The sequence below is a fragment of the Rhipicephalus sanguineus genome, chromosome 6, assembly GCF_013339695.2.
Source record: "Rhipicephalus sanguineus isolate Rsan-2018 chromosome 6, BIME_Rsan_1.4, whole genome shotgun sequence".
Lineage (NCBI taxonomy): Eukaryota > Metazoa > Arthropoda > Arachnida > Ixodida > Ixodidae > Rhipicephalus > Rhipicephalus sanguineus.
This window is the reverse complement of record NC_051181.1, coordinates 123,276,024-123,348,112: the sequence shown is the minus strand read 5'-3', so window position 1 is coordinate 123,348,112 and position 72,089 is coordinate 123,276,024. Positions and strand designations below refer to the sequence as shown.

The window sequence follows — 72,089 nt, the reverse complement described above, 5'->3', positions numbered from 1 at the left end:
GAGACCAGGAAAAGTGAACGAGGCGGTAAGGTTCAGAATGTGCGACGGAACTTTTTTGGCGCGCAGAGCTAGTTGCCTCTAGAGTTACTGTATACAGTAACTCTGGTTGCGTCCGTCCGTAACGTCCAGTACCGCGGTTTGCTCGCAGTTTTGGGGGGCGCGTGCCACATAGCGTGATAGGATGTAGGCTTTCCTTTTTCAGACAAGCCGCTCATTCACCTGAACCGGCGGTGACCTTGAAGTCGACGGCCAAGAAAAAAAACACGAGGGGTACCGTATGCACTTGTGTAATTGCCGCAACCATGTAATAGCCATACCCAGAACTTTGTTAAAGAATCCCCTTCAGAAAATATATTTAAAAATTACCTGTACATTACTCGCGCACCGTTAATTTTAGACAAGGCTAGCAGTGTTATCCACTGTATGGTGTGAGAATTCTGGGACAGAGGCGAGATTGAGGATGCTACGACTAATGAGGAGGAATGCCATTCTTGCAAGCGCGCGACGGTGACAAAGGTTCATTTTTCGCTTCTCCCAATACGAGCGACTACTGCACTTCAATAAAGGCAAGTAGCGCTGAAAACATGTACGAAAAAGAAAAGGTTGGGTCTTATTCTCAGTGCAATCGGCGCACCCGCTGTTTTCGCCCCAAATTTCGGAAAAAATACCTGCAGCCATTAAGCGAGTATATACGGTACATAATGGGGGAATGGTTTGGGGGGGGGGGGGGGTGTTGCGGAGGAGCACGCGATCTATCCCGTCTACTACATAACACGGCTGCGCCTTTTCGCCGAATAAATAAAACGTGATGGAAAACGGCGCCCTCCCCGAAGAGCCGACTGGGGCGACTTCTTTTCTTTTTTTTAAAGGGAACCGGCGAGCCAGCCCTTGACGACACGCTCATTTTTCAAGGTCGGCTGCAAACACTGCTAGCAGCCGCTAGCTAGCGCGCCAATCCACACACGCAGGCGTGTCGGCGTGACTCGAAAGGGAACACACGCAGCAAGTAGTGAAAATGGGAGCAGGGCAAACGGAAGGCAATAAACAAGGCGTCGTCGCAACGTGTTTGGTCTACACACGCCGGCTGGAAAGGTTGTCGTAGTTACCTGTGGGACCAGAACGTTTACCTGTTGATAAGCTCGAAACAAAAGTACGATATAGTTGGGGAGAGACGGCGCAACAAAATGTTTTCAGCCCGCCAAACGTGTCGGACGCGCCGGCTTAAACCACACCGATCGCAAAGAACACGCCCGATTTGCTTAGGGTTTAAAAGCCGTAACGAAACATTGCCAAATGTGAGACTTACCGTTATCGGCGTAAAAAAAAGCCGCTGTCGCCAGCCACGCGGGTCTCGTTCAGAACTCCGGGACCGCACACACGCACACAGTTTGCGTATCCAGTTGCGGCGCGTACAGGATGCGTGGCACGTTGGCGTGGACGCACAGTAAATCCAACGAGAGAGTGAGACAGTGTCGGAGTCGGGGGGGGGGGGGGGGGGGGTGCCGCGCGGTTACACGGAATAACGACGAAATTGCGACACAAATAAACGAGAAAACAACCGAAAAAGGTCAGCCACTGGATGTCACGGAGCCGACGCGTCGAGACAGGAGGGCTGGAGGTGAAGGGGGAGAACCCGTAATATTGTATAATCCGCACACACGCACGCACACAGGGGGCCCGCCGCGCGAAAACGAAGTCGTCCCTGGTCGTCCCTAGAGGCGCTGCTCCGTCGGCCGCCGCAGCGCCTTGGTGTTCGCGTTCATCGAGGGAGGTATTCTATGCACGGTCCTGCTGCAGCGTGGCGTGCGGTGGCAGCAGCAGCTCGCTGCCTGCTGCAGATCGGCGAGAGTTGTTGCCCGCCGGAGGAACTCGAGTGCGGCGGCCGGCGCCGATGTCATCATGGCGCACGCGGCCAGGTAGAGGTGCGGCGGCGCTACGGTCGCAACGCGAGAGCGAGAGCACAGGCCCGGGCGCATGCGCGACCGGGGCCTGACGCCGGCTGCCGCGCGCCGCAGACTGTCGCGCCTGTCGCGTCTCCCTGCGGTGCGCAGGCGCTCGAGCGATGCGCCGGGTGGTGCGTGCAACACTGGCGCGACCGTACGCGCCATGGCACATGTGACGGTAGATACAAGAAAACGATGTTTCTAATACTGAAGAAATACAACTGGGCGAATCGGGATTTTAAATGCGAAGCATTCCTTTGAGAATCATAAATACTTTGACGGCATCTATCTATCTATCTATCTATCTATCTATCTATCTATCTATCTATCTATCTATCTATCTATCTATCTATCTATCTATCTATCTATCTATCTATCTATCTATCTATCTATCTATCTATCCATAGGCGGAGAGTTTTCATTTTACCGGAGGGGGCGGGGGGCCCGACTTGCTCTTCCCCATTTCTCTCTCTCTCTCCCCGTATTATATTATATATATATATATATATATTATATATATATATATATATATATATATATATATATATATATATATATATATATATAAATAGGAAAGAGGTATACGCTTCTAAAAAACTTTATTTGTCGACGTTTCGATCAGAGACCGATCTTCATCAAGACGAAATTTACCAGGCTTCGATGCGCTTTTATATCGTCCTCCGAGCCGAGAGAGAGAGACAGAAAAAGTAAAAAAAAAAGTTCAAGAAAAAGTAAGTAAAAAGTGAAAGAAATTGAAGACAATGAAAACAGGGTCGTGAACAGACCACGTGCGCATACCTGGACATGCTAACAACACGTGTTTTCTGGAAAAAAGAAAGGCCAACAAAGTCAGCTTAACTGTCTGTTCACGACTCTGTTTTCCTTTTCCTCAATTTTGTTTTTACTTTTCTTTTGCTTACTTTATTACTTCTTTTACTTTGTCTCTCTCTCGGCTCTGGAGGACCCAAGAGAGAGAACTAATATTATTATCTAATATATATCATATATATATTATGTTGCCCCACGGCCCTATAGTAACGGGCTATAGTCATGTGATCCACGTTGTTTACACAACCGTTGGACTCCGTTCTATATATCTTTATATTTAGGAAAGAGGTCCACGACTTTCTAAAATACGTTATTTGTTTCGACGTTTCGATCAGAGACCGATTCTTCATTCAAGACGAAATTTACCAGGTTCCCGACTGCGCTTTTATATCGTCCTCCGAGCCGAGAGAGAGAGACAGAAAAGGTAAAAAAAAAAGTTCAAGAAAAAGTAAGTAAAAAGTGAAAAAAAATTGAAGACAATGAAAACAGGGTCGTGAACAGACCACGTGCGCATACCTGGACATGCTAACAACACGTGTTTTCTGGAAAAAAGAAAGGCCAACAAAGTCAGCTCAACTGTCTGTTCACGACTCTGTTTTCTTTTTCCTCAATTTTGTTTTTTACTTTTCTTTTGCTTACTTTTTTTACTTCTTTTACTTTGTCTCTCTCTCGGCTCGGAGGACGACGATGTAAAAGCGCATCGAAGCCTAGTAAATTTTGTCTCGATGAAGATTGGTCTCCGATCGAAACGTCCACAAATAAACAGTTTTTTAGAAGCATATACCTTTTTCTTATTTATTTTACGGCAACCGAAGACAGACTCTTCATAAATTACGTGTATATATATATTCGTATATATATATATGTATATACAGGGTGTCCCAGCTATCTTTAGCCAAGGGTTAAAAAATACAATATTAGAGGCAGGCGAGTGAAATGACTTGCAAATTGCTGACAGCCACCTTGTGCACTACAGACAATTTTTTGTTTTGTAATTACCTAATTTGTTAATTAGGACGATTTAACTAAATTGCTTAATATTGACTTTAGGCAAGAAATGCTGTTTGCAAAGTTCGACAGCGCCTTCAGAAACCCCAATCGCATCATTTGCGATAAAGAAGTCTCACGTATACCATTTTTTCCAAGCTGCAAAGAAAGCCCGCGAAATACAAAATAACCACGTGACTAGCCGCGCTCGCGCGCCGTGAGGATGCTGCCCTCAGCCGTGGTTTGAGCGAACGAAATCAGCTGCGGGCCGCGACTCGGCGTCTCCTTTGCAGCGGTAGGCCGATATATTAAAGGTGGTTTCTTGGCCCGCGCTCGCTACAACTTGCACTGTCACGGCGCGCAGCTGGCTGGCAACGTGCCAAGAAACCACCGCCCACTTATAGGCCTACCGCTGCAACGGAGCGGCGAGTCCCGGCCGCAGGTGATTTCGTTCGTTCAAGCCTCGGCTGAGGGCAGCATTCTCGCGGCGCGCGAGCCGCTAGTCACGTGGTTCTTTTTGTATTCGCGGGCTTTCTTTACAGCTTGGAAAAACTGGTTATACGTGAGACTTCTTTATCGCAAATAATGCAGTGGGGTTTTTGAGGACGCTCTCGAACTTTGCAAGCAGGATTCTTGCCTAAAGTCAATATTAGTAATTTAGTAAATCGTCCTAATTAACAAATTAGTTAATTACAAGACAGAAAATTGTCTGTAGCGCGCAAGGTGGCTGTCAGCAATTGCAACTGATTTCACTCGCCTGCCTCTAATATTGTATTTTTTAACCCTTGGCTAAAGATAGCTGGGACATATATCTATATATATTATATATATATATATATATATATAATATATATATATATATATATATATATATAGAGAGAGGAGAGAGAGAGAGAGAGAGAGAGAGAGAGTAAGAGAGGGGGGAGTGCGTCCAACTTACAAATTAAAGAATTTAGTATAACTTTATAGTCTCTCAGGTGCCGACACCGCGATATCGTTATGAAGATCTGTAAGTGGGAGACTCCAGATTTATTTTTTTCAATTCACGCAGACATCGATCCACCGCGTAACTCTTTGCTTAAAGCGAAAAAAGGCCTCATAGGCATGCTACTCGTTGACTGCATCGCATAAAATCGATTCCCACAATGCATGGGATCTGCCGAATTTTTTTTTTATTAGCAGGCTTTTCTTTGTTAAAACATGCACCAGACAGGAGAGAGTAGGCTAACGCTGGCACGGGAAGCGTTAATTATGCCAGTGAATTCAATCCAAGATGGCCGTAAGTAATTCTCAGATGGCAGCAAGTACCTTTTGGTACCCCTACACCTTGTGCGAAGCTGCGCTGGTTACGAATCTTCCCGCTAAAGGTTGTTTTCTGGACGAGTAATTGAGTTGCCCTTTTGTGACCGAACTTGCAGTAAAGCCCTTTACTGATAAATCAAAAATGCGTGCCATCTTTTCTCGGCACTTTGATAGGCCAGCATGTCGAAGGGTACCCATTTGTAGACAACGAAGAAAGCTTAGTACACGTTTTTTTATTGGCGAGTAAGTTTGTGCGAAAGCATTCAATGACTTACTGTGTCGGGATTGCTTTGTATTCTCAGTAGCATTTTTGTGTTCTCAAAACCAGTCTCTACGGGGTTCAAGACAATTAGAGCACAGCTCTTAGGTGTCCGTCCTGCGTTCAGCGGCGTCGCCGTTGGTGTCGGCGGCGTAACCGATAGCGTGAATGAGGACGAAAAAGAGCGAACATAAAGTCTGCCAATATCACGAGCCACTGGCCTCTAACCTCGCTTTCTTCCTCCGTCACGCGCGCTGGCCCCTCGGTCGGAGCTCGTGCGCATGCAGGGCTGGCACGTGCACTGCGGCTGGCTTCGCTTGTCGTAACGGGGCTGTCGACGTTTCGCTTGGTCCGCGACGCCTGCAATGCACAGAGTGGTATGCCTAGCACTCGAGCGCTGGCAGTTTCTGTGGCAATATGTAACGAATGTTACATTGCTGCAACTGCGGATAGTCAAAACTTCATACACAGTTGGCGTTACCCGAACACGAAGCTGCGCTCAGAATTCGCATTAGGCAGTATCGTAATCGTAGGTGAATTCTTTAACTTGTCATAGCTTAACACTTTCCTGTCCGCGCCTATACTCATCAACAGTATGCTGTTGATGGTTTCAATAAACATTTTATAGCGTTCGGAGCGCTTACGGACAGCTAGCGCTATCCAGCGCATAAAAGGATAACTATTTTTCTAGTTTCGCTTTTGTGTTTCCTTGTTTCGCCCGCGGGGGGATTTTTAAAGCGCCCTTTAATCGCGCCGCTTGACGAGCGCTCGTAGTTTCCGACATGGCGTCGACGTCGCGCGTAGCTGCCTTTCGGAAACGGCGAATTTCAACGGATTCCAATGAGTCTGCATCAGAATTTTGTGATGGTGGTAGCAGCGAAGACTCGGGAGATGACTTTGATTCATCAGACTTTAGCACGGATGGGTGAAAGTGCGTCAAGTAGCCCCGGAACTTGATGAGCAACAACATCCAAAGGCTCCTGCAGCTGTTCCCGCTACAAGTGCCTCTAAGGATCAACAGCACAAGCCCCAGAAGCTACAAAGATACAGGAACTGCAAACTGTGCTATCAAGAACGGAAAGTTGAACAAAGAACGAACGTTTTCTCCGCACACTTGTGCTTCACCACATCACGCAACTGCTTTGTGCGGTGGCACGATAGCCACCATGGCTAACATTTTTTTTTTGTATAAAATTACCTTTTACAGATAGAAAGTTCATATTTGCAGTAATGTTGTATATAGCCTTCTTCTTTAAAATGTATATTTGGAATTTTTTTTAGGTTGCGTTGGTGCAAAGCAGCATCGATATTTTTACGGCGTTTTCTCGTTTTTGTTATAAATATTTTCATTAAGTATTTTTTTACAAAAAATTCTTAATAAATGTTTGCTTGCAAATAATACCATTAGAAAGCACAATCTTTCTGCTACAAATTGATACTCTACATTATAATATGAATCATTTGGTGTAGCAGTAAAAAAATTGTTTACTAGACCACCCAAAAACTGCTTATTTTCCTGCGGACAGGAAAGTGTTAAAGGGACCGACAACCAACTTTTGTGGTACCCGTTTTCTTGAGTGCAACGGGAAGCTTACCGGCCAGAGCTTCTATCACGGAGTGGTAACGCGGAGAACGGTAAAACATTGTAATCCAGTTTTTCGATCAGGAATATGCAGTCTTAATATCACATGGGCAAACAGTGAGAGGGGAGCGCGATGCGATTATACCCCAGTGGTGACAAGTTATGCCCTAAGTATAAAAAGAGTTACGTTTGCAAAGTCGGTGCGGGCCTACTAAATTATTTTACAATAGGGGGGGCTTCCAAGTACTTTGACCCCAGGTCGCTTTATCACATTTTAGCAAGCCACCAAGCGTTCGAAAACGAAACAAGTGGTAGGATCACCAGCAGTGTTGTTCATGAAGTGGTAGCAATCCTCCACAGAACAGTAAGTCGATATTTTGCGAGCAGCAGCGCAAACTCGCGTGCTATCTTCAAAAGTCCGATCGACGAGAGCAGACGAGAGTATCGCGGGAAACGCCGCCGGACGCCGCGCGCATGCGCCGCAGCCTCTATGGAAGCCACGAAAGCAGCGCCGCATATCTTTATTCTTTTACTTTAGAAACAAACGGGATACAATAACTATATTCAAATAGCCTCTTCTGGTGCGTGTAAAAGCATCTATCAACAAAGTGCTTATCTATCTATCTGGCGCTCGCGCTATCTATTTTTGTTACTAAACGCGATTTAAAAATATAAATCTATCTATCTATCTATTATAATTCACGGCCTATCCACCAGGATATCACCCGTTCTGGCCATCTATCTATTGTTCTATCTATCTATCTATCTATCTATCCGGCTAACGAAGCCAACACATGAAGAAGTCACGCAAGGCATAGTGTCTGTAGCTTTAATTGAAGCGCAATATGAGACAAACTGTAAATGAATTAAGGTTAACAGACAAAAAAATTAAATGGCCCCCATAGCCTTTTGTTTTTATTCCTTCATATGTTTTGTGTTTGATACTTTTATTATTTGATATCTTGGAATGTTCTGTCTTCCTAATTTTCTTGTTTCTTCTTTTGTTTTCTAATTATTTATTTCAGTCAGATGTCACAGTTATCGCCACCACACGCAATGCTACAAAAAGTGGGTGGTTCCGTCCAAAGAAGGCACGGTCTTCAAAATGAAGCGATATAAACAGCATGGCGATATAAGAACTGGAGAGGGCGAACTCTGCGCTTGCTAAGAATAAAATTTCATTGTCTCCCTTCTTCTCTCTCTCTCATAGAAACAGCATGTGTTTATAAAAACGCGGAACGATTTAGAGTACTATTTACTAATTAGAGTACTATGCGAGAGCCGTAATGATCTCAGCCAAAAGGGCCGATAGTAAACTTCCATGCAGGGATGAAACGCCCACGGGACAGCTAGAAAGTCACCGTCGATTTTAAAGTTAATGCTAGAGAAATCATTAGCATTACGTCGAGGATTCGCACAACGAGGGGCTCGAGTAACTGTAGACTGGGGTTGAGCCCATAAGTGTCGTTGAAAGACGATAGTCTTCTGCCGGCCGTACTGCATGAGTCCTCCTCCTCTATGTTGAATCGCCGCATCTGGCTTATAGCGTCGCATTTGGAGCACAGCCCAAAAAACTCTATAGCATTTTCCGCGCGGCCTATCAGGGGCTTCTGATAGACTCTTTGAACGATTTTTCCGAGCTGACGGCCCCATTGATAACGCAGTTGAAGGTGGGTGTTAAAGGGACACTAAAGAGAAACAATGAATCGTTGTAGATCGATAAATTGTGCTCTGAGAACTCTAATGTCGTTAATTTTGCCATCATAGGTTTATTAATAGAGGAGAAAATCAAGTTCAAAGTTTAATTTTTAAGTTTCGCGCAGAAATCTCCCCGCGTGACGTCACGGAATTTCAAAGTGTATTTATCGTCAAAATTACTCCAAGCTTGGTATGTTAAGTCTATGGCCCCCTCAGAGGACAATGTACTTCATTTTTACCGATTAGGAACTACGTATAGTCCCTAGTAGGCGCCGTAAAAACATGTGGCGTCACGGCGAATGGTGCGGAAACTTCAATGTGGTGTCTCCACCCACATTTTGTTTTTGAGTGTGTTTCTCGCTTATACTAAGCGTCTTCTCGCAGCAAGAGTGGTGTTTTTGGTATCGTGAAAAAGTACTTTACTAATATGAGAAAAATCGTTTCGCTCTTTAGTGTCCCTTTAAGAAAAGCAGCTATGTGCGAGTGGTAAGCTGTTCCTAAAAGAATACCCTTATGCGTTTGCCAAAGTGGGAGTCGATTTTGAGTATATGTATTGTGGTAGAGCGCAAACCTGTTTCTTCTGGCTTTCCTTGGCAAGATATACATGGAGCGAGGTAGTCCTGACGTGGAAGAAGACGAGCTCTGTGTTTAGATAAGCGCTTGACGACGTTAATGGATGAAGGAACCTCAGTTCTAATTTGGAATTCAGGCTTAGCATCATTACATCATTCGCACCGTGAGAATAAATAGAATATCAGGTGTCTAGAGCTCAGCACGTGCGATCGGCTCTTGTTTATACTCCTGTATATATAAAATTACATTTGTGGCGTATTTCAATATTTATTTGGGAATGTGCCAACGCAGGACACTTCGTCCTTCGCATAAAACTCTTTACAGTCTGTAACGATTGAGTGATTTTTCGATGCTGCAATAACACTATATGTGTTCGTATTTTTAACTTTCATTTCATGCACAAAGAAGGTGGAAGGCAGAGAAAAATTGGCCGCGTATCTGTGTGCTTCGCTGCAAATGTAATGCAATAAGGTCGAAGTCTGGGTCAGTTGGTACATGACACTGAGGCAAAAACCAGTCAAGAAGACGCCGGACAAGGGATAGAAGTGTGTCACTTCTATCCCTTGTCCGGCGTCTCCTTGTCTGGTTTTCAAGTGTCGTCGAAAGACGATAGTCTTCTGCCGGCCGTACTGCATGAGTCCTCCTCCTCTATGTTGAATCGCCGCATCTGGCTCATAGCGTCGCAGTTGCAGCACAGCCCAAAAAACACTATAGCATTTCCCGCGCAGCCTAAGAAACACTAGGGTCTTACGTATCTATGTATTTTCTAGTAAAGGAACACACCACCTTATACTTACGTATTGATGTTGCGCCTCAGATATGTGTAACGTTTGCTTTTTGATCGACAATGTTCACAAGTATGAACGGCGCTACCAGTTCAAGATGGCTCGGCGTTCGGCAAGTGGTTAAACTTTGGCCGAGTGGTTGAATCGGGTGACAGACAGACGAACAGAAAGACAGACAGACAGACAGATAGACCAAAATTTCTGCGTTAAAGTTCACCAAGAAAGACTATCGTCTTTAAAAATACCGGCAGGTATCTCGCACTGTGGGAATCAAGGAGGTCTGGTTGGAATCGTTGTTACGCTAAGCAATTAGCGAGAAGCTGACGATATATGCTGCAATGCTCGACTATGAGCCAAGTGTTTTGAGGCGGATCCGTGGCGTGTCGCCGTCTTTTTTCAAATGGAGTAGTAAGTGGGTGCGGGACGCGAGAGCAGGGTTGCCAGGTTTGACTACTTTGCTCCAAATCGGCTACTTTTTCAGGCCGTTGGCGGGAGAAAAATTAGGCTAGGCTACTTCTTGGCTATTTTTTATACAGCTCGGCAATTGCAAAATGTGGATCGAAATGTGCGCAGCTAATAATATGCAGCAAGTTAGCACGTATTTGAACCACCGGCCCTACAACCACGGCACTTCAAACCATTTCAAGCTTGTCCATCGGCATCGTGGATCCGACGCGGGCGCTTACATTTCAACCAAATGATCCAAAAGTTTGCATGTTGACAGCTTCAGCTGGAACGAAAGTTGCGGTATCTACAAGTGCACGCTATAAGTACGTGAAACCAGACGTTGATTTTTGGACTGCAAAAAAAAAAAAAAAAAAAATGTCTGGCAGAAAGCACAAGCGCATCTTGCAAAGAGAGCAGTTAAGCAGCATCTCCTGCTGACCTCAAACGCAGAAGCCCAGCGAGTTTTGTTATCGACAACCTTGACGAAAAGTGGCATTCGGAAAAAAATTACGGTCTGCTGGTCTCGCTTCTACGCATAAAGGTGGGACTGCGACTGAGGAGCTTGAACAGTTCCAGCTTTGAGATCCTCCGGAAATGATTGCCGAAATTGATGCTAACATATTACACCTGAACTGCAGCTGCGATTCGAATTGTTTGATAGTGTTCAAGTGTGTCTTGTTATCTCGTTTTGAGCTAAATTATTGAAATGATCAATATCTGGTTACGTCTTCACCGCTGGCTTTCGAGCATGCTGCAACAAAACACGGCGTCCTAGGCGTCTTTCAAGCTCCCAAAATTGAATTTGGCACCAGACTTACACAAAACGAAATGCCTTTGAATACGGCTAAGACTCGAGGACTGTTGCTTGCATGGGGCTTCATTTTGCACACCACCTATAGTTGAACGCGACTTTACTCCGTTATTGGCAGTGAACAGCTAGGACAATCGAAAGCGCTGCGCATCCAAGGCGCTGTGCACTCACCGACATGAGAAGTCGAATAGCTCTCGAACTGCTTTTGCAGTTTCTTAGGGCTAAATTCGGACTGCGACTCAGGGATGTTAATTGGTCGGACTACATCATCGCACACGAAATTATTGCGAAACTGACTACAACCTGTGCTTCAATTGAAGCAACTGTGATTTCGAGCACATTCATGCAGTACTCATTTTTGTTGTCGCCGCAAGGTTGTTTCTTTTTAAAAAAGTTTTAAGAAAACCCCCCACCCCCACCCCCTTCGGCGGGAGCGCATGTGGGGGATGAATACGGGTGCTAGAGGTCAAACAACTTCACTGTAAAGCTTTACTTGCTCTGGCGCTATGGACCTACAGATATGGAAGCAGCGGAAGGAAGGCTCTAGTCAGAATGACTCGAAAGAGCCAGTGATGCGGTGCTTGTACGCTAGCGCCAATTAAAAAGCCCGCCACAACGCAATGTGCGTGGTACGGCCGCTCTAGCTGCTGCTACTCAAAAGAAGAGGCGCGCGGCGCTCGAATTTGAAACGCGCTGCTCCTACGCGCCCGTTCGCGCGAACCGTGGCGCGCATCAACGCCGCCCTGGCGGTGGTGCCGTCGGTTCTTTCGCGCACCGAAATAGCCTCAAATAACGGGCGGCTGCGCCCGCTGCGCGCCTTCTTTTTTTCTTCTCGGTCGATGTATTGGTCCTTCCCCGCCCCGCTTCGAACGCTTTCTGCATCTAACGTGGTTTTGAATTGCCTCCAGGATCAGAGGCATCGCAAGCTTTCTGCACACAGCGTCCTGCAGACGCCGCCTCGCCGCTAATTAAGGGCAGACATCGTAAACTGGTCGTCGAAGGCGATACCCTCCAAACTGGACTTGGGGAGCCAATAGGCGACCCTTGACCAGGCTCGGCGAGCCGCAGTCGCCAGTGGGGACCTGGACGACGGGCTCCACCCACAGTAACCAGGGAGCCTTATGTTTACTCATTAAAGTCGTTTCTCTCTCTCGCTCTCTTTCTGCACCTCACCTGCTTTTGCACTGCCTCCGTGAACGGCCCGTCTTTGACCAAGCGACGATGTCGCGTGATGACGCTTAAAAAAACTGGGTTATCTTCAGCGCACCCTTCGACTAGTCCCTCAAGAAACCTAACTGCTCACGTACAAAACACTAATCCGTCCAGTCCTTGCATGCATCTATAGTTTGGAATTCATTTCATAAAAACGATATTAACAAGAATGATTCCGTTCAAAAGAAAGCCATTCGTTTTATCTACCGTCGTTACGGAACTTTTCACCCTCTTCGAATATCTCTAATCTCAATCTGACCACTCTGGCAACACGTCGCCACAACGAAAGTTTAAAGTTCATGCATGCCTTGACCAACTCCCCACGCTGTGCCCGCTTGAATCAGTACTTTAAGTTTGCTCAACCTTCCTGCACTCGTAGCTCACATAATCTTCATCTCTCGTCACTTAAATCTAGAACTGATTTGTACAAATATAGCTACTTTCCTGCAACAGTTCAACGTTGGAATGCTTTGCCTGGGTTTGTTCGCGCTTTGCCAATGAGCGATTTTTTGGCTGCACTAGATATGTGATATTATCGCCACTCCTGCCACAGCCCATGATGGGCTGCTGTATGTATAAATAAAATAAATAAGAAAGTAATAATCATCACGTGACACCATGTTGACTTCATCACGTGATGTTGATTTTTTGCATCACTGATGCTGACGCTGACGATCACTTTTCGCGTTTCATGAGGCATCTTTAAGGCTTTCGCCTTAATCAATATTTGTTATTTGATGGGGTACTTCGCCCTGTTCATTACCCCTGTGCTTCGGCCAATTAGCCCTCGCGCGGCAATCGGCTAGCCCCCTGGTTTGATAAAATGGTACAGCGACCGACTCGGAAAGGCTTTGGTCCCGGGTTCGAATCCGGGACAAACTCTGTCGTCAACTAGGAAACTCCCTTTCTGAGAAATAAGTGTCGATTTCGCTTGTAGCTTCGTGCTGCAAGCGGTTGAATGACACATTTATACATTTCATCAATCTTCCTCGTTCTTCTGGGCTTCCGTGGATCTGTTATGCCCAACGTGACTCATTTCGAAAAATTATTTCAGCTTTACTAGTTAACTATTTTTCCACGATACCAAGAGAGCGCCGTGCACAATATAGGGTTCGAACCAGGCCGGCAAGCAAAGTATGCTTCACTCTATGTGCGTTTTTAAATGCGAAGCATTTCTTAGCGAACCTCTGGCACTTTGAGCGTTTCTATCTACGTATCTATCTATCTATCTACCTATCTAGCCGCCTACGTCTGGGTGCTCTCATGATCGCCTCCTTAACTTGGTGTAGACCAAAATTTGCTTGGGAGGGCAAGAGTATTTGACGAATATGACTACCGGTTCAGGACATGAATAACATTAAAATCCTGTCGAGTACGTCGTCAAACCCTTTGCACTAGACACGTGTGGCACATACCCGTTTACCACGGGCCGCGGTGTACGGGTATGCGCCACAGGTGATTGACAGTTTATATCTACCCAGGAACAGCGACAACAGACATTGGTAACTTAAATGCTAGAGCGTTAAGGAAAATCAACATCGGCAGCGTTGACTCAACAAAGGGAAAGAATGAAAATTAGAGTACCAGCCGGAATCGAACCCAAGCATTCTGCGTGGCAATCAGATATTCTACCACTGAGCCACGCCAGGTCTATAAACTGGTTTGGAAAAACAGCATACGCAGGCGTAATACGGTGCAACGTCAATTCTGGTTGTGGTGCTGGCTATCTAATTTTACAGTAAAGTCATAAACACTACATGATACTCCTACGATGTCTACTCCTACAATACAGGCGTCATATCAGATGAACGTCTGTAGTTCCAGTGTTGGCTCCGCTTTTATAGCAGTCTAATTAACATTACGTTTGTATTCCTATGATTCAGCAAGCTATATTTAAGCACTGTTTGACCCCGGAGGAATACATTAACGAAAGTTACATATGGTATTCACATCACCGCGCCGTAAAGTGCACTTAGTCCGCGAGAACGACGCAGTGTCCTCTTCATTTCTTACGAGGCTGGGCGATGGCCTCATGCTGACTGAGGATGATGCCAGATTGATTGACAGCCGCTTTGTAGACTAGGCTACGTAGGCCACATACGCCCAGGTAGTCTACAAATACGACAAACACCATCCACCGATCTTGGTCTACGTAGCACTATCCAGGCCTACCAGCCTCGACAGCCTATACCTCACCAACGCGGAGGGTGGCTTCAGGTTCCGACATGTCGCCGGCTCTGTCGACAGACAATTTGTCGACGAAATGACCGAGGCATCCACGAATTCCAACAGCTATACTATACCACATACTTCACTACACATGGACCCCTCGTCACCACGATCACGACCGGATCCTATAACAAGTCGTGACCAGCTGCTGGTGCTCACTGATCACGGTGATGACGCCCTTGTTCAAGAACTGTCAAGAACTTCTTCCATACATGCACACGGGTTCGTGAAACGTGCGTGTGTTCTCGGGACACGTGTAAGCACTACATATTACCTTACCGCTTCTGGTGTTGGTAATACCCCCGTTGCCATTGGCAGCATTACCCAACCGTAAACAACTGGTTATATAACACATATGCGGCGTTTCAGCATATATATGTGTGCGTATAAAATTTATAGAAATCTTTAGCATCATTTTGTAACGTGTCGCTCACTAAAAAAAGTTACGCCAGTCACCTACCCGCCGCATACTTCGCATAACATCGACTCCCACGGTACGTAGGATCTGCCGAATTTTTTTCTTTCCTATTTAGTTTTGTAATGATCATTACGTGACAATGCATTGCTACTCTTTGCTTGCGTATTTTCGCTATTAGTACGCATTTGTACATCTGTGCGAGATTCTTTTTCCATTTTTATGTAACCGACCGGTTGCACGTGTATGTTTTGTGCCGCGTCGGAATGTCTAGGAACATTCCCGATTATTGTAGATTGTTCTGATACGCTTGAGCGCACAACGCGAACAGTACAGCTTATCCTGGAACTAACGCGGCCACCAACGATAAGGTTGGAACCTTCAATGCCGAATGTATAAATGCCGACGCGCCTTACCTCTGATCAGATTTCTCGACGGCCGCCGACTGTTCTCGCCGCTATCAGTGTACAGCGTGAATTGCTTGTTCCTTGACTTCTCATTTTCCGGGCACAAGTTAGCCCAATAAAAAAATTATCGTATTTCCCAGTCTTGTTGGCCTTCTTCACCGTCAAAACCACATGACAGTATTTCTTTATCCAATATTTATGATATTGGAAAACAGTTTTATGGACCTATAAACATCTATCATTATCTCCTACTAAAGTAGCATTTTTCTGTATACCGCATTTACCCGATTGTAAGTTGCAAAGCGAAAATCGCACGGCAAAAAAAAAAAAAGAAGAAGAAAGCGCCAGCGCATTTCACGAAGAAAATATATTTACGATTTCGCTGAAGAAAAAAAGAAAAAACAAAGAACCTCGAATTCCGATGTGAAAAGGTGGCTTCACGGCAGTGCTTCAGAGCGATGCAGAAAAGCTACCTTTGCGGCAATACGCGAGGTCATTTTTAGAGAATTTTCCGCAAATCGTTGCTGGGGGTGCAGGTTGTACGCGAGAAAATACGGTATATTTTACAGGTACAGCAGGAAGGTAAACATAACGTAACCATGGCCACATCGTGCTTGATTTCTCGTTTGTTTTGGTTTCGGTTGTAAGTCGACCTTACAACCGAAACTAGTTTCGGTTTCGATTGTAAGTCAATCCGCCAACTTCGGATTTCCAATTTATATAAAATGGATCGACCTACAATTGTGCAATTACGATAACTATCGAACCCGTTTCTTTTGTTGGTTTAGATATTTTTACATGTGTATGCTTATTTCGCAATTTGTGTCTCATAATAATCACAGAGGGTCCCCGGGTACGGTCTCCTGACCTTGGGACCCTCTTCTGTGTAATATATTTCACGTTGCAATCGTACCATGCAAAATAAATAAACGTTTGATTTGATGAGATAAATATTCGCTACAGGCGTGCTCTTGCTTGGGCTTATTGGTGTATAGGTTATAGCAGAGTCCTTACTCTGGTTATAGACAAAGCTGCGGCCCGAAAACGACGATGGCGGCAAAACACATAAAATCCCTACTACGAGCGTAAAATGCCAACAAACAAACGTCTCACAGATATGTCCAGAATCCACACATTGGCGCGGCTTTTCTATTGCAGGTTAACTTGTGCCTTCATAGACTAGTTTAAGAGGAGAGGGGGTGGGGGGCAAGGGGAACGCCCCTCTCCTTACCTCTCAGTGTCAAGAAGCGACGGTGGAGAGAGGGAAGAGGTTGAGAGCAGTCACTATCGTCAGGACACTGGCAAACCCAAAAAGTGAGGCGATGTTTTCTGCAAGTATAGCAGTCACGTCGTTAAGGAATTTAATTACGTATCCCCTGCCTCTGCAGTGATGATTGTCTTTTGTGCCCAGCACGATGCGCGGCTTGTTTTGTGCGGCGCGAGCCCCCTACGCGACGTTTTCGCGCTTTGCGCGCGAGCATTGCAGAGGAGGCTACGGCTGAGCAGATGACATGAAGGCAAGCTTGAGCTTGCGCCGCTTATGTAGGCATATTCGCGAGGGAACCAGAGGAGCACGTGACCCCCTCCACGAGAGAGCGAGCGAGCGAGTGTGTGTGTGTGTGTACATACACATACGAACAGTGTGTTACACGTGACTAGAACCAAATATTTTTTTAAGGAGTTAACCGCAACAGAACGAAACCAACGACATATGGTTTGCCGTCATGTAGCGCTTTTTAGGGTATTTTTGATATTGCGCTTAATTAGGTAACTGAGATCAATTATGCAAAATTTTTAGTATTCAGTCTAGGGCCAAGTGCGTTTCGTTACCTTGTAGAGGGCATTCCAAAAACGACCGATTCAATTTTTGTGTCAATGTAGAGTAGAGAATTTCCATGCCGCTATCCCATGTGATCCTATGGCAGTGCGGCCTGGGAATTTTTGATCACCCCTGCACATGCTGCGTGACGATTTATGAGCCCACGAAATATGAAATAAACCACGTGACTGCGCTCGTGCGCTATCGTACTGCAGGGCACGAGTGCAGTACGGTATATGCGACGTTCTCCAAGGTAGCCTTTACCATACAGTTTCTTACAATTACCCAGAGGGAAAACTGGCGCTACGAGCTGTTGTACGCATGGGAATGCTGGGATATGTGAGATTCGGACTTGGCTCGGATTGGCATCGTTCACGAAGAGCCCGGACACCTCGAAGACGCGTCTGGCTTCAACGCGTTCCTTGTGTCGAAATGGTTTATTCATACTGAAGGAGCCCGTAGTAAGCTATTTCTTTTGTATCATTGCACAGAAACAAGTTTTATTTAACTTTGAAAACTTCTGCGTTGAGGTACAATTTTATGAAGCGAAAAATGTAACGAACAGCCGCTAAGCTTGGAAGGCAGACGACAATGCCAGCGTTCACTCTGCGACTGTTTGTCGTCTGTTTCTTTCGCCGTTTGGTTACGCCGTACACGTCAGTGGACTTTTATTCTAGAACACAATACGCGAGAATAAGATCCGTTTGTAAAAGTTTTGTTTTAGAGAAGCTTTATGTGCGCAGTCGTATCCTCTTTTTAGTCGAAGCCTCGCTCAACAACAGCCAACACAAGCCTCATTCCCTTCGCGGATTCGCTTAGACGGTGGCACCAGAATTCCCTCTATGGCCTTTACGACCTTTTTTTTTTATAATGTTTATATCAATGACATAATTAATATTTGTAGCAATCCACAATTTGTCCTTCATGCAGACAGCACGACCATATTATAGCGCCATCGGCATAGGTAATCAATGAATGCACGTGGACTGTAAGTAAACGATAAAACACATAAAAGCTGTCATCTTTCGACCTGTAAATTATGTAGCAATCCCAAGTAATCACCTTGTCATTTTCAAAAATCGAACAGATATAAGAAACCTTTAAATCACATTGTGTTGTTTTTTATACATAAATTAGGCAGAAAAATTATCTAGGTCTTATTTAAAAAGATTTTGTATCAGTCAGTCGGTTTCCTTTCTAGATGTCGATTTGATTTCCCTGCGCGATTAAAGCTAGCGATCTATCACGCTGTTTCTCAATCTCACGTTCATCACTGTCATTTGGTCTGGGGCACGACATAAAGAATTAGCCTTAATTTTTGAAGAGCAACACATGGGGGAAGATCTTGCAAAAGAAAACCATGAGGCATATTGCTGACATCAGTTATAGAGCACTGAGATCTTTTTTTGTTAGTATCATGTTATACGCATTACCACTACTTTTGAATATCGTTTACACCGGGGGTCGCCAACCTGCGGCCCACGGGGCAGTATATAATGCGGCCGCCGGCAGGACATCGGAACCCTCCTCTAACTTCTTTGCTTGTAACCTATGCTTGTAAATTGCAACCTAGTGCCATGCGTGCTGACGGTAAACAGGATTTCTATTGCGGTAGTGCACATTATTGTCAATTTGCCGATTTTTTTCCCCTTTGCCAGCAAAGCCACCTCCTCCCCTCCCCCCGGCCCTCGACTTGTCGACTTCATGCAACTCGGCTCTCCGCCTTAAAGTCCCTAGATTTTTTTCCTTTTAAGAAAGAAGAGGGAAAAATGCAGGGACTTACTCCGCCTCAAAAGGTTGCCGACCCCTGGTCTACACTATCAGGTCAGAATTTCATCATCTGCAGTGATCGAGTTTCTGACATCTCTAGCTGCTATATAACCTTAAAAGATAAAGTTGTTTGAGCTGTAGATGTGCTGAAAAGTGGACTGTTCCTCGTACCAGAACGAGCTATGTTAACCAAGCTCTGCAAATGCCAACGATTCTAAATACATACATGAAAATACCATATTGAAATAGATGAAATACATATATAGAATACATGAAAGTACCAAATTCGCCCTCATGCTTGAAGAATTCAAGCAATATTTTGTAATCCCCCGTTTTCCTGCCTCTGTTTAAATTGTTCTCGAGGGACTTCTAGAACATTTGACTAAGTCGCAACTTGTATTCGCAGTACCTTGGATACTTCCCCGCGCTACCGTTTTCAGATGTTAAGGCATTTTTAAGGGGCCCTGCAACACTTTTTCAGCATGGTCAGAAAACACTGCCGATCGCTCCCTCTTCTCTCTACAAGTGATGCCATATACCCAAGTCTACGGCCGTTGGCTTATTAAATGCGAAGCATTTCTTAGCGAACCTTTGGCACTTTGAGCGTTTCTATCTATCTATCTATCTATCTATCTATCTATATCTAGCGGCCTACGCCTGGGTGCTCTCATGTTCGCCTCCTTAACTTAGTGTAGACCAAAATTGGCAAGGGAGGGTAAGAGGATTTGACGAACATGACTGTGGGGTCATGACCAGAATAACGTGAAAATCCTGTCGAGTACGTCATCAAACCCTTTCCAACAGACACATGCGGCCCATACCCGTTTACCACGGGCCGCGGTGTACGGGTATGCGCCACAGCTGATTGACAGTTTATATCTACCCAGGAACGGCGAGAACAGACATTGGTAATTTAAATGCGAGAGTGTTAAGAAAAACCAACATCGGCAGCGTTGACCCGACGAATGAAAAGAATAAAGATTAGAATCCAAGCAGGAATCGAACCCAAGCATTCTGCGTGGCAATCAGGTATTCTACCACAGACCCACGCCAGGTCTATAAACAGGTTTGGAAAATTAGCCTATGCAGGCGTAATGTCGCTGCAACGTTGATTGGGGTTGTGGTGCTGGCTAATTTTACAAGAAAGCAATAAACACTACATATCTACTCCAACCACACAGGCGCCATATCATGTTAATGTCGGTGGTTCCAGCGTTGGCTCCGCTTTCGTAACAGTCTAACAAACATTACATTTGTATTCCTATGATTCAGTAAGGTGTATTGACACATTGCTCGACCCCGGAGGAATATTCCCATGATTGCACCGTTAAGTGGACTTAGTTTCGATAATACAATGTACTTTAACGTGAGGGCTGACGTCACGTCGCACCATATGTTACCAGTGTTGTCGTTGTCGACGAGCCTGTTAAGCCCACGATGTGTACACAGCTACTGCACTTAGAAAAACACGTCGAGCCACCTCGCAACGCTTGGCTCAAAGCCATAAAATACAGCATAGAAATAATCCCTGACTGCTTCGCATGAAACCGATTCCGACAACGCGTGGGATCTGCCGAATTCTTCATATGAACTCTACTGCTTATTTCAGCCTGGCAAGCTTCATAGTTACCGTGACCGCCGTTGGATGCCGCCACGTGCCCGAGCGTGCGCTCGCGATCACGCTAAAAGTAAGCCGCGCATTCGAAGAAAAAAATGAAGTGCTCAATGTAATCATTAGATACAACTTTAAAACTTCATATCAACAATTTTTGGCCAATCCCCCAGTGTGGGTATGAGCCATGTTAGGGGCACATCATCGTCATGACGCGCGCTGACGAAGGGACGTCTTGTCATCCCCTTTGTCATCCCGCTCACTGCGTAGGTTTTAGCGCGCTCGCTGGTACGACTCCGCTAGTACATGACGGATTCTAAAAATCTTTGCGGCACTCTATTTGGGCTCTTTTAATTAGGCCATTAGATGATTACTTGGAAAAGTGTTGCAGGGACCCTTTAATGTCATATATATGAATGCTCGCTCCTTCAATTGCAATTTCGTTTAAATGTAACCTTACGTTTATACATCACGTTATCACTTTCACTGCTGACAGCGTTTTTGTTTATCTGTCATATACTTACATACGTTGGGCCTCAGGTACAGTCAAGCTACACATTTGTAGCGTTTAGTCCGTTGTCCTTTTCCCCTTTCTGTTGCACGGTAAAATTAGGGGAAATTTTCAATTAACTTCTATATCCTTTCTAAAGGGATGCTGAAACAGTTTTGATAATTTATATTATGAGTCCGTTTATCCGGTAGCGTAGCTCCTTCAACAGATCGATTCAGGCGCTCTGCATAAAGCGTGTAATTCATCAAAAGGTTTCAAACGCGCGCATGGCTACAGATCCCGGCGCACCACCGACACTCTCAGCCATTGCTGCTTTGAGACGTCACTCGATAAGGCGACTGATCCGTCTTCATGGAGCTTGTACCGAAGGATAAAAATGCGAGAGGCTTAGAGCGACCTGCGAAGTGTGGCCTTCGCGCAATGAAACAGGAAGCGTGGTCTTCGCCATATACGTATATGGCGGAAGATTGCGGCGGGCGCGGAGCTTAGCCGCGCAGAGGAGGAAGATGACGAGGAGGAGGGGAGGTGTGAACTTAAAGAGGCCCTGCGACGCCTTTTGAGCATGGTCAGAAAACGCTGCCGATCGGTAGTCGAGGATTCAGAGAACATGTGAGCCAAACATTATTGGCCTCGAGGCCCACCACTGGAAACGCCGGCGCCACCGTCGGCGTGACGTGCTTGGCAGGATCACGTGGCCTCAGCGGCCGCGTCGGCTGCTTGTGGAGAGCACTGCCGCGTGCTTTGAAAACGAGTTTCAAGTCCCACACGCGCGGTGGTCTGTTCAAATACGGAAGTTTTCTCTCATTTTCTACTCAATTGAAACCATTGTAATAGTGTGGCTGCCTCCGAAGGCGACGAACATGGGGCTCTACCGCTCGATGACGCAGTGCCGCGCTTACGCAACGGAGCCCAGTGTCAGCCTGCACCGGTAACCGCGGGACAAGAAACTGCGTGAAGCATGGGTTGTAAAGCTAAGAACCGGCAAGTAGCCATCGGCTACGAGTCTTGTGTGCAACAACCACTTCCACGACGAAGACTTTCGTTACTGCGTCGTGCCTGCGATGTTCGGTGAGTAGCAGACAGCGCTCACTGAGACGATGGCTCGCGCGCGCTTCCCGCCGGCAAATGATGCTTATCTGCCACAGGATGGTAAAAGCGCTGCCTTTTACCACGTGCGATGCCTTCTCAAAACCCTCCTGTGCGACCTCTTGATCGTCAGCCCCGTGCTCAGCGTCCACAAAATCTGCTGCAGATGCGCAAGTCATTGTTTAGATACGTTAAATTAAAAAAAAAACGCACAGGGTCCCTTATGCATTTGTTAAAGATGACTAGAAGGCGAAAGCCATCTTCTTCTTGTCAGTCGATGTACTGATTCTCCCGCGCCCCCCTCCAAAAGCGTTCTGCACCTAACGCAGTTTTGCACGGCCTCCGTGACCAATCATGGAGGCAATGCAAAGCGACCATGACGTGTGAATACGTCATCATGTGACGTCACGTTATGTGACGTCATAATGACGCTACATATTTTGGCGATCTGTGACATCATGATGACGTCATATGGTGACATCATGTGACGATTATTTTTTGTGCATCACTCGTGTTGACGCCGCCGACGCGGGACGCCGACGGGCAACCTTCCTATTTGATGAGGCACGCATTGCTTCATAAGCTACATAAATTTTGCATTGCCTCCGTGATCGGCCCACCGGCCAACCCCATGTATTTTCTTGGAGTCTCATTTATTTACGTGGGAAAGATGCCACCCTGTTGGCGTTAGACACGACACTGCTGCCAAAATTGCTGGGGTACATGCCAAATAATTACTATCCTGTTTTGCGGCTGTTGGTTGCTGCAATAACTTCTATTTTATTCACCACTATTTCAAGTTCATGTGGGTCCTAGTTCACAGCCGACGTTTGCAGAACAAGTCCGCAAAAGTTACTGTATTTTCTTTCTATTCCTTGTCGTCGCATGTTACTACATGCTCGGTCTCGTGGACTACTTCTCCTTCCACCAGGCAATCTCGAAGTGGTGAAGCTTTGGTCTATGAATTTGTTGATGACAGAGAGCGGCAAGTTCACTGGAATGCAAAGGGAACGATAATTAAGGAGCATTAAAAAAAAGGTGTCGCATTTGCTCACGTTTTGTGTGAGCACCAAACGAAACGAATGCACTGAATAAAGAAACAGAAGCAGCGGCATTTGCCCGCTGAGAAGACCGATCAACACGCAGTGCGAGACAACTTGTCAAATGACATTGAAACGTACCCGAATTTAGACCGAAAAAGAAAAAAAAAGACACTGAATCGTCGGGACGGCAGGTCACAAAGTTGCCATGCGCACCGAAGCCGCAGTTGTAACGAAATTGTTTTTGAACTGCTCTGATAGCGTCCGCGCAACATTAGTTGTTTGTGTACTCACAAATTCTCATATTTCGTGGCCTAAAGTTGACAGCGTGGTGCCAAAACGCGCTCGTAGCAAAAGCGAAACCATCAGTACGAACATACACGCAGACGCTCATACATGCAGAGGCACCGTCACTCGTCGCGAACCCGTGCGATCGCTGGCTTGAGGCTTCTTTCTGTTATGCTCCGTTTGGTTACACAGCCAGTCTACTCTAACGAGATATTTCACGTAATTTGCACTCAGCCAGCGACTACCTTTTACGCAAGAAGTCGGTTCAGGAGTCTCCAACGCGGTGACCGCGTGAAGCGGGTGCTCGGTTTTCTGCAGAGACAGCGACTGTAGACTGTCTTGTACTTTCAGTTCATCGAAGATGATTATTCTGACAGGAAAGAACACCGTTCCTTTCGAAAGTACTTGCAGAAATGCCCTGGAGGGCTTCCGCGAGGTGTTTTTGTAGAGCGCCGGCAGCAAAACCTATGCGGAGCGCGCCGGCGGTATCCTACCTAGCACGCAATCGAGGCGCGTCCGATAGAGGGCGACTCCGTAACTCCTCGAGGCCAATAGCGCGAAACGCTGCCTGGAATTTACAATTAATTCTCAAGGTCAGCTAAAAATCGCTGCCTCTTCTCTCTACAAATGATGCCATAAACCCAAGTGACTGCGCCATAAACCCAAAGTCTACGGTCATTGGCTGATTTGAGCATCGTGCGCTGCACAGTTACCGCGGCCGTCGCGGGATGGCGCGACGTGCCTGTGCACTCGTTCACGATCACACTGAAAGGAAGCCGCGCGTTAAAATAAAAAAGGAAGAAAAGAAAGTGCTGAAGGCCATGGCGCGCGCGTGGCGTAACTTCTTTTCCTCGTGCCATTCGCCGCGAGATCGGGCTATAGGAGGCAGCACCATCGCCGCGTTTGTGTGGATAGGCGGTCGGCGGCGCGTATACAAATGTACGCAGCGGCGCTTCGCCGTATGCTGTTTGAGTAGATTGTTGGCGAGTAAGCGCGTTCACTGCAGCCTAATGGTGATGTATGTGCCCTCCATTGCCACATCAATGCACTCAACCCTCCTAACGTACCTATTAATTGTGAGAGAAGTGCAATCTGCCAATCAATGGGGTACTGGCCTTTAGTCACATTCGTGTTTTGCTTGTGCTCGATGTTTTTTCTTGCTTTATTTGCACGTGTTTAAATTGCGTTTTGCCTATATCACAATATAAACTGTGTTGCGCGACCGAGCCATTGAAGTAATTACTTCTTGCTCTAGCGGCTACAAAGACAAAGAACCTGTATTTCTGCTTAATTAGATGAAGTAGAACTTTGTGCACTCTGCTTTTCTGTTTGCACGAATACGTGTATTGCTATAGAAATGCGTGGCTTCAGGTCTTTTTAACCGCTTACCATCCTCTGCAAACGCTAGTTCTTGCATTGCGGTATCACAAGGATTTCCAAATCGCCAACACATCACGAGATGGTGTCGCTATAATTCTGCATTCACACCTCGACATTTAGTTGTTTTTTTTTCGTTTAAGACGCCGCCGCATGAACTGTGACGTGCTAGAACGAGAAAGCGGTACCCACATTGAAATGATTTTGGCGAATGGACGGTGCGATGGTTAGGCCTAGCGCCATACCGACACGGGTGTGTACTCACTTATTAGAGTGCATACAAGTCTCGTAAGGCGAAATGCTTATGTATATCGTGTAGGCATTTGCAAGCATTTGATACTGCGCTAACACAACGGAATAAGCTGTAATATGAGGACGCGCATGACGTACGCACACATGCGAACACGGTGTGGCTAGCAGACGACGCAAGGAGCCATCCACACCGCGGGGTTTCATCCGCTCGCCGCTAGGTGCCGACTCTTCTCGATCTCGCCGCCAATACCTCCCTGCTTAGCTTCCAGCACGCTCGTCGGGACGAGAGGAGAGAGAAAACGCTAACAGCGTGCGTCAAATCTCCAACTCCGCTCGTACTCGACGGATAATATATTTTTTTTTTTTGCGGCAGGCTATTCCTGAGGCAATAAGCTGTTTTAACAGCTTCGATGTAAAAATGCTGATACGCAGTGGTATAATCAGCGTGTATAATCACATCCCATCCATCTCAAACGTGATCACTTGACCTTTTCTTTATAACTTGATGGCAGCGTTCAGACAAGAAAGGATGACGATAGCGGTGCTCAAAAGAAGCGGTGGTGGTGTCCAGTTCCCCGAAAAGCCTAGCAGATGACAGCTGCCCAGGAACGCTCATAGCGCGCATGCGCGTATTCTCGTTCATTTTGCCACTGCGCTCCGTTGTACGGCGCTTATCAACACGGCGGTCTAACGGCGGTCGACGCTCGCGCGGTTCAGGTAAAAAAAAAAAAAAAAACTCTCTTACTTAAAAGGAAGGATTCTTAAAAGGAAGAAGGAAATGAAAATGAAAATTGGGTGTGGAGTGTACGATAACTGTCTCTCAAGTGAGGACACTTCAACCGATACACTCACGGGCGATTGGGGATTGAAGGGACAGTGAGAGTGGAATTGGAGCGTGGGTGTCAGGGCCCTCCTGGAGAGGTGGGTGAGGGGCGGAACGAACCCCTGCGTTACAGGAGCCAAACTCCACGACAATGCAAAGGATGACAGAGAAACAAAATTTTAAATATTGATGAATAAACAACATTGTTCTCGCTTCACTAGCATACATTTACACGGTTGCAATTTCCATTCCAAAGTAAGTTCTTATCCATCTTCACCGGAAATATATCGTCTTTAGAAGAGTGTGTAGGAGTGACAAAATGACCTTTAAGAAACCCGAAGTGAGTAGCCACGGAATGCTTTGGGCTAAAGCAAAAGACAATGCCATTATGTTCAAACAATACAGCTTTTAATGTGCCATGACGCTTCTTGTACAAAAACAAAAGGTATGAAAACTGCAACAACTCACGAAGCCACAGCGTAATTTTGCAGCAAAGCTATGTGTATAGTGGCAATACAATTTCGTGGGACTGCACGACAGCAACAAAACAGCAGTCTTCTTTTAAGAGAAACAGCATATGCACAGCCACACATGCTAGTACACTGTTTCAGAGAAAGTACCTACACGTCTAAAGGTCTCAGTATCAGTTAAGCGAAAAGAATTCATTAGTGAAGCGCTAGAGGATAACATCTCTTATATAAGCAGAAATTACACAGTGATGCTCCACCGAGATTCACTTGTAATGATGACACAGATGCATTGTAACAATTATCCCCCCAAAAGAACATGACACCTATTTTCTCCATTCATTCCTTCCCTAATAAGAGGAGAATTGCATGCTGCTAACGTTCTCAAGAACCTTAAATACTAGTGTAAGGACATCATTGTCCTAGATAGATACACACCCATATGTAGGAAGCAGCAGAAATAAATAAAGATTAAAACCACAGAAGTTTCAACGTCATAACAAAGTTACACCACGTGCAGTAAATCTCTACAGTGCAACTCGTTCACTTTACAATATAACAAGGCGTACAACGCATGCGAAATGGGGGGAGAGTGCGAGCGAACATGCAAATCTGCATCACAGACAAGTAGCGTTTGCCTGCATAACTTGACCTAAATGACAAAGGTCAGTTTCGCTATGTCGCCCATTGTGAAACCTTTTTCTAGCAATACACACGATGGCCAAACTCGGAAGCCTGCACAATATACGATGTATTCCAGCGAACCTTGGGATTCAAACCCTTAAATTTGAAAAACTGTACTGTACAAAATGAAGAGCACACAATGCAGACAGCAGTTTTGCTGCACAATTTGAAGACTCCTATGCCGGCATGTTAACCGGACAAATTAGTACATCCCGAGCTGTTGTTCATAAACAGCTGGTTCAATGTCCTTTATTTCAGAAACATTAGTTATTATTATCAAAATAGTTTCCCACAAAACACGCTTGTTGCAGTCTGTTAAAACTGTTGAAAAAATGGATGGTGCATAGCAATAAAAGCTCTTTGTTGATGCCTGTTGATGCCAGCTTCTGTTGTAGATTTTCCTCTGCGGAGCTTTTTGCACGAGGAGGTCACTGAACAAGGAGAAACAGCCAAAATGGAATCCGCCCAGAGTGTCGTGTGCAACACGTACAATTTCGTGTTAAACATGCTAAACAGCACTCGCCAAGGACGGTGTACAATACAGCGAGAACCTAGCTGCAATACGCAGCTGGCAAAACCAGAAGAATATCGCTAATGTGATCTAAGTCGTTATCGGAAGTGTGCCTGTTAACTGCATGCTTTAGTAAAAAGAAGCACTGGATCATAAGGCAGGAGGAAAGTGCTTCACACCTTTAGGCTGAAGTGATGCAATTAAAACAAAGTAAATTTGCTCTTCTCATATTTGTCAACTTTGTTTATGGTATCTTCAGAAAAGATATGCTTGCTTCAAGAACATTTGTGCAACAACTACGTGAACCTAACCAAATGTTCTGGTACTAATACCGTAGTGTGTATGGTGAACGCTCCACTTCTATGAAGGTTCAGCACAGGACCATCATACAAGCAAAGGAGTGCATTTCAGCTTATGTAAACTTTATTCAACTCATCAAATAATTATGACCAAGAAAGCGCGCTATGTGAGACTGCAGGCCTGTGGTTACTTGATCTGAGACTGTTTCTCCTAGATATAACCATGAGTACAATGAAGTTTGCCGAGGCCAAGGTTCTTCCATACAGTTCCCTCGCCAATACGAAACACCACAAGACAAGGAAGAACTAGTAACTTTCAATGATATGATCGAAGTGCAGTGCGAAATTTCTAAAGTATGTGTTGTAACCATCTCTTGTCATTATCCTGTTCCCACAAACCAAAGACTAACTACAAAACACTGTCTCTGGCTCGTGCTTGTCTTCGTTCACAGCCTGTGCACACGAAACCTGTTCCTAATAGTACAACAGTGTGAATGCTCCCTCACTACCTCTCATTTGCATAACTTTAACACTTGTGTAAATTACCTCTAACGTGTATTCAATGTACGCCTATGCTGATTGTAGACTTTTTTTTCTTGCTTCTTTTTCTTTCTATTCAATTAAAAATAATGTGCTGCACAAAAATATTGAATGCAGTGCACCCAGAAGAGTGTGCTTTCACTATTCTGTCACTTTCCTGTGAACACAGAAAGAAGCAGGTATACCTGCTGATGTCGTTCCAATATAGGGCCAGCACAGAAAGTGGAGGAGCAAGCATTGTCCAACCACAGGACTGACATAGGCCTTCGCAGGCCTATCTTTCTCTGCAATGACAGTCACTCGATTTGAACTGAACGTCACAAATGTGTGGAGTGTTCAATTCTCTATTGCTGGCATAAGCGCCTTTCGAACCTACAGACGAAGGATGCTTTTGTGCGCACCTGGTAGGCACACAAACTACGTTCTTGTGCTCAGCACAGAGATATTGCCATTATTTGCAAGAACATGTGGCTCCTTTCTGCCTCTCATGAAAGGGGCTCAGTGCGCAAACTGATCACACGCTAGAAGAAAGTCCTAAATCTTGCTCTGTCAAAATATCTCATCTATGACATACATCTATATACATGATGAAAGGCAGGAGCCACCTGTGACAATATATTTCATGCTGTATCACATATGCACTTGAACACGTCTTCGGGATTGTTGCTCACTCTGACGGCTGAGATTCCGTCAAGTCATTAGGTTAGTTTCAGCCCATAAAGTGATCATAAGGTAGAGTCTTCTCGCTAAAACAAGGAAGATAATTCTGTTGGTAAAACAGTTCTCAGGTTGAGTTTGCATTAAATCGCATCATCGTACGTTGCATTCATAACGGCGCTGTGTACACAAGAATGCCACATTTCACATTATCCACTTTCGCACAAGTACTGCACATGCACACATTGTGAAGCATGGCGTTTTTGGGTGTGCACTGCCATTATGGATGTGACATACACGGTATTAGAATTCACTAATATCAAGCCATATAATTGCATAACTTAGGGCTTTCAATGACTGCTGTAATAATCGCCTTTCAAATCATCAAGCCTTGTGATGTTGGTTGCACAATCCCATGCAGTACATACAGCCAATGAAACTCCACGATTTCAATTGTTATGGCTTTCTGTGATCGTTAATGGAGTTTGTGGAGCTATGCAAAAAAAGAAACATTAATACAGGAGTAAAATTGTTATCGCTGCACTTTCTGGTAACACTGAAAGAGAATGCCATCTTCTCAGTACAAGTGGAGGTTGCTTTTTCTGATAGTGAAAACAAGACACAATGCAAGAAAAAAATATTTGCCTCATCTACAACAATATCTGGTTAATTCACGAAGCTAAGTTAATCACAGGTTTCTGAACGCAGCTTACTCCTTTTCATACATGTAGTACATTTTTTTTCTTAGCTCTTAGCTACTAATCTTTATGTAGATGTATTTCAGGGCGAAGCTTTCACTAAAGATGGTAGCGTATTATTTCAGCAATTCTATGCAGATATGCATTTTCAAAACAAAAAGTTAAAATAGACGTGTGTGATGTTGTGGCACTCATGGCCTGCGACTGAGAAATGAACAACTGGCAGACTTCTTGTCATTGCATGCAGTTTTCAGTACATCTTACTGAACGATGATCAACAAAACAACAGGAAAATTTAGAGTACAGAAAAAGTACTTAAAGTACAGAGTGTGTGGAGACTGCACACCAAGGAGGTGAAAAAAGAATTTCGGAGTGAAGTATTTGGTGTCACTAACATTACACTTGTCATTTACAGTGCAGAGAGTAAAATGGTCACATTAAAGAACTCCACATATTATGCCACAAAAAAAAATAAACACTATTGCCACAGCTGAAAACAAAAAAATTTAAAAAAGCTCTTAGGTTTCCATAGTTCTTACTTGAGATGTGACCCACTGACAAAAGAACGCTAAGTCGAAACTCGATATAACAATAACTGATATATATGATCAGATACTATAATGAGGTTAATCTCAAATGCTTACCTATTTACTGATTACATGTATGTAATTTAGCAAATATGTGATATAATGAAGCTATCTTCATCTTGCTTGTGACGTTGTTATGACGAGATTCGACTAAACAGCTTCATGACTGTTATCAAGATGCAAAAGAAAGATAAGAGCAAATGGCGGGATATGCCACACACATGCACACCATGGGCAGTTTATCTGGTCCACTGAACCGTTTAGAACGAGACAACACCTTTAGGAAGATTAGCTGTAAAAGGCATAAAATGTTCAACCAGGGAAGAGAATAATTGGTAAAATGGAAGCCACTTAAAAACCTGCACTGCTTCTCGGCTATAATGGAACAACATGCCAGGAAGCAGAGAAAATTAAAAAAAAAATTAAAGTAATGAGAGTGGCAATTCATGAACCACATCACTTCGTACAGCCAACACGATAGGCTAGAGACGGGGAAAAAAAGTTAGATAGTGCAATTTGACATGTCTAAAGCCGGTAAAAAGTCCCACTCCCACTGTGTTGAAATTTGTAACCGTTTATAAGGCAACGACATCAGACTAGCTGGTGCAGTTGTCGCGTCTTTGCATGTCGCGTCTTTGCATGAAGAACTCTGAACTTGGGAACTGAATTTTGTAATGATGCATTTCGGTTTTTCTTCTTTCTAATTTTACTTGTTGGCTTAGACATTGCACAGTTGCTGTAGCATTTTTCTTATCACCGCCATCGGCCAATTGAAAAAAAAAAAAAGAACAAAAAAACATGTTACCAAACACAAGCCTAAACCACACTAATGCTACTGACTGTAAGGTGTCAACGCGCAGTACAAGAACTCCTCGGTTTTAGGAGTGCCATGAAAGCCCATAACTTCCTTTTCATGAATGGCACGAGGCAGTCAGAAATTAAAGCTTCATTTTGAAATGATACAGAACTTTTGTGACTTATTCAGTGCTGGTGTTGTCGTCCAGTGTTCAGCCAAAATGACTCGGAAGAATTCGGCCAGAACTAATGCGCCATTGACAATGACAAAATGAAATTGAGACCTTAAAGGGACGACAAGTGGAACATTAATGCCAGACTTGACAATCACACATTTCATATTTCGAGCGTGCTTGCTGCACCAAATTTTTGTTTTTCACTTTGGAGGTGGCATATTGAAATTTTTGAACCGGCTAAGTTAACCTCATGCATTTTGGTAGTAGCATCTGGTTAGGCCTAGACAACTGTGTGTTGGTAAAAATGAGCCAACTATATTAGAAGACATGAAGAAACAACTTTGTAAATTCTGAGAATCTTCCTGCTTACAGGTGCAAGTAGCAAAAAACAAAACTACTCTGAAATATGCACTGTCACGATGCAACGAGTTTGGGCGCTAAATTCAAGGAGAGGAGTTCGTCCTCCGTTGGAAAATGTGAACGATTAGAATTTCAAAATAACAATCTGCCAGCTTAAATCGTGTCAGTATTTTAACGTCCCTTTAACGGATGAAAAAGAAAGCAACAACAACGCTTACAAATGAGACGAGAACTTTACATGAACTGCAGTGTTGTGGAAAGAGAGAGACATTATGTAAATGCGAGACCATTTGAACAAGAACAGGAAGAAAAAGAAATAGCCTGCGTCTAGAAATGAAATGGTTTCACTCCCGACATGCTGGTAATTTCTCCACCTGACAATATTTGTACACTGTGACGCTGTGACGAGATGTGCGCCAAGCAAGCACTACAGCCACCATGTGCAAGACAAAACAATCTCGGTAGGCTAACTTTAAAAAACAATCATTTTGAGGCAGAGAGAAAAAAAAAACTGAAGAGGTGATTGCAGGCATGATCTGCCACTTCCAACGCGGACTTGTTTTGCTGCGGGTTTCGACGGGCGACGGTGGTCCGGAACTCGTCGTGTCGTAAACGCCATCGAATCTCCCAGGTAAGCACTGTAGGCACTCTAAGGTCTGCATATTACCAGCACACGTTGTGAACAGCAGTTCTGGAAGCAGCCACGAACCACTAGGGATGCAGTGGCTATCGTCGTTTTGAAGAGGCCCCCGAAACAAGGCCCACGACATTAGTATGCACATTCTTCTCCGTTACTATTGACGTCGTTGGCGGCCTGACAGCTCCGACGTAAGCATGTGCAGCATCTACACCATATACAGAGTCTGTAACTTGTGGCGAAAAGAGCCGGGAAATGGTTGTTTTCATCCCGGAACCTGGGGCTAGTTGCCTACACATGACAGATGGGTTGAATGCTGAGCAAACAACCTTATTGTATGCTTTTCTGAACGCCGAGGCAGGTTTCTTGGAAGATTTCAATACGGCCTGGCTGAACTGAGCAGCGACCATTTTTGTTCCCTGTCCAAAAGGCATTTTAAATGTGCATGCAGGCAAGTCCAGCTCGGCTTTCGTTGTGATTTCAGTCGAAGCATCTACGGCGTCGGCAAGGGTAGAGCCTGTAACCTTATTTGTCGACCTGTTGCGTACGTGCATACCGGGGTGACTCGGCACTCGTCACACGCGACTTGCGCAAAGTTACACACCGTACTAGACGAGTTACTAGCAGACCAGTTCCGACGTTCCCGGCTGAGCTGCGGTGTTCCTGAGCAGCGGCTGACAGTGGCGCTCCTTCTCGTTGTGCTCTTCACCCTGGTGGACTGTGTTGTCGTTGCCGCCGTCGGCGATGTCCTCTGCGCAGTTCCCCAGCGGGAGGACGTCTTCCTTCTGCTCGTCCTCACCCCAGCCAAGCGCGGAGAGACGGTCTAGCGAGATGATCGAGGAGACGATTTCTCCGACCGTCATGGGTGGAGCCTCCTTGAGTTCGCGCTTGTGCCGCCACGTGATCAGGAGCCAGTCGAGGAAGAACAGTAGCCCCGCGGCCACCTTGAGTCCGGAGCAGACGGCAATGTACCTGCACATACGACAAATAGAGTGAAATGGAAAATTACTTGCCATGTCCTTTTCATATATCAGTGACGCTCTTCACGTGTGTACTTTACCCCCTCCTGATTGGTTATTTTTCTTGCGGTACAAAGATTGCAAGGCCGAGCGTAAAGCACTAGTAAAAAAAACTCTCAAAGACCTCCTAGCCCATAGTAAATGTATGTACAGTCAAACCCGGATAGGTCGAACCTGAAGGGGATCACAAGAGTGTTCTTTATACAGGGTAATTTGATATATAAAATATACTATATCTAAAATATATTCAAGGGGTTTTTAAAACTGTTCGATATACAAAATAATTCATTATACGTGGGTTCAATGTATGCAGGTTAGATTGTACCAGTCAGCTACTACTTTGCATGACCTACCAATTCTTTCAAAAATAAACTGTACAATGACTGTACAATGGACAAGGAGGTCAGGTTACGTAAGGTCAGACTAGCATGTTGTCCTGTGATTTCCATTCTGTGTCGTTTCTTTCGCACCTTTTTATATCTCGAATAGTAAGCTGTAGGAATACAACAAGACACACAGTACAGTGTCTATGTGGTCTCTTTGTTTGCCCTGTCTTATAGTACTGGCTGCCACCGCTAGTAAACCTACAACACAACTGGATGAACGTTTACAGAAACTGCTTCCTACACTGATCTTCACTGGAACCACACAGTGCAGTGACCCATAGCTGTTGCACTGAATTTGACCCATTGGGGCTAAAGTCCCTGAAAAATATAAAGTAGCGCCAACTGCGTCTCTTCGCCTCTGCCTCCTCTTCTAGCAGCTGTAGCAGAGCCTCTAGGGTGTCCACCAGGAAACGATGGATTATTCCCGCTGTAGCAAGAACAGCTTCTTCCTGCAGTTGTACCTGCTTTTGCTAACACTGGCACAGCAGGTCGGCATACCAAGGCATGCAGAACCACCATACAAACAGGCTCAAGCACGGTCAACCATGCACCATGCACTGATCAAGTAAACAACCCAGAAGCGGACCAACAAGATGGCACTTGCGCGACCCTCTAAAAAGCTAGTGCTTGAAAACTAGCGATTTCTAAGCACTGCTGAGTTTGCAGTGGCGCTGCCATCAGGAGCGAGCACCTTCGTTTACTCACTTATTATGTACCATGCATTTTTACACTGTCAAACATCACAAAAATATGCCACTTGCTTCTGTATATACATTGCGTTGTCGTATCTATTGTTATTTTTTCACATTCTTTATTTCGTGGACATTTCCCACTGCGCCGCTTAGAACTGCAGCGCCCTCGGGTGCTCTAGCGGAAGGATTGCAGAAGCCCCACTTTCCGGCCAAGAGCCATGTTCTGTGAGCTTCACACTGCAACTAACCTTATTTACAATCTACAAAGTGCACGAGAGAGGAGGCGCTTGTACACTGACTTGAATGGCACTACTTTAGTTATTTTTCAGGGACTTTAATAGGGGTAGGTTGCATAACAGGCCCGATGGCTGAAAATTTGCCAGGACATTGCGCAGCATGCTGTTAAAGGGGCCCTGAAACCCCCTTGAGCTTGATGAGAAAAATGTCTGGATCAGTGCTCTCTTTTCTACTGTCAATGCACGTTTTGATCGCTACAATGATCTAACTGGGCTATAGTTAACTAAAGCAATGCACAACAGTGAAGGTTGAATGTGGCAGGATTCACAAAAGTGTCGTAGTGAACTCTTCTGGTTGGAGAAATATCTCTATGGACAATGGCAGAAAATTACGGCCGCCGGTGTGCCGGGGATATCTAAGCGAAACTCACCTGAGTCGAAACTGCTCAATGTCGTAGACTAAGCAGAAGCCTCCCGGCTTGCCGCAGTGGGCCTTTCGGAGGATGCACGAAGAGTCTATCACATTACCAAACATTATCGGCGCTGGGATGTAACCTGCAAGCCAGACACGAAGGGTGTCAACATCTACAACCACAGATAACTCGAGATTGCACTGGGTTGCGGCATTACAAATTTACGTCGATACGCTCGATTTGTTCCTACTGGGCTATGATGTGTCTTGCACCGACACAGAGGTCTCTAGAAATCTGAGACAGGAAATGCTTGCTTGAGCCGTATGGTCAGCAGCTACAAGAGCAATCGAAAGAGCCATGTAATTGAAAATCTGTCTAAGCTCTATCATGCTTTAACTCGAACCTGAAAGTGCCCCTGAGCAAACCAAGTACGTGCATGGTGTTCTAAATGAACAAGTATAATGTAAAAGCTTCACAAGGGCCCTGACACTGCACATTAATTTTTATTTAAGCTTGTTTCAAGATTGCCTGCTGCTATTATTTTTTTTCCTAATAACGTCAGCTGTTTATCGTATGCACTGTTTCCATCATGCTACATCTGTCACAGCTAAAATTTATTTAAACATGCCACACAGTTGTGTATTTTTAGGTGAAGATTATTTAAACAGAAGGCTCGGTTTGAAATCCATACTTACACAACTAAAGAACAAAAGAGAGTAGGGTCAAATGAATAAATGCTTCAATATATGTTGTCAGCAGTAACCCTTAGGAATACCTAACTCTTTCACTGTAAACAATATGCAGCCTAATGCAACATTGATTGTGATGTATGTACAACATAAATTTGAGCTTCCTGTTCGGAAAAAAAAAAACTCTTCCAAGTTTAGGTGTGCCATATTTCAATTAGGTAAACACACCTGCTGTGTTTCTCAGACACAGCAGTTGATTTCACGCAAGTACTGTGCACAAATACTGTGGCATTATCAGAAAAAGTAGGACTTCGTTTCTTTGCGTAAATCTCCAGAGGGCGTTAAAAGAAAGACTACTGTCTGTCACACACTTACCAAATAGCCTGAATATTACAAATTGCATTCCCAATGCAAAGGACCGCTCTTCTTCTCCTACAGACCTGAAAGCACAGAGAGGAAGCCGTTTAAGCATGATTTTATGATGTGAATTACTCAGATTTAACTTTTATTAACGATCAGTAATCCCCAATCACCTGTAGCGCATGCACTGCACAAAATCGTGTGTCAATTCACAAAGTGCACATACAGCTAAAGCCACAATTACTTTTTTGGCATTTTTTGGTAATCAGAACTTAAAATTTTCACTTACGCAGGTTATGAGGGTCATTATCTTGTCCCGCTTCAGAGGGTTTGAACATACACCATCTCTAACAGCATGTGTAATCTGTTGCGACATTTAAGCCCTACAATTCGATTCTTAATGAGTTTGACAAACATCGATAACAATACAACATTTATTATTTATGCAGATGATACCAGCTTATTTTTTAAAGACTGCGATTTGCATAAACTAGTTGACAAAGCAAATAGTGTCTTGAAACTGCTGCACATTTGGAGCATAAGAAATTCGCTAATTATAAACACCTCAAAAACAAAATCTGTGCTCTTTCGTCCAATAAATAAGCCCGTAAACTGCGATTTATCATTAGTGATTGGCTCAGAATCTATTAAAATTGAACCGATAGTGAAAACTCTGGGAGTAATTTTTCACGAAAACATGCTATGGAAGGATCAGGCTGAGTTTGTCCATACTAAACTTTCTCGTACTGTAGGTATCTTATCGCGCTTACGTTTTCTCTTGCCACAAAAAATTAAACTCTTACTATATAATTCGCTATTTTTACCTACATTAAGCTATTGCTATCTAGTATGGGGCACCACATCGGAAAAGAACTTAGGCCGAATATATAGATTACAGAAAAAGGCTGTGCGCATAATTACAGGTGTTCCTCGCGATGAACATTCCAAACCCATTTTCGAAGCCCTTAATTTACAACCAATGCCTGAGATATACAATACAATTTTAATGAAGCGATATCGTACTTCCCGAAAGAATCACGACTCTTTTCTTACTGATTTAGCGCGTTTGACACCCTATACCTGCCCCTATAGCACACGAGCCACCGATGACTGGAAAATTCCTTACACACGTACTAACTATGGTCGCCAGATGATGAGCTACTTACTGCCACTAACCTTAAACAGTTTCTTACAGTAAACCATTTATACTGCTCCGTTCTGTAAATGTTTTTCAACGTGTTAATAAAATGCAAATCGGCATGGCCTTGAAGTACATGTTTTGATATTGTATAATAACTGATGATCTCTTGCTGCTGTTGCTATGTTGTCAAATGGTGCGAAAGCCTTCGTCAAGCCTTAATGGCTTTTTGCTTTCGCCCCACAGCATCACTGTTGTGACTTTTGTAATGTCTCCTGTGATGTCGGAATAAACTGAATTGAATTGAAACTGGTGTAGCCAAGGGGGGGTTAAGGGGGGGGGTTGAGCCCTCGCCAAAATTTTCTAATTTTGCATGTGTATATATACAGGCACACATACAAATGCATGCACGGACATACATAAAGTATAGTTCAACCACCGCCACCCCCCCTCCCACACAAAAAAAAGAATTCTGCCTACGCTACTGTTGTCACTCATATCTTATGCAAAGTGTCATCACATCAGAATGGCAGGCTGCTGTGAGTGCAGTCTTTGTAAGTAGAGTTCACCATGTTCGGTAGAGCTAAACAGGGTCAAAGAGCGTCAAACACAAATGAGTTTAAGTACTGCATATGTAGTGTTCGTAACAGTATGGCATACGTAAAAATGGCACGTTTCCCACGGAGTGCCTGCGCAGAACTTCTGCTCATGTGCACTATGCAAAACGTGGGGTTCGTACATATGCAACATCGTTATGGACACTATGTACGTGAAACGTGCTATTGTTAGAGCGCTAAACAGCGTGGGCCGTTGTTGCACAAAGACTTAACAAAACAATGTGAATGTTATGATTAGCTGATCATGATTAGGAGGTGAGAAACGAACACATTTTGCGCACATTCAGCCCACATCGTGCACATGCTTGGGGGGAATATAGAAGACATTTTCAGCAGCTGGCCGAGCTCACCGCAGTATGATCATGAGCAGTGGCATCTGTGTGATGGAGACCACTAGAGTCATGGCAAACAGTAGCACCATGAACGGGATGAACGCCAAACACGGCTGCGGGCATGGCCCGCTGGTTGCCAGTGGCACGGCTGTCACTTCGGGGTTCATGGTCACATTAGGCACGATGCACGCACACGATGTGTAGTTCAGCTGCGAGAACAGATTATATGTCCAAGGAGATACAAAAATGAAAACAGTGTGTTAAGACAATATTACTGTGTCTTCAGGAGAAAACACAAATGAAAATAGCGTGTTAACAAAATATTACTGCGACTTCAGAAGAAAACAAAAATGGGGACAATGTTTCTGGAGCAAAGCTCTTTTTTGTGCCTTTCTTGGTAAAAGGGACACTAAAAATACATATTAAGTAGAGGCAGTCTAATACACTTCCAGAATACCAAACACTTTTCAGGCTTATGTTATTGCATACAACAAGATTATAAATGGAAATTATTCAAGCATACAGGGGAGGTCTCATAAAAAAATGTCTGTACAGGAGACTTCCTGTTAGAATCGAGCGGAATATGTGAATACATGCAGCTATACCGAACACAAAAGACAATGTATCATGCGAGTCACTAGCTAACAAAAACAAATAGTTTATAACAACACAAAGCATATATAATTAAAACGGCAATGGAGTAACGGTTACAGCACGTGCAAAATACTTACGAAGTTTGTATTTGAACATGTAAAAACGAGATAGCTGACATGGTAATGAGTTCCAAAGTAGTGTGGCTGAAAAACTGGCGATAAATTTCCCGTAATTAGTTTTAGGTATCTGTAATAAACAGCTCTTGGTAGAAGCAAATCCTGCGGACTTGATGCGAGGCAACTGACTGTGAGCAATGACATCGAAATTACTAGAACTTTACCGTAAAAGTAACCTACTATCTTTCACTAACTGCTCAACTAATGTTAAGGGTGCAGCAACTGGTCCCTCTAATCGATTGCATTTTTGAACGAAGAAATTCTTGTTGATCACTTATTATCTATTTTATTATTTTTTTGGTAACATATACGAGTTCGGTGAGGTGCCATTTCGGAGCACTCACGTGTGATCCGTGGCCAGCGCCCGGCCGACAGCCTGCGTGGCATGGCGAGAAGTACGTGATGCCGTTGCGGCCGCACACAGGCTCGATGTCGTTGGGCGAGCAGCGGCAGCCCATGTTGCAGTCGGCCGTCAAGTTCACTTGGAACGTGTCCAGCTCACTGCTACTGCAGGTGTCACAAAAGTGACGGAGAGAAAGGGGTTAACAGTAGGTGTAAGTGAGTAGGTGTAACTTGACAAAGGAACTATAGGCTCTTATGTCTAATTATGTGCGAACTGCAAGTGTTACTAATATGAAGGCGAGCCTTGAACTGCCATTGTTATCATTCCACCATAAAATGCATCATTTCTGTCTTTTTCACCGCATCATCGTTCATTACACAATGACTCATCTCTCCTCCCCAGTATGTACCGTGATGCATTGATCACACATAAGATTGTTGTTCCTTTTTGTAGGGCTTCCACTCTCTATAAGTAATTTTGTCCTAGGACTTGTGAGGATTGGAACCACTTTCCTGCTCTCTGGGTTGGTCCCCTTCTTTGGCAGAAATAATGTTTTGATTGTCGTCATCCTGCTCTCACTGCAGACGTTACCGATCATCAATGTTTCCGGACCACTTTAAAATTAACAGCAACTAATTAGTTTACCATATGTTTTTTTTTTGCTGCTGTTCTGTTTTCTTATGTTTACATATATTGCATCAGTGTTTGATACCACACCCCTCTGTAATGCTTCAGGTTTGAGGGTACAATGAATGGAATGAATGAAATAAAATAGGTTGCCCGGTATTGCACGTGGGAAGAACTGGATAGAAAGAAGCATCAGTTTTTTTGCCTACAAATAAGAAGTAAACCTGACCCTTTTTTTTTAAATTTTTCAATGATTTAGGTTTTATCATATCTTGCACAAAATTTCGACATTTCAAACAAAAAATCTGCTCCGATTAGCCATCTTGCCATTTCTCACAAATCAGATCAGCAAGGTGGAAGGAATGCTCATGAAAGAAAGAAATTGCTGTCCATCCATTTTGCAGCATGGCGCTACGTACAAAGGGAATCCATACAGACTGATCAGATAAATATTCCTAGTTGACGAAAATTTTTCCTAGTCTGGGATCTCAGATTTTTTGAGGAATCCGTAAGCACTATATTCTTCACAGCTTCGTGCTCATAAAAGGGTGGATCAGCTTTTTACTCTTATCTTTACTGTATTTTGAATGCAACAAGAGTCATTAAAAGAATAACGTTTACCTTTAATTAGAGCTGCTGCATGAAACCAGCTGCTGAATGCAACACTAAAGTACAGAAAGCTATAGACTGCGAGTCATACCATTAATTTACGGCTGCAACACAGCCGACACACTCTGTGTAAAAGGACCTACTTGTTAAAGTAAGGAAGTGTTGCCCCAGCCATTCGGATGTTATCACAGCCTAAGAAGTACAGCAGCGTGTAGAGACCCATGCACAGCAAGTTGAAGCAGAGCACGAATTGAATGGCCCCTGGAAGAACAATGGGAAAGTCAGTGTAATCAATACTGTGCACAAAGTTATTCACACTTTTAATCTACTTATTAATTACTAATTAGCTTATCCTTAGAGACTGATGTGGGAATTACCTAACGCAGTAAGGGACAATCAAGTTTACCACAATCATAAAATAGATTTCTATACTACAGTAAGGAATACATGTTATGCATATAATTACACAACGATGCAATGTGCAATCACTTCGTAGCCAGTTCCTGAGCCTTGCGCAGTCCTACACATACGTATTGGAATGTTAATTGCGTGGCTTCTTTCGCAGTGAATAACATCGAGAAGTCGTAAAGTTTTACCTTTTGGTCTCATCTGGAACTTCTTCAGGACGTAGCCTCCCAAGAATATTCCAACACAGGCACCGGGAATAGCGATGCCCCCTGTTTAATAAACAAAAAATATCCTAGCATTAGTATGCTGCATACAGTGGTCCGAGCACAGAATGCGCACATGTAAGAATGTTCAAACATTTGAAGTTGGAAGAAAAATCCTGTACTCAAGAGTATTGTAAGGCTGATGTCAGTATGAAGTAGTAAGTATACTTATGTTTTTAACACGCTATTGAGAGTACTAAAGCATCAGGGAAAAGAAAAAAGGAATCTAATGAGAACATTTTGTAGTAATACAGTGAAATAACAAACTTGTAAGTGTAATCATGAAGCTGAAAAAAAAAAAATCATCAACCAGCCTATTATTGTGCATGGGTAAAGCATACCCTGTGGCCCCCCCTCTTCCATGGTTACCCCTCTGCTGTGGCAATGGGGAGAGGGGGGTGCACATTTGATACTGTAACATTGATTAATTTGCAAGCAGTGCATGAGAGCTCATATATCTTGGCCAAAATGACAGCAAGGAGCCCTGAAAACATAAAATGTGCAAATGGAATCCTGCAAACTGGAAGTTTACGCATAGGTTGCATTTCACGAAACTGCTCAACTTTGTCCAATTGTGTTAGATGCCATCTTAGGAAAGTGCTTGGCTGTATACTCTGTACTGTAGCATTGCAACCACAGTTAAAATATGTAAGATTCAATGCATCATGTCATTGGAAATGAATAATGCAGGGTATGCAAGTGGCTTTTTATCTTGTGACAGGAGCCAGAGGTGATAGGAGCAGCTGCCAACAGACCACAGCCCAACCTCGCTGTAATGAAATCCATCTGACGCGAAAGCAGTTTTGTCATATCCAAAAATTTGTTATTTGTGTAAATTCGTTACAGTGTTTCAATGGCAAGACTATCCTTAATTTACTATGTTACAACCAATAATTCATTATATTTGTATTCAGCTGTATGTCGGGTGCTCCCCCAAGACCCTGTGCCCATTGTAAAGCCATACAACGTCACCACATGTGACTTTGTATGGCTATACCAAATCGCATAGCTTTTGCAGCACTCGTTTCCCGGTACGTGTGCAGTTTACTCAGTGAACTTAGTCTACCACTTGCCAACAGAGAATCAAGAGCCGTCACCTGTGAACACATTGGCTTGTGACTTGCCGATGTTGAACTGCGTCTCCAGATATTTGGGCAGGAAGACTACAAAGCCGCTGACAATGGCCAACTCCATGCAGGAGCCGAGGCAAGTCACCATGTAGATGGGGTTACACAGAAGGCGCCACATGGATGCTGGGATGTCTGCACGAGGACAGTTATTGCATTACTTAGTACTTATAGCCATTACAGCCCTTGGTGCATTCAATGTATGCATAAATCATGTCCTACTGAGTGCCCAATGAACTTCAACAATTTAGATTCAGTTCTCTAAAAACAAGGAAGAGTGCCCAATTGAATCTCTCACATGAGAGCTTGGCTTGGATTTACTTTTATTTTTTACCTTTCACTTCTAGTGCCAAGCATCAAGAAGCATGTCCTGCTGGACCAATTCATAATACATACTGATAATAACACAACTATATTTTTGTGTTCCAATAAAAGCTTTACAGGTATTGAAGTCAAAGCTCGAAGGGCATCGACACATTTTGCGTTGCACATACATTGATTTTTAATTCATGCTTCCAAGCAAAGTGCAACGAAACGACCCCAAACAAAGCTCTAACAAAACAAGGATGACCTGCACACACACTTGGGAGAGTTGGTTTAGCATTGCAAGCATGTGGATGAAAAACTTGAATGAAAGGAAGCAGAACAAGGCACACACAGTGCCATCTTTCATTTGGGATTTGTTGCAGAATACTGTTGTCTGATATGTATGCTTAAGCACGCGACACACAAACACATGCACAGCACTCAAATGGCATTAAAAAAATATAGGCTTGTGCAAATATTCGAGCAATTCGAATATTCGAACGAATATTACAGTATTCGAATTTGCTTCAACATGAATTTAAATTATTGGAAATTTCAAAGTATTCGAAATGATCGAACAGACATATATAAACTGCTTGTAACCCCCCTGTAAAGGTGGTTTCACTGCAGTGGAGGAATGCTATACCGTGAATACACCTTCCCACGGGAAATCAGCACTGCCACAAAGCCACACTTCAAGGTTAAATGAAAATATTACCCTCTCATCGATTCACCATCTTTTAAGTTTACAAGCTTGTTATAGCGGCTTATATGCTCTAAGTATAGTAAATTTCTAAATGTAATGTATTTTACAGGTTATCACTTGCATTCTACCAAAAGTCAAATCCTGCTACTATTCAGAGTTGCTTCCACCTCCCTTTGAACCAAAAAGAATGACATTTGCCCATGCCTTGTTCTAACTTTAAATATATTGTGCAGGTTAGTTGGGTCATGACAAATATGCTCATTTTTCTTTATAGTATGCGATATATGCTATTCGAATTCGCTTTGAAATTATTTGACCAAATCACTATTCGCTTCGAATTAACTTCGAACCTAAAATTTACTATTCGCACAAGCCTAAAAAAATGCCGTTCCTTTTTCATCAATGCCATGACAAGTACAATGATGCACGTTGCTGATAAACAGCATGTGTCAGTGTGCATTCCAAAAAAGAGACAGGAAAGGAGCACTATTTTTACAGAGAAAGCTGTTATGAGATCACAACAACAGCTGATTTTGGAGGCGTAATTGTCCACCGCACCGCCGGTGTCACACAATAAATAAAAAAAAAAAAATGCAGGATGAAGCGATACTTGAACCTAGGCCCTCTGCGAGGCAGTCGAATATTCTACCACAGAGTCACACAGGTGGTTGAAACTCCTCCGCAAAAAGACCTTACGCAGTCAACATGTCGGGCAAGGAATAAGGTTAACAGACGTAATAGAGCACGGCAAAAGAGTAGAATAACACCAGGTTTCACATAATGTGAATTGCGTAATGAGTGGGTGGTTTAAACCTTCCCATCCATTACAAAGGGCTCAGCCATAATTCTCCATCATCAACCACAGTTCAACAAAGTGCAGAGAATGCCTTACAGATGTGTAGTGGGGTACCTCGCTTCCCCGCAGAATGATGAATAATGGAATAGTTGGTATTTCCCTACTTCGCAAAATTATGATAATTTATGGTGTAGTGGGTACCTTGCAACTGCACTTGTAGTAGTTGCCCCAAGAGAGTTTACAACAGGCTCTAGAAAAGCCGCTCTTACAACATTCGCTGTGACTGTGCTGCATGTTCCGCGCAGGCCTGGCATGTTTTTTTAATGCCACTCACATGCAATGGACATGTTTGGTTATCACATACTTAAGCATACATATCAGACGATAGGATTGTGCAATGAACCCCAACTGAAAGTTTGCATAATGAGTGTCTCGTCCTGCTCCCTTTTGTCCATTTCTGTCACGCATTTAACAAACATTCTTGCAAGAATGAACCTGCCGTAAGTATGCACAATACCTTTGATGTCGCGGCCATATTTCTGCTTTTGAGGAATCTCGGAAGAGGACGCGCTATGCGGGTCTGCGGCTCCAGAGGGTTTCCAGACCTCCACTTTCTGGTTGACGCCGGTGACCATCTTGGTTCCTCCCATCATGTACTCTTCGTCACGCTTTAGCCGTGCTTTCTCTCTCTGCAGGGCTTTGGGGAATGCGAAGAAAGGCACTGCAACCTGCAGCACAGTTGAGAAAGTAGTTTCATCAGCCTCGAAACTGAGCTAAATGAATCAGTGCAATTAATCATAATAATAATAATAATTGGTGGGATTTTACATCCCAAAACTACGATATCATTATGAGGGACACCACAGTGGAGGGCTCCAGAAATTTAAACCACCTGGCATTTTTAGGGCCGACGCTCCTTAAGCCGTGGGTCGTGCGTCCTCGATGTATGTAGTAGCCACCTCTCGTTTAGTTCGTGGAGTGTCCGCTAGATGGCAATACTTCTATATAATTAGTTCGTGGAGTGTCCGTTAGATGGTGGTACTCATATATGTTGAAAACACGGCTCAAGGCTGGCTAGATAACTGAGAACGACGAAGTGGGAAGCTCGAGCAGCAACCACGATTTTTCTGAGGAAGACGACGCTTGGGTCTTCGGTTCTTCGGACTTCAACGCCTGATGCTCACCACCCCTTCACGAAGCGGTTCTGCAGTCTGATCCCGCAACCCGTTCCTGCAGTGGGTACTCCTGTCCACCGCTACAGTCGCCGACTGCGAGGCCTTAGTCCCAAGGCCATCCCTCTGGAACTTCTCCAGCCAAGCCCTACATCAGGAGAAATGGCCACCGCCGGCGCTTCACAGGTGACTGTTGAGCAGCCGATGCGAGAAAGTTTGATGTTTCACATTTCTCACGTGTTTACTTTAGTGGGGCGAATTACTCGTATTCACGGTTTACCGATGATGCCCTCCGGAGCTTCGCCCCACTCATCATCATTCACCCCGTGGATATTCTGTAACTTTTTTTGTTTTGATCTTCGCAGACTCACGCCTGTCAGTGGCCCCACAAAGGCCCGGACCAGAGACGACACACGGCAATGAAGGCGGCAGCGACGTCATTCTGACAAGGTACCGCACGCTTGTTCGTGACCGGACCTCTCGCGATGGTCACGTGATCCGCTCGAGTGATTACGAGGGGTGGGTGAAAGGGGGGTGGGGAGAGAGAGAGAGGGAGAGAGTGAAAGCATAATGCAATATGGCATTAAAAAAAGCGTTGTTGAAAACTTTGTAATGGATATGAGCTTGCGCGCAAGGAAAGAAGGAACAGGAGAGGGAGGAAATGTCTCGTTATAACCAGTCTAGAAAAACTGGTATGCTAACCTACACTGGGAAAATGGATAGGGGAGTTTGAAAGTCAGAGGTAGAGAGAAAGATGGAGAGTGTTGCAATGAGGAAGAGAAAGAAAGATAGTAAGGAGGATAAAGACAGCGAGGTCAACCGGTTTATCAGGTAGCTCGTCCGGTTTGCTACCCTGCTCTGGGAGTAAGGGAGTGGGGACTACAGATGCAATGAGAGAGAGAGAGAGAGAGCACAGTACTGGCACTAAAGAACGCACAACCGTTACATTCGCTCACTGAGGCCGGTGTTTCTGAATTACTGCAATGTGGGGCACGAAAATTTGCCGCGCCATCGACGGATGTGGCTAGGGTCCAAGAACCTTCGCCTCAGGAAATGTTCTGCTATAGTCAAGTCGGCTTAGTGTGACAGGTAAGGAGGACTGCCGCAATGAACGGATAGTTAGCTACCGGGGCATAACTTTATCTGAACATGTGTGTTGTACAGGGGCCAAGTACTCCGGCAGAGTCGCACAGCTCTGTCGGCATTTCGTCACGTTGATTTCTGGATGGATACCGTCAACTTCAGTCACGCAGTCCGATTTAACTATGTAGGAGTTAAACCCATTCTGTTTACTGCTTTTCCGCCCTTTGTTGCACGCCTAACGAAATACGCGCGAGTATTTAGAAAGAAATCAACAACAACAGCGAGCATTGCATCCAATACTATGTAGCCACCCAAGCCTTCAACATCGAAAGAGTCATATTACGTCGGTTGAAGTATAGTTGGTGGTCACATGATACCGTAGGCTTTTTTTGTGCGTTGCTTCTCTGACTTGTTCCGTCTTACGCTTCGCGACGCATGCATGAGGACTTCCACGTCCAGTTGCTATTTCAGCGTACTTTTAATGCGGACCTAAAACTAAGCACATGGCTCTCTAGTATTTTGCCTCCATTGAAATGAGGTCGCCCAAGAATTAAAATGCAACGAACACTAGCAGTAAAGAAAGCAATGGTTTTTCAGGCAATGCAGTCCACCCATGTTCAGCAAATATCAGCGAGTCAAAATTTTGTGCTTTTTTTCATGAGGTAAGCGAAACAATTCTATGTGTCTGCCACCAGAGGCCTCTGTTTCTCTTGAAACAGCTCTCAGGCAGGCGCTTTCAATTGTGATCAGGGCCAATCCGGATTATAGCTCGATCCAGATCATGTGCTGCCATGCGGTCACCTTTATTCGAGATCGGGCCCAATTAGGATCAAGACTATAGCAACTCGGCTCCAGAATTGCGATTTGGCTCGATCCACGTTAGTATGGACCGTGTAGCGGTGACCATTGTCAATTGCGATCAAGAAATCCAATTCTATTCAGTGCTGCTCGCAATCAAGAGTGCCCGTATCACACTGTTATGTATTACAAATGCATTTATAATTGTCAGTTCTGTGAAATGCAGCGTTTTCCTTTATCAGAATCTTGGAATGTAAGAAAACTAATCGTACTCTTGTATGTACACACTGAATCAAACTTGTCTAGAGTGGTCGAGCGTGTGGCTGTGGGTACTGGTGCCGTTCGCAGCTGCTACCTCACATTAGCTACAAGTTTCTGTTCGTGCTTAAATTATAGCAGAAGGACTTAGCATGTGGTATGACTATATCTCGTATCATTATGGTGCCGGTCTCTGCATATTTTTGCAAAGAACGGCAGCTGAAGCGGCGGACTGGCCACTCTAGACAAGTGCGATTCTGACTGTGCAGCGAGCACACTTCAACTCGGAGGATTTGCTTCTCGCAATACTGGTTCTCCCGGCCCCTACCAAACCCCTATCAAAACGGCAGAGAGCAGCACAGGAAAATGAAAAAGGCGGATTGCATCAAAGTCCCAATCTGCTCACCAGCATGAGAAAGATGCCGCACAAGACGAATCCAGCCCACCAGGCGCCGATCCACCGGGGGGCACCAGGAAAGATGCCTCGCGGCACGGTGCCACCCAGGAAGGAATTCTCGTGCTGGGACAGCAGGAATCCACCCAGCAGGTAGCCCACCACCAGGCCGAAGGCCACTGTGCTGTACATACAGCCTGCAATGCACACAAAGAAGCAGGTACAAGGTGTTTGGTTATACGAGAAGGCGGTTAAGCTGGCAAGAAAAGAAGTCATGCTATGCCAACAAACCACGTGCTGGTGAATGGCTGCAGAAGGCAGATAATAATCCTGACTATACTAACCTTGAACCTGACCGCTAGGTGCAGAAGTTGAGAAGGGAAAGCAGTTCTAAGAAGGACACTTACTAGCCCATAGCTCCCTTGACAGAATGTGCTTCGTTTAAGTTGTGATGCAAATGATTTAATAATATATGTGAAGCACTTGCACAAATGGGAAAAACTGTTTCAGGGATTCTCGAATGACAATCAGCCCTGATGAACATTGTGGGCTTGAAAACCATCACAAAATAAAGAAAGAAGTAAAGGAGAAAGAGAGAGAGCATATACGGTTGTCAATCGTTATGACGGCCCTCGTATTGAGACTCGATTTATGGCCAACCTTTGGAGGTGCCAAGCTTCCCCAATGAACCTTGATAATGTGGACTGTGATGGTATGAATGGGACCTCCTCTAAATAAGCACGAATGGGACTCCTCTAAACAAGCACACCCGAAGCCAATCTCAATATGACGGCAATACGTGGCAGTCAGTGCATGGGCGTCCGGAGGGGGGTGCAAGGGGGGGCAGCTGCCCCTCCCTGGAATTTCGGATAATATTTTTCTATGTGGTAGCAATGAGCTACACAGCTCGATTAGCACACTCAGGTCCCGGCCTTTTCTATTTCCAACCAATTTTGCACGTTGCACACTACTGATTAATCTTGAACGTCATGACGCAGCAGTGAAAGCTGTCAGTGCCGGATCTCCCCGCCCCCCTTGCACCCCCCTGCAATAAGTTCTGCGGATGCCCTTGAGTCAGTGCCTCTTATACTGCGATCAGGGGCGTAGCCAGGGGGGGGGGGTTCAACCCCCCCCCCGAAATTTTTCAGTTTTGCTTGCGTATATATACACGCGCACATACAAATGCACACACGTGAACATACATAAAGTATGGTTGAACCCCCCCCCCCCCCCCCCCCGAAAAACATTTCTGGCTACGCCCCTGACTGCAACAGTCATGTGACAGTATCAGAGGCTGGAAGATTTTCTGTTTCCCTGTTCGCAAAAGTACGGGATGCTAGTAAAACAAGGGGTTTACAACATTACAGAAAAAACGAATGGCTAGGATAGAACATGCGAAGAAAAAGTGGCATCCTTCAGGCTCTGAAATCAAATAAAAGTTGATAGTACTGTGAGCAGGCACAATGGCAGCTTACCAATGTACATGGAAGAGCTCTCCTTCCGAACATGGTCGTCGATGTAGGTTGTTCCCAGAGTAAAAATGGGTGTCCCACCGCACCCGATCAGGATTTGGGCACACATAAATATGAAAATATACAAGGCATTCGAAGACCTGCCATCAATGCAGCTCTGCTCAGCGTCGGGCGACAGGGGCGGGTTGATGAAGTGGCTGCTGCAAAAACAAATGATGCATCCAACTTTCATTCCTGTTGCAAACACAAAAAACAACAAGCAAACAAGGAAGTAATTCAAACTGGACAGAATAGCAAACAATGAAAAAGGTAGTTTCCTAGTGGTGTGTTCCTTTACTGATGCAGTCATTAATTTGCATTTTTGGCTATGTAAGGCACATGCTAAGACAAGACAAATGCCTACAAGACTAAAGTTGCCTACAAGGCTAAACATGCTGACTTCTATCGAAATTTCTTAAAATGGGAACTTAATTTCGTTTCAGAACCACGATCATTTTATATTCAGTTATGTGTCACCACAGAATGTTAATAACTTTTCACAGCCTAATGTAAACCAATATTCATTTGTTGTTACTGTAGAGCAGGGGTCTCAAACATGCGACCCGCGGACCTTTCGCTAGCGGCCCGTGGCTTCACACGGAATAAAGTTTTGCGACTGCTAACTAGTACTCGCATTGTTCTCTCGCATATTGCAATTAATAGCACTTCGTTCGGGTAAGCAACAGATACAGGAGTGGTCTCAAGCATTTCTTTTCGTGAGGCACCCCACGCAGTCAATATGCGTTGAAACGTCCCCGCGGAATGAAAACTCTATAGTATTTCAGAATCAGCGTCCAGATTTCAATCATTGTGAAAATCATTATCTATATGTTTTTCGAAAGCTGACGTCAAGTCTCCTTCAGAAATGATCCATATATGTGACATGGGAAAGGCGTTCTTTTAAATGGCAAGGTTACAAGGCAAAATGTTTCCTCTCCGCCCCGTCCCCTGCTCCCACCATCTTCACTGTCCCAGCCCTTGTGCCGACTGAATTTTGTGACAGCGGCTCGCTAGATGAGGTGAGATTGAGACACCTGCTGTAGAGCAAGTGATTCTTTTTACTGACTATGGTCAGTGAAGTTACAATTAGTAACATTACTAAAATGCTTTTGCGTGCCCCTGCAATAATAGTTCTGTGTTGTCTACAGCGAAACTTTAGGCCATCAAGAGGCGCCAGTAACATATATGTCCATGGTGTTTTGGTAAACTGTAAAAGCTGCTGTAATATTTGTAGAATAGCTTTTCTCTCCCACGTCTTCACGCCTTTTACAAAACCTGAAAGTGCTGCCTGACTAAAATATGAAAAAGAAGAAATCTGCTTCGCGTACTTACCTTGTGTGTTCGGGCACCATGGCAGCTGTGGGCATTTGGCATGTGTTTTCATCCTCAATGCGAGTGACATTGAGCCTATAAATACTTGGAGAGTTAGATTGGTCCATGAAGTACGGAAGCGAGAAGACAAAAGACCCGATTGCCATTACAATGGTTCCTGAAAGGCAATGCCATTTCACGAGTTAGGGCCTGGAAGCAGTGAGGGGAAGAAACGTCCTGCAGTGTAGCCGATATACAATGCAAACACGATTTCATCTATCTCCACAATACCTAAATAAATCTATTCCCCAATTTTCACAATAATGGCAGCATTGATGATTCATGCATTCTTCTGCTTTGCTCCTCTGCAGAATTTCACATATGTTAAAAGTAATCTAAACTAGTTCTTCTTAATCTATTTTTATTTTTTCCATATTTTCTCTGCATATTTCCATTGTTTTATATACTATCTGTTCTGTTATAGCTCTTGTGAACTAACACACTTTCGCATGTAACATGGCAAAATTTGTAACATGTAAATGCATTCTGAGATGACGCACGTCAAACTGCATTGGTTCGCAAGAGGTATCACAGAAGACGTAATGTGTGAAATTAAGCTTTCTTACAATTAATATCACACTTATCATCGCAACAGTTTGGTCTTTATTCCTTCGTTCTAGCACAATAAATGAAGCAGGAGGTAATAGAGCACCTGCTTTAATTAGCGCGATGCAGATGAAAGTGCTGAATGAAATAAGGTAAGAGAAAACCGAATACGACAATGAGATAACAAATTTGTATAGACTATAGACCAATGAGAAGAGAATCTTGGACAGCACAATTAACACTCCACAGAACTAATTGCTATACACTGCACATGCCTATATGTGCTTGAGCTACTGTGCCTAAGCCCTGGCAAGTCTCCCATGTGCATTTTTTTATGTTCATTAGCACTTTGCACAGTACAGAGCGATATGTGTTACATGTGACAGCACATCTCACAGTGCTGCAAACTATCAGCACTGTGACTGGCACTCAGAATAATGTTGCAAGGTAGTTCTGACAGGCTGAATGCATACTACACTCAAACCTCATTATAACAAAGTCACATTTGCCACGATAATAACTTTGTTATATCCAAAAATTCGTTATAAACATTTATTAGTAACACTGTATTTATGACGAGACTATTCCTCACTTACTTCGTTATAACCGACAATTTGTTATATCTGTGTTCGTTATATCGAGGTTTGAGTGTATATCTTAGTCCAATGCCTATGGCAGTTTTGCAATTAAGGCCACACCACTGGAGGCATTGAATATGAGCTTACCTTTGCCAATCCAAACAGGAATGTGCCTATGGCTCCCAAGGTAGCTCACAAAAATAATGGTCAGCAGGTTTCCAATCTCAAATGAACTTGAAATAGCTCCTGACACTCGACTAGGGATATCAAACCTCTTCTCAATTGTTGTAATTACACTGAAAGAAAAAAAGACACAAGTCAAACAAGCTCAGACGTACGACGCACATAAGACATCATGTTTCGTGCGATATACCTTCACAAATTGTTACTTTAGTTGCATATAAGGTGCAAATAACGAGCTGTCCAGCTGTTGAAGGAGAAATTTTCTAGAGTCTGAAGTGAAAACACGAATGTCCAGGATAAAGTTAACGACAGCCCTGAAGTGACCGTGATGAAGAACATCAAGTGAATCAAACAGCAACACATTTGCATTGTTTCCAGTACTAGCAGCACACCCAGCAACTATAGGTATATATACACTACAATATCAAATTCGGCTGAGCTTTCCATGACATAAGACACAGGCACTGCTATTCTCTAACGAGTACACTGACATGTATTCGATATGTTATATGTGGTCGTTGCTTTGATTTCTGAGAAGCTATAAACTGCAGTTGCATATTTTGCTTCACACTAAGTGATGGCATAGTGGCATCATCTGATAGGTAAATTAAAAATGTCACAGTTTCGCCGCAAGGGCGAAGCAACGAATGCGATAGCAAGAAATTAATGCTATACGAAGTGAGGCTCGCCAATGGATACTCTCAGTTTGAACAGCGCTCCTGTTGCAAAGGTGGCCGAAGCAGCGAAGGAAACGAGCGTGCTTCAAGTGTCGAGCTGTGACACTTGATAGTTCGCGCTCATCTTCTGTTTGTTCGTTTAGCGGCGTCCCTTGAGCTCGAGTGACTTTCGTACGCTCCGTAACATGAGCGCGGACATCACGGTGAAAGCTTGAAACATTACTCTTCCCCTCACCAAGAGAAAACCGCTCGTGCAGTCAGTGGAAGGGCAAGGTTCTCTCTGCGCAAATATAAGAAGCGAGCGAGCTCGTCGACGACTTTTAAATGCACCTGTCGCGCTCCTAGCGCCATCTCGCTGGTAATGAAGAAAGCTTATTATCGCCTGCCGTCTCCGAGTCCGTCCAGCGGTAAAGGGTGTGTATATAACGCTCGGCGTTAGCTACGTGGAAGATCTGCGTTTCGTGGCGTAGTGGATGGCGCCACTCAGTGCGGAGCAAGAGGTCCCTGGTTCGATTCCGTGCTTCGGAAGCATTTTTCTGAATTATTTTTCTTTGGGGCTTTTATATATATATACATACTTATACATATACGGTGCATGACGGCGGCGACGGCGACGGCAAAATCCAGCCGAGACTGTCCATATAATTGCTATTGCAATAAAATGAGAAATTGGCACTGTTCTATGTCCTATATAAGCTTTGCCATGCCTGTAGACAAGGAGGAGACATGCCTAGTAGACAAAGGCATGCGCACAGGAGGGCAGCAACCCCTCCTTCCCCCCCAACTCATGTAAGGGGGACGCCAAGTCAGCTCTATATCTTTGCTCAGTTGGGAATGTTCCGTCATTGTTTAATGCGCAGGGTTATGGCCATGCAGGTTTTTTACAGTAATGGTGGTGAAGGACCGCAATGTTGCTTTCTACGAATGGTTTACTTCCCACAATTACCCCCATAAAGCCAGGGGCCAAAGGCAGGCCGTTGTGAGCAGCCCGCCACTGCTTCATTTTCCTTTCTTGCATCTAATGCAAAGCTGGTTTTCTCCCAGACTAGTCCAGTGGATGGGGGGGGGGAGCGATGCGGTGAAACATTTCCTCTCCCCCCCCCCCCTCTCTCTAAATGGAGAACCCTGCATACGCCTGGAGTCACATGTAAATGTCTTAATGTGTGCTTCTTTAGACACTCACCTATTTACATATCCAGTGGACAGCGCTTGCTGCAGGGTAACCAGCAGGCATGAGAGAAACACAAAAACTCGTATGTTGGCAAAGTACTGTAACCAGCGTGGCCGACAGCCAAGGATGCCACACTCTCGTAAGTTTGGGTCCACCTCATCTGGAAGAAAGGAAACAAAAGAAAAAGCACAGTCAATCATACTGTTAAATACCTCCAATAAAGGGGCCCTGCAACACTTTTTCAGCATGGTCAGAAAACACTGCCGATCGGTAATCGAGGCTCCTGAGAACACGCGAGCCAAACGTTATAGCGCAGCACGCAGCCTGGGATTTACAATAAATTCTCAAAGTCAGGTAAATAGTGTTTCCTCTTCTCTCGACAGAAATGATGCTAACGGGGTCGCTGCCACTGGCCACGCCATTGGCTGATTTGAACATGGCGCGCTCGGTAGTTACTACGGCCACCGCGAGAGGGCGTCACTTGCCCGCGCGCGCGATTGCACTGAAAGTACGTTGCGGGCTCGAAGAAAAAAAAAGATAAAAAGTGCTTGAGGTCACGAGGCGCACGTGATGTACCTTCTTCCCCCGTGCCACACCTCCCTGCTTAGCTTCCAGCGCTTTCGTCAGGACGAGAGAAGAGAGAAAGCAATGACAGCGTGCGACAAATCTTTGTAACTCCGCTCGTACTGGACGGATTCTAAAATCTTTTGCGGTGGTCGATTCGTGAGGAAACAAGCTCCTTTAATGAAGCCATTCCATGGCTACTTAGAAAAGTGTTGCAGGGCCCCTTTAAGTCCTAACTGTGCCTTCCTACAGGGTGAAAGCTAAGTGCATATCAGCAGAAGTGATACCAGGTTAAGCTCTCTATATATGGAGGATGCAGAGAACATACTCCATCGTTCTCGTCCATAAAAACGAATAGGGGGATGTGGAATCACACCATAAAGTCTGTCAGCCACTTTGCACATTCGCTTCTTCACATCATTCGTGCCACAGATAAATACGCAAAATTTAGTAAGCAGCATTTCCCAGGGGCATAATCAGAATTTTTTTTTTTGGGGGGGGGGGGGGGGGAGAGGGGGGTTCAACCACCCTTCATGTATGTTTGTGCGTGTGCTTGTATGTGTACATGTGTACATACACATTCAAAGTTGAAAAATTTCAGCATGTGACATTTCCCGCAGAGCTGGTGAATCGTGTGGTCCTGGAATCAGATGAACTTCCTTATACACACGTGAAATGAGCTGAACTTATTGGCTTACCATTCCTAGCGGCCTATGCTAACCTTCTTCAGCAATGATTCAATGATTGACTAATGAGGAGTGTTACAGCAGGTTAGACCACGGCTTTTCCTATGTCCGAGAGAGGACGAGGAACTTACACATGGTAAAAAGGCGAGGAGTGCGGCGTATGCCGCAGCCCGTACTTTCCCACGTGCCTCTGGCCCCGTTTCGCTAAGTAGGCGTTTTCCAAGTTTTGCTCTCTGGTCCTGTCACGTGACTCCGGAGGGCCAGGGAACATTAGACGACAAAGACGGGCACGTTCAGCCGCAGGCTGCGCGCTAATTGTCCCGCGACATCATCAGATGCGTGCCGAGTGTAATATAATAATAATAATATCTGGGGTTTAACGTCCCAAAACCACGATATGATTATGAGAGACGCCGTAGTGGAGGGCTCCGGAAATTTTTGACCACCTGGGGTTCTTCAACGTGCACCTAAATCTAAGTACACGGGCCTCAAACATTTTCGCCTCCATCGAAAATGCAGCCGCCGCGGCCGGGATTCGATCCCGCGACCTTCGGGTCAGCAGTCGAGCGCCATAACCACTTGACCACCGTGGCGGGGGTGCGTGCCGAGTGTAGTCCACCACAGATGTGGCGCGACCTTATCTCGCTCTCCCTCTCTCACTCCCACGCGCCGGGTAAAACGGCACGCTCACTCGCGAGGCCCATGTTCAATGAGCTCAGCCCGCCAGGCGGCGCTAACGAGCGTCTACATATCTATATAAACTGATTCAGGCCCCGTTTAAAGGGGACGCTCATAGCATCTATCCATCCATAATAGCGGCCGTTCAGCGATACGGCATTCATATGACACTCTGATCGCATGTGAAAAGATGAGAAATGATATCAAAACAATACGCGCGACCTTGGTTGCAGTTCTAAGACGACGACCACGCGCGCGATCACGGGTATGCCAACTGCCGCGCTAGCGGCGTTTGCAGATGACGTCACGACGCAGGTTCTTAACGTACTGGTACTCCAACATGGCGGCATCGGTTAACCATGCTTCAAAGTGATAACAACACCGCTGGGACGTTTTTGACCCATGTGCATCTATAACGAAAGGACTTCCACGCAATTTACTGACAACATAAAAACGTGACGTCACAAACTGCGCGTCCCGCCGTGTCGGCACTCCAACATGGCGGGTTCAGTGATCTTCACGGATTCGCGCGAGCACACGGAGACAAAGAAGAGATACACAAAGACGAGCGCAATCTAACAACTAGTTAATTTTTTCGAAAACCTTCACTTAACAACCCCCCGATATGCGCAAACAGGTAAAAAAAAAAAACTCTTCAAAAGCGCACATGGCACAGCTCGTGATCGCATGCCTTAGCGTACAGATGACAACAGCAAAATTTCTTTTTCAAGCAAGGCAACAGAGGGGTGGCTAACGCACTCTCCTTTTTGCTTGTCAATGTAAAACGCTTCCACTATCTCCCTCGGATTTTGATTGCGATGCCTGTATTCAATGGTGGTGCTACTAAAGCAAGGCGTGCACGCGCACTCGTTGTAATGCAGCGCTAAAATGTGATTCGCTCGCGCGAATCCGTGAAGATGAATGTGTTCCAACTAGGCCGACTTGCAGTATGGCTTCAGTGATGTCAGTGCAAGCCAGCTGTCTCTCAGAGGTCACACGTTGGGCCGATATTGCGTGAGAAAGAGCGCAGGGAATGGCTTCACGGAGAGTTCGCTTGGCGAGGCTGCATTTCAGGCGCTGATATTTGTGGACCGTGGCCTCTCCGCCAGACGCTCCGTCAGCCAAGCAAGGTCGGCCTTGCCGACGGCGCGGCACGATTCGTCCGTCGCGCGCAGCGCTGAACAAAGCGCGCCCGCCGCCGTGGCGTAATTAAGGGACGCGCGCTCGTCTCGTGGGAGAGGGATGAGGCCCGGGATTAGACGGGATTTAGATCACTCCGGCAACAATATGCGTTGTCTGCGCGGCGCAGGTCGTCTGTCGACGCAGCAATCCCCCTCCGAGACCGTACTCGTGTAGTACACGCCACGCTGTTCCTGGATAGAGCAATGTGGCTTCTGACAAGCCCTGGCCGGGGAGTGTACGTGCTGTCCCATGAAGCTGCAATTCGCGTTGCGACACTAGGGATTAGAAGTTAGATGCAGAGCCTCTCCGTTACAAAGTCGAGGTAGATACATAGAAAGGGAAGCGCGCAAATCGCGCGCACCTGTTACAGAGCCCCGCTAAATTACGAGCGCCCCAAGCGCAGTTCTGCAACTTCGTGAGTTTAGGTCAAGGAGGTTTGAAATGGTTTAGACGAACACGAAGTGGATGAAGCAACGAGATCGACGGCGCGTTGAGTGCACTTAGTTGTGGGGTTGTTTTATTAGCGAAGGCGTATAAGCTTCAATCAACTTAAATGCGGCCTTCTTGAGCCGGCCGCCGCCTCCCCCCATGAAGAAAACACAAGAAAAGCTGCACTGCTTAAGGTCTAGCGCTGTCCGCGAGCCGCAGCGTCGTCTGCTCATTATTCCCTAAACCAGCGCACAATGCGCCTCGGCGTACAAGGTGTGTAGTGTAAGCTATGTACCCAACCGCACAGTGTATGTAGTACAATAAGCCTTACCCATTAGAAGTTTATGTGCGCAGTGCCATGCAGCGTACGACGCATATAGCAAACTCACGAAGCCCTTACCTGGTACTGCGTTGCTGCAACGCTCACTGGGATGCTAATAAATTTATTATTACTATTTTCGGTTGTAAGCATCTGTGCAATTATGACATCCTCAATCACAATCTCAGTTACACCCCCTTTCCCCCCCATCCCCTCATTCCACCTTACAGAAAAAGAGAGAGAGAGAGAGAGAGAGAGCGCTGTAGGGTCCCGCGCCTGAGTACAACTCTCCGCTGCTATCACGACGCTCGGCATTTACTATTTGGCCACGTACGTCTCCATATCAGTGGTGAATCTCCATTACGTAATTACCCGGTCACTTTATTACTGCGAAGTATACTATTGCGAATAACAGGAAGAACCACCTTCGCCGCCCGTCTACCTTTAGCATTGTGACTCAGGTGATTGTTGGTGCGATTAGCCCAGGCGGACGACGCCACGGTTATCTTCACAGCCGCGCTTATCGAACGTAAAGCAGAAACAGGGTCGCCAGCTATGTTCGAGGCTTTCCGTCGTTCCTTTGATGTTCCGCTACGCGACCGACGCGCGCGGCGATAGCGCGAAGAGAATGAAAGGCGTGGCCGATCCTTATCTTCGGGCGTTGCCAAGCGGCGCTCTCTGCACGCAACTCCACGCCGGGTTGCGGACGCGCTTATCGTGCGTGCACTGCCCGTTCTCACACGAGCACACGGGGCCGAAGGGAGTGGCGGAAGCGTTTCTTTTCGGTACAATTGCGTACAAGGTTGTTCGCACTAAGATGGAAGAAAACAAAAACAAAGACGCTTCAATTGTAGTGAATGAAAAAGAACTGGACGAAATAAGGGGAATTGTTCGAAGTACTCGTTACCTTGTTACACACAACCAAATGAATTCAACAGACAATTTCAGCCAAGGAAAATTGGAAGATTCGACGGGTTAGTTCTTTAGTAACAGCGATATGGACCAGTAGAATTTAGTCAGTGGTTACTTCGTATTTGCGGTACAATTAAACACGACACAAACCTACGCAGAAGGCGTGCACTCGGCTCATGTAAGTCATCCAGGTATACTTCAATGTCCTGTTTGTTCCCGCCGAGCAGGCTTAACTATTTTAAGAGTAAGATGATAAGCCAAGCCAACAGGCGATGTGTAAGACTGAATTGTGTAAGTAACTGTGACTGCCGAATATGATTTGCAATAAGCCTTTGTATGTTATTGTAAAAAATGAAAGTCAGAAAGCAAAATAAGACGAACTGCCTTTTTTTTTCTACTTTCATTTATTCCAGCAAACTAACTTACACTAACTGGACTACGGCCATATGAAGTCATCAGATAATGAAGCTAAGTACTACAACAATATGACTTGAGCTTTAAGTGCGCTTTTAATTATCACGGACTGCTGCATTTACAGACGAAATCACGGATAGCAATTCGCACAAGCCACTCCAGCGATCTCTGGTCCGGCAAACTCATTCATTCGCTTGCCTCTGCCTAACCTCAACAGACAAGCAAACAGACTGACTCACTAACCAACATTCACTCACTGGCCCGTGCTAAACTTTGGATGTAGGTATACCCGCGTTAACTTTTGATGAGAACACCGGCCGACACGTGCACCGGCCGTTACTCGCTAAAGCTACGAATCTCACCGCTCGGCAACTTCCGTATTCTTACGGCTTGCTGGCTTACAGGCGGCAGGCGCGATCGATGGCTATAAACAACCGAGCCTGCCGGCCTGCTTCTTAAAGCACGCGGCCCTCCCTTGTTAGGTACTACACCAGCCGTTGAATACACAAGGAGCGGAGGGCCACGTAAACCAGACAAAAACACAAAAGGGGCCACATAAAGAAGATGGAGTTGTGTGTGTACGATCCCGTATAGCGTGCACCTGATTCACTGACGAGACTGGAATGACGGAGAGAAGAAATCAGTGAAGGAGCGACGCACCAACAACGGTTCGAAGGTCGATGCATCTTTTATCAGTCAATTAAGACTGGCTGCCTACAACTCGATACACAGCGAAATACAAGACAAACAAAGTGGTAGCACACACAGAAACATAAATCAGGCAGCTAACGCGTACCGATAAAAAAATCATCCAGTAGTAAGTAGGAGTACTTCGTAGTGAATTATTCAGCAAGCGCCGAAAAAAACGAGAACGCAAAAGCAGTACCTGCGAACGTTTCTGTTTTCTTCTTATCTTTTCCTTATTCGCTATAATGTTTTAATTCTCTTACTGCGCATGTCTTCCACTCCAAGGCGTCTCTTCGCCTTTTGCATTCTCCCAGCAAAGTTAAGCTCGTTAATGCGAGTGGCCGGCAAGCCGGCTATTCGCTCGCATCTTAAGTATTCTTAATCCGGGTTCCTCGAAAGTACGCTCGCACTAGAGATAAAAGAAATAAGGAGAGGAAATATTAATAATGCTGAGCCTGCACTAACTGAAGCGTTAATTTTTCATTGCCGAGTATCGTTAAGTGCGTTAGAGAAGCGCCGCGAAGGCGGCGCTTATATACGCTTATATCGTGGGTATCTCTTTTCTTTCTCTCCATTTTATTTTTTTTTTTCTCTCGCGAGTGAAAGACTTCGCGCCGAGCGTCTTATAATCACGTGATGTAAAAGTCGATCTTGGAGCCCCGGGCTCGAAGATTGCATTAGAGCCGTCCCTTGCTGGTCTTGCGCTTTTTGGCGCGCGCGCTTTAAGCCCGCAAGGTCAACTGTAACTAAATTTTCGATCTCGTACAGGAGCAAAGAAATCGGAAAAAAAAAATAATGACGATCCAAAAAGCCTCTGAGCAAAAAAAAAAAAAAAAGCGTTTGAAGTACCGAATGCAATCCCCTAAAACGCTTGTAAAAACGCGACGTTTTATGACACGAAAGATTAGATACATAATTAAATAAAACCCCGACACCGTTCACGGCCGTCGGCAGGATTTTGTCTTGGGGGGTGCAAACCCTTGTTGCATCGAGGTGGAGAGGTGGGAAGCACTGATGCAGCTTGGGTAGGGGGAAAGTGTTGGCGTTAAAGGGGGGGGGGGTGTCAAGTGGCTTTTTTGCACCCCCCCCCCCCTGCCGACGCTCATGCCACTGTTACCGCTCAACGGAATTAATGTACGCAGAACAGGGGAGCCAATACTGCAGAACACTGGGAGCCAACGCCTATGGCTTCTCGTCTTGACCTCCGATATTCACCGTAAAGCGTCCCGGAGGCAACGTACCTGGACCTACATCATAGCGACAACCACCAGGTGCGCGCGCCGTCTACTTAGATGCCGTCTGATGGATGATCCAAGGTTGTTTCAGCGGTAAATACTATTTAGTCGTGATGATCGAATCCAGCCAAAGTGAAATTTCGTTACGTTCGACTCGTTAGTTGACGCCAGCAAGCGTCAGTGTTAGGTGGCCCAATTTGAAGTCGTAGGCAGATTAGCAACCCCAGAAAGTAAAAGAAAGGTTAGACCGTATTTAAAAAGAAAAATCTTTTGGTTGGTTGCCCGGACGATCTCGTTTTATTCTCACAACGATGCCCGGATGATCTCGTCTGAATGCCCGGATGACTGTTTCAATGCCCGGATGTCTCGTTTGAGTGCCCGGATAACGGCGCTGGCTTTCGGCTCAAGGTCACGTGAAGGTCGCCGATAGCGGGGGCTAAAAGCATTTTATGCTTAAAGATGACGCGCGCTCACCGAGGTCCGGCCTGAGCAGGCGTTCTCCGCGGTGCTCTCCTCCCGCCCTGGCGAACTCGGCGGCGCTGCTGTACGTCACCTCGGACAGCGGATGATGGTGATGCACGTGGTGCAGGTGGTGGTGACCCGAGGAGCTGCCACCAAGCCCAGATAGCTGCCATTGAAAGAAAAAAAAAAAACACATAGTTGAAGCAGAAATCTCCGCTTGGGAATTGCTGGATAGTGCGTAGGCGTTATCTGGAATGCCATTATTTTAACAGACGCATGGCAACGCTAGCAAATGTAAGTCATTTGGCCAACATTAGCTGACATTAGCTATAACTTAGACAACAAGAGGCCGCACTTAGACCAAATTAACCAATACTAGCCTGCATGGTTTTGTTAGTTGTTGCGGCAGCCGTAGTGGCCTGTTTGTTTTTCTTTTTTTTTTTCCCTGAAGAACAGAGATAGTTGAACAGAGAAAGAAGCCGAATTATTATACAGCCCCTGCCTCCAATTCAAGGCTAATTAATACATACGCGTCACGCAGAACTGTTTTCTCCATACGATATGTGTACTAAAGACGAAACTTACATTTAGGGTAAGTTTAGTATTCGTTTAAATGAACAGGGGAAATAGAAGTGGGGGAAAAGAATGCGAAGATAGGCGCCAGTGGGAGCCAAGCTCACGACCTTCACATGGCTGCCATATTGTTGGACCAAATGAACTGAACCTGCCGGTTGACTGTTCCAACCTTTACTGCTTTCTCTCGAACCTTTCCTTCTTTCCAACATGAAACGAACAAATGCATGTGCAGCCGGAAACAAAAAGCTTGCGGGACAAGGGTTCCAATCGATTTGAATTTCTTCTCTGTTAAGGTATGACGCCGTTTTAGTTTAATGGACAGCTATGTTTGTCGAAAAATATAGTAGAGAGTGAAACTCTAAATTAGTGGCTACGTGCTCCTGCTTTCCAGAAATAGAACTGTTTTCGCAAACCCCGCACCCTGTAACGGCTTGTGAACGACTGCACTTATAAAAAATAAAAAAGAGAAAAGAAGGCTCGCGATACCGGTTTGAGACAGCCAGTGACATTTGCGAAACTAGAGCACCATCGAATCATTACGTTCGACTCGCCGCTAATTGCGACGTCGTCTTCGAGCGCCTTCTTCAATAATGCTGATGACGTCATCACTATCCCCTTTTTTTTTTGTCTTCTTACGCTCTGAACTGCCGAGCGATCGGCATTTATCACAGCTACAGGCGTGTTCGCGTAAACAAGACAACGAAGAACAGTTCTAAGCAGTATATATGCGAGCGACCGTCGTCCTAATTGGCCGTTGCAGGCGCGCTCTTTACTGGACCGAAAAAAAAAATCTAAATCGAGGAACGCCACTGGCCTGCATTATTCCGTTCACTGGTGTAAAAAAAGAAGAATCGCGCGAAGCAGGGAACAACGAGGACGTCATCAGGAGAGAGACGAAGCTCCGCTAATTAACATTCGAAGATTAACACCAGTGTCTAGAGGCGTACGAGATGAGAGTGCGTGAGATTCTTTCCAGGAAACAGCTCTCTCGTTAAGGCCGGCGAAACTTTATCGATCAGCGCTGAAGTGGTGTATTAAAGAAGATACTCCGAAACGATCGAGGCTTTAGAAGGCAAAGCTTTCCTTGACTCTTAGGTCTCGCTCGCACTATGCGTGGGCGGCAGTCTGGCAAATGAGCCCCCAATCCCGTGCCCCGCTATTCTGGACACTTTTCGAACTCCTCCAAGTTCCGTCATGTTGGTGTTTTTAAGCCAATCATATACGGTCCGTAACAGCCCCGCAGCCCCGGCAATCAGAGTTGGCAAGATGCCGTGTTTTACATCACGGCAGAATGAGCTAGGCAATGGAATGGAAACCCTCGGCGAGTGTACCATCAACGGTACGGTACGAAGACTCCGTTTTATGACCCAGTTCCCGATTCCTGACGTATATAAGCTTGTCCAAAAGCTTTGCTGAACGCCTTGTTGGCACGGTTGAGCGGTTGCAGTGGGTCTTATGGTTTTCTGTGCACTAGAATTTCGGCATGCGTTTCCTTGGCGACCTGAAGTTCTGACGGGCACTTGTAAGGGCCCAGGGTGCAGCCACGCAGCAGTTCCTGGCGGTAGCGGGACGGAGTTGCTGCTCCGTGCATGGGTGGCCGAACACCACGACTACGCCTCACACCGCACCAGCCGAATCATTGTCGCGGTCTTCGCCTGCCCGAGGCGCAGCATCACTGGCCCGCTATACCACCAGAAATCGCCGGATGGCTGCAACTTATGACACTATCACCCTGCGTTCTAACCCCCCCCCCCCCCACCTCCCCTTTCACGTCACTACGAACAAAACTGAAAAGTGTGCGACTTGACAGCACCATGATACACCACACTATACTAAGCAGAAATTCAACTGAGCATGGAGGCTTGAAGAGATGAACAATCCTTGGAACAAAAGGCGTCGCTGGAGCCGACGTTTGGACAAGTGGTCTTGTCTTCTTCAAGGCAGCAACTCTGCTACCTTGCAGAAGACAAGACCACTTGTCGAAACGTCGCTTGTCGAAACGCCCCTTGTTCCAAGTATTTTTCATCATTACAGTATACGGCAATATACCAGACTGGTAGACTGAATTGACTGCCTGGGCTATAAGCAACACTTGGCAAGAGTGGATACGAGTAGGTCGATGGAAGAGCTTGGGCCCACCTGGTAGTGCCGCTGCTGCCACTCGTAGAGCGGCGCCAGCGCCAGCGTGGACTCGGACTGGGCGAGGGGCGGCAGCGTGGTGCCGTGGTGCGCGTACAGGCCCATAGTGGTGTAGATGCTCAGGTCTCGGGGCCCATAGTTGCCGGCGCTCTTGGTGCGCCGGTGGCCCCGCGCCCAGTGGGGCTGCTGCTGGTGCTGCTGTTGGAGCGAGCCGTGCGGCGTGAAGTGCGAGTCGTCGCGACTCATGAAGCACGGCGCCATCTTGGCGCTCAGGTCCAGGCAGCTGGACGTCATCGTGTGGCAGTGGGTACGGGGGGGGGGGGGGTTCTGAGAAGGTAGGTAGTTATAGGGAGCGAAGGGGGTTGTGGCGAGGCCTGCTTGGGGGCCTAGTAGTGCAGCAGCGCCTCCGGCGCCACCACTCCCGGCCTTCTCGTCTCGGGGCAACCGCAGACGCGACCCCGCATGGCTGCAGCTGCTACCGCCGCAACCGCCGTCGCCTTTGCTGTAGTCTTAGGGTGCTTCAAGCACTCGCGGCAACTAGAGGTAGAAAAGAAAGAAAAACAGAGAATGCAATGTGAAACGAGAGGTGTACTAACACACGGGCGATGAATAATATACGCGTGTACAGACGCACATTGTGAGTTATTGTATAGACACATGTTACACGTTGCAAGGCGGCCATTGATGAAGCAACTTGTAAAGAACCTTGTAGAAAGTGCACTGAAAGCAAGCGAGTGACGAGGACCATGGCGTAGCCAGGCTATTTCCCTTTTTTTTTCTTTGGGAGGGGGGGGGGGGGGGGCATGCTAATGACCGTGAAGTGGAAACGCTTTATACTGGATATCCCATTGGTACATAGAAAGAAATATCGAAAAGGCGCCTGCAAGTCCCCGGTTTTTCAACTCTGGCTACGCCCACGGTCCAGAATCCTTATGCTTCAGGGAAGGAAAAGAATCCCTATGTTTGAGTCGTTTCACTGAGCGTTGGGAAACAAGGAACGTGTCCAAAGCTTCGGCTCCCGCAAGGCAGTCGAAAACGTCGATGTTGCTGACGTTCGTCTATACTGCCTTCTTTTGTCCCATTTTCATCTCACGAAAGTGCTAATTTAACTTGGACGCCATGCAAACCGCAAACCGTCACTTAACGAGCACGACTCACCTCTGGGCTCTATCCCTATGCATACACATACGCTATACATACGCTATCTCCCTGCCTTTCATCGCTTCTCTCTCTCTCTCTCTCTAGTTAGAACCAAGCAGACACGCGGTTTTGCTAAGGTGCCTTGATGCTCCTCCTCCCCCGCCGCTCTGTGGAGGGTGGCGACATTCATAGCATTGAGGCACCCTAAATTTTGCCAGCTTGCTACGCCCCCTTTAAAGAGTAATTCTAGACTACAACTTTAGTTTTTAGTGCCCTTTTAAAAAGCCACACCGCGCAATGCAACCCCCCTTATAAACAAAGCAAACTGGGCGAGGAAGGGGGGTCACAAATATGACAGCAGCGTCGACACAAACGACTTCGACAGCGCAAGCAAAGCCGACAAGAAGGGGAACACGTTTTGGTCTCGGTTTCAGCAACACGAGCATTACAGCAAATGATGCGCAATCGGGTCGTTTTGGGACGGAGTTGAGCGCCCGCTTCAATACAAATTACGTTCAGAGCTGGCCCCAATAAGGAAAGAAACAAAACAAAACAAAACAAAAAAACGTTGGCTTATGAGACGTGCATGGTTCATACTTGAAGAGGCAATAAACAGAACCCGCGCCGCAAAGGAAGACAGATGAAAAAGGAAAAGGCAATAATAATACATATTTGTTCGCAGCCAGTGGATTTTACGACCATTCTTCGTTGTACGATAAAAAAAAAACAAAATAACAGGAAGAAGAAAGACTGCAGCCCGAGTCTTTTTTTTTTTGCTTAAAGCGATCACGAACGGGCACTGGAAAGGAAAAAAAAAAACAGTTTAAGAAAGCGTCATCTGACGCATTGGGTAGATGACCGTACTACAGATAAACACGTACAAGTACACACGTCTGAAGTAGGCCAGTAACCCGCCACGGTAGTCTAGTAATGATGCTCGACTGCTGACTCGAAGGTCGCGGGATCGAATCCCGGCCGCGGCGAACACATTTTCGATAGAGGCGAATGTTCTGAAGCCCGTGTACTTAGATTTAGGTGCGCGTTAGAGAACCGCAGGTGGTCGAAGTTTCCGGCGGCATTCAGGCGTCACTCATAATCATATCGTGCTCTTGGGACGTTAAACTCCAACAATTACTAGTATTAAGTAGGCCAGTACTAAACGTGGACGTTACGACACGTAATCTTAACGCTTTTATACCCGCCATTCAGCTAATCATATTCAAACCAATGGACGTCGCTAACGTTAACCGGGTATGACATAGCGGACGGTTCTCGCGCGTGACGCGCGGATATTCAAATGAAACTGAACCGGCGATGCTACAATTTCTATGGTTAAAACAGTTTATTCAGATCCTGACTCAGGCACGAGTCTACAGTACATCACGCTGCTAGCAGTACTGGCATTAGGTTTTCTACATTTATTATTGCGAGAGCAATTATATGGACACTCTCGGCGGATTTTTGCCGTCGCCGTCATGTCCCGGATATGTATATGCATGTATATACATAAAAAGGCACAAAGAAAAATAAAGCAGAAGAAAAAAATTCCGAAGTACCCGACCGGGGATTCGAACCCGCGACCGCTCGCTCCCCATCGAGCTGCTTGTCGTTCTTCGTTTGACATTCCAATTTCTGGCTATCGTATTCACTGCTTCGCCCTTGCGGCGAAACTATGACTTTTTTTATTCCCTCACTTTTACAGCGAAAGCTGTTATGAGATCATTTCACCGGCCGTTTTTGGCGCCGTAGTTGTCCGCCGCCGCCGCCGGTGTCCGTAACCAGTATCGCTCGAAATAAGAAAAAAAAAACGAAATAAGAAAAAATTCCAGGATGGAACGAGGTTCGAACCTGGGCCCTCTGCGTGGGAGCCCAGTATTTAACCTCTGAGCCATGCCGGTGCTTGAAACTGCTTTGCAAAAAGGTCCTATACAGGCTTCATGTCGGGAAGGAACCACATTAGCATATGCAATATAGCGTGGTAGAAGAGTAAAATAAGCACCTAGCGTCGCACAATGCGAATTCTGTAACCAGGCGTCACACAATGCGAATTGCGCAACGAGTAGGTTGTTGAATGCTTGTAACCCATTACAAAGGGCTCTGCCATAATTCTTCATCGTCATCAGGCACAGCATCAACAAAGTGCGCATAATGCCTTACATGCGTCTAGCAGGTACCAACGCTATCCGCAGAATGACGAAAAATGGCACAGTGCCTGCTGCCTACTTCTCAAAAATTACAGTGATTTATAGCGTAGTGGGTTCCTCGCAAGTGCACTTGTATTGGTTGCCAAGGAAGCGCATAAGGGCATGATCCACTTCCTCGGGGTTTCAGTAAAATTACAATGATTTATAGCGTAGTGGGTTCCTCGCAAGTGCACTTGTATTGGTTGCCAAGGAAGCCCATAAGCACATGATCCATTTCCTCGGGGTCTCAGTAAAGTTCTTCGCCCCCCCCCCCCCCCCGCGTCTCTCTCTCACGACAACGCATGTTATACAGCATGACGGGAGGAGAGGGAAATAGCGACCGGGCGTCACCCAATGCAAATTACATAACTGGTGGGCCGTTTAAAGATTCCAACCCATTACAAAGGGCTGAGCCATAATTCTTCATTGTCATCAGTCGCCGCGTCAACAAAGTGCACATAATGCCTTACAGACCTGTAGCTGGTGCCTCGCTTCTCCGCAGAATGACGAATAATGGCATAGTAGGTGCTTCCCAACTTCACAAAAATTGTGATTTATGGCGTAGTGGGTACCTTTCTAGTGTACTTGTACTGTAGCCCCAAGAGAGCTTAACGGGCTCTAGAAACGGCGCTCTTCCAGCTTTCGCTGTGACTGTGCTGCGGTTTCAGCGCAGGCCTGGCGTTTTTTATTTTGGAGGGGGGTGGGGGAGACGCTCGTGGTTTGTTCGACTGCGGGAGGCGACGACGGTTAATCGGGTAGAAGCCCGTGCTCCCTGGCGGCTGCGACCCCCCCTCGTTATCCAGACCTGCTCGTCAGGGTCGGAGCTGAGCAGTGTGGCCTCCCACTGCTGCGTCGTCGATAATTTGCGAGCCCTGTGGACTACCACGGATACGTATATAGGGCAGCCCCGTATACACGATAGAGGTCGGTCCGGGGGCTCGGCACAGCTTGCACTAAGGTGGCAGGATCAATACAGATTGGGAAAGGAGCACATCTGAAGGTGCCTTCATTAAGCGCCCACCGCTCGGCTAGAGATTCGTGTGCCGGGTCGTAGTGAAGTCTAGCTAGCCAGTAATGTTGAGTAATCTTAATGTAGTTGCGCTAATCGAAAGCCACGAAGAAGGACAAAGAGAACATGACAAGAATGTGCGAAACTTGTCCCGTTTTATTCGTCCTTTGTGCACCTTTCGATCAGCGCAACTACATTAGAATGTCGTGCCAACTAGTCCAAGTCGAAGCTTTGTTGAATGTTGAGTAATTTCAGGACACGTCACCATATAGGGTCGCATGTCGACCATGTTGCAAGTTTCTCAACGAATTCACCTCCCGTACTTTCGTGTGTTCCACTATAGATTTAAGCGTATTTTCTTTTAGAAACGCGTGTGGTAAGGTTACGTCGCGCGCTAAGCGCGCGAAACCAGGCCAAACGGTGGCAGAAACTTTACCGAATGCGAAAACAAGAAAAGCAAAGGAGTCGTACTGAATGACACTGCAGCCGTCATTGACGCATACGTTATTGTTCTCCGACAACAACAGTCTAGCCTTCTGCGCTTACATCATCCACGTTCATAAAGTATATATACATGCCCGCACGGCTGTTGTGCCTGCTCTTGCACACAAACGCCATAGATAGCCGCGCTCCGTAATTTACGGCGTCGTTTGGCTTCCGGGGATCTCTATCTCGCGTGCGTATAAACCAAACAGGAGATATATAGCTGCATATAGCACAGCCAAAAAAAAAAAAAAAAAAAGAAGGGATGCGACGACCACCCCTCCCATATACGCACGCACGGAGTTTCCGCGTGTGTACAAAGGCCCCTCTTCCTGACTCGGGCGTATACGTAAATAAATCCCGACTGAGAATAATACGCGATAAAGAAAAGAGGGGTATTGCACGAGGTGTACCGGCGTCTATTTGCGGCGTCAGCGACCGAATGGACGAAGGACGCCGCGAGTCCCATTGTATTTCGTGCGTGAATGTTTCCCGGGTTACGGTCTCATATATACGGTGGGTGCGGGCGGCCAGAGGGCTAGGAAGCCGTCGTGTGTCGTCGGGTGGGTATACACGGGACGTGGTTCATTCAGTCTATAGGTTCAAGTGGGGCACGTTGCACGCGCGTCGGCGCACTTCTGTGAACGAAAAGGGGCAGATGAAAGAAAACGCGCTCTAGTCGCTCAATAAAGACTCGTTCGCAATGGCTATCGACAGAGGTCGCACGACCGACTGCGACTGGCGACTAAAGGCGGAACCTCATATGCGCGAAAATCCCCGCGACGAGAGACAACCGCCGCTCAAGCTGCCACTTAGCAAAATAAACTCCATTCACGCAACGGCTTCAAACGAGGCTATTGTCACCTTGAAGAAGTTTCTCGAAGTAGTAAATAATTCAGGAAATATTAAGGTACACTTTATGCTGAAAGCAAATGTGCAACATGAACCTTGGTATATGTTCAGAATTGTATAATGCCGTGATCGTGTGTTTCATGTTATGTGTCAGTTTAACGGTAACAGAATCTGTCGATATATTCAGCCTGTTTCGAGCCAACGGCGGCGCGCCGCGGATCAGGGCATGGCGTGAACAAAGCTTCTCTTGAACAGACAAAGATTCGGTTTCGGTGAATAAAGTCACGCTATTATACAAACGTCAACATGGACTGCCGAAAGAACCGTGTGTGTGTGCGTGTTTGTGCGTGTTTGTGCGTGTGTGTGTGTGTGTGTGCGTGTGTGTGTGTGTGTGTGTGTGTGTGTGTGTGTGTGTGTGTGTGTGTGTGTGTGTGTGTGTGTGTGTGTGTGTGTGTGTGTGTGTGTGTGTGTGTGTGATCTAGTGATGCAGAACTATCAATGGTATCGATAGCGGAGTCCCTATCGAACTATCGATAGTAAAAATACTATCGATAGTAAGTACTATCGATAGTATAAAATCAACAGCGCGAACTCACTGCAGCATAAACTTGGTTCCCCGCGCGCGTGGTACACAGTGGAGCCGGAGGAGCAGGCTGAAGGGCAAGAAAGTTGACATGCTTGTGTTCTTAAGCAGAGTGTTTCGCTGACACATGATCATAAAATCAAAGTGTTCAGCTGTGGCAGAAAGGAAGCCGTTACATGTGGTGGAACTGCGCCGCCTCAAATTTATATTGCATTTTATGATTCCAAAATAAAAAAATGATCAAAAACTAAGTTTGTTAATCGTAAGGTGTAACTGAATGCTTTTGAATATGAATTTATTAATGGACATATTCCGCCATTTCCACTGCGGATATAATTTATTTTTCTCGTCGAAAATTGCTCATAAATTAAGCGAAGCTGATAGTAGGCTATCGCAAATATTTTGCCAATATGGCCAGCCAGCAACATCATCATTATTCACACCACTATGAATAGTTTGTCACGTGGCTGTGAGGGTGAATAATGCTGCAGAAAGACTGGGAAATACGAAGCTCTATTTGGGCGAACTTGTGCCCAGGAAACCAAAACTCAACATACAAGCGATACACGCTGCACACTGATAGCGGCGAGAACAGTCGCCGGCCGTCGAATAATCTGATGATCGGTCGAACGCTTCGTCTTTTATGCATCAGTCATCCAACCTTCCAGCGTTATCGCTGGTGCTCGCGTAAGCTCTCGAATAAACTTGACTATTCGCGTCCAGCGCGTAATCCTAACAAAATGATCTCAAACTATCGCGAAGCTTCCCAAACATTGCGGCGGCGCGGTCTGCGCCAAGCGCTCCGAACAGTCTTTGTTAGTGAAACCCGAATACATCAAAACAAAGCAATAAACAAGCGTGGCAGTAATATCACTACAGTAATACTAACGATGGTGCTACCGATTGCACTATCGATAGTTTGTCGATAGTAGCACTATCGATAGTTTGTTTACACTACTGATAGTTTCAAAAAAGCTATCGATACTATCGATAGTCAATTTACCGATAGTTCTGCATCACTAGTGTGATCCCAAGCAACTCAAGCAAGCTGCTCCTTGCGAGACCACTCAATGCAGTCAAGCCAGTTTTCACGAACGGTCATTACACGAACCTGCGCTTATGTGTAGACGTGTCATCTTCGATACCACGTCAACGTTCGAATACGCAGGCTATATACGCCACCTGCAGAAGTTATTGGCAAACCCATGATATGCTTCACGGAAATGCCAATTCTACGCAGAAAAAGCGTAACCACGAGGAGTTAGGTGGCACAGCACAGCTCACGCTGCACAAGTTAGAAACCAACAACAACAAAGAAAAAAGAAATGCACGCAGCAGAACGACATAAATTTCCAGCCCATTACTTTCACATCCATGTCTCGTTACATAGCCTTAGCCGACGTTTTCTCTGGGTCAATACGCAATGCGTTAGGTGTCCGTCCAAGTTTCACGTTTCGCAAAAACGATACAAGTTAGGAGCTCTTTGAGAAGAAGAACGAGTACTAAGAAC

General features: G+C 45.6%; 2 protein-coding genes across 6 annotated transcripts in view; both read right to left on the bottom strand.

Moving 5' to 3' along the window:
* Nucleotides 1-1,910, bottom strand: part of LOC119396324 (solute carrier organic anion transporter family member 74D) — a 192,552-nt gene extending 190,642 nt beyond the window's left edge. For 3 of the 4 annotated variants that reach the window (XM_049417039.1, XM_037663490.2, XM_037663491.2), the window contains exon 1: nt 1,307-1,910. The gene's annotated coding sequence lies outside the window, so the exon portion shown is untranslated. The remainder of the gene's footprint in view (nt 1-1,306) is intronic. The other variant, XM_037663493.2, reaches the window with a different exon arrangement.
* Nucleotides 1,911-26,442: 24,532 nt separating this feature from the next.
* On the bottom strand, nt 26,443-64,861 carry LOC119396323 (solute carrier organic anion transporter family member 5A1). 2 transcript variants are annotated; one of them, XM_037663487.2, is made up of 16 exons: nt 64,330-64,861; nt 61,627-61,780; nt 54,059-54,206; nt 52,163-52,311; nt 50,853-51,009; nt 49,485-49,681; nt 48,022-48,206; nt 44,822-45,032; nt 42,467-42,631; nt 41,295-41,375; nt 40,842-40,959; nt 39,464-39,626; nt 38,368-38,558; nt 36,278-36,342; nt 35,232-35,355; nt 26,443-33,439 (listed from the first exon to the last, which is right to left on the bottom strand). In XM_037663487.2, the coding sequence occupies exons 1-16, from the start codon at nt 64,621-64,623 to the stop codon at nt 33,088-33,090; spliced, it is 2,754 nt and encodes a 917-aa protein (XP_037519415.1). In that variant the 5' UTR covers nt 64,624-64,861; the 3' UTR covers nt 26,443-33,087. The 2 variants fall into 2 exon arrangements, with proteins under 2 accessions (XP_037519415.1, XP_037519417.1); XM_037663489.2 differs by having other exon boundaries at nt 39,464-39,623.
* Between the last annotated feature and the right edge of the window lie 7,228 nt (nt 64,862-72,089).

What these genes read in the sequence shown, in the direction of transcription:
- LOC119396323 (XM_037663487.2), bottom strand. Translation starts at nt 64,623, where the DNA reads ATGACGTCCAGCTGCCTGGACCTGAGCGCCAAGATGGCGCCGTGCTTC. An exon ending in ATATGGCCGCGACATCAAAG is followed by an intron (nt 42,632 to 44,821) that starts GTATTGTGCATA and finishes GTCCTCGTGCAG; the next exon opens with ACATCCCAGCATCCATGTGG. An exon ending in ATTGAGCAGTTTCGACTCAG is followed by an intron (nt 33,440 to 35,231) that starts GTGAGTTTCGCT and finishes TCGTATGTGCAG; the next exon opens with GTACATTGCCGTCTGCTCCG.